The 72,089-nt window shown below is 41.1% G+C and overlaps 1 protein-coding gene and 1 long non-coding RNA gene across 3 annotated transcripts; one reads left to right on the top strand and one right to left on the bottom strand.

The window, feature by feature from the left end:
- Window positions 1-3,019: 3,019 nt before the first annotated feature.
- LOC135253449 (uncharacterized) lies at window positions 3,020-6,401 on the bottom strand. Its single transcript, XR_010329617.1, has 3 exons — window positions 4,678-6,401; window positions 4,375-4,525; window positions 3,020-3,541 (listed from the first exon to the last, which is right to left on the bottom strand). It is a non-coding gene; the product is annotated as an uncharacterized LOC135253449 (long non-coding RNA).
- Window positions 6,402-31,422: 25,021 nt separating this feature from the next.
- On the top strand, window positions 31,423-70,203 carry c8g (complement component 8, gamma polypeptide). Of its 2 annotated transcripts, XM_064332746.1 has the most exons (7): window positions 31,425-31,771; window positions 47,275-47,420; window positions 59,917-59,990; window positions 61,339-61,446; window positions 63,663-63,764; window positions 64,338-64,373; window positions 69,718-70,203. In XM_064332746.1, exons 1-7 carry the CDS (start codon window positions 31,622-31,624, stop codon window positions 69,723-69,725), a joined length of 624 nt encoding a protein of 207 aa, XP_064188816.1. In that variant the 5' UTR covers window positions 31,425-31,621; the 3' UTR covers window positions 69,726-70,203. The 2 variants fall into 2 exon arrangements, with proteins under 2 accessions (XP_064188817.1, XP_064188816.1); XM_064332747.1 differs by lacking the exons at window positions 63,663-63,764; window positions 64,338-64,373; window positions 69,718-70,203 and adding an exon at window positions 61,547-63,069 and having other exon boundaries at window positions 31,423-31,771.
- The last annotated feature ends 1,886 nt before the right edge of the window (window positions 70,204-72,089 follow it).

The raw sequence follows: 72,089 nt of genomic DNA, 5'->3' as shown, positions 1-72,089 counted from the left end.
TGACAATATGAAAGAAAGATTACACTTACAAATAAAGCTGTTGACAAAGATGATAACTGAACAAATATACCTGTACACTAAACCAGCCATTAAACCTTAAAAGCTTATTGTGGTGTGGGGATGGCTGGTTTAAGCAGCCACACCTGCCCTGGGTCAAGCTAATTAGAACTGGCCAATTGGATAATTGGTTAATAATTAGATAATTGGCCAGGCTAATTGGACCCAGGAACAGGAGTGGCTGCACCTGTGCGTAGTGAGGTAATCACTGCGCACAGCTTAAATCTGCCATCCCCACCCACACAGGGGAGCCTTCTCTGTCATGATAGGGTTTTACATCTGCTCTTTTGGCTGTACCATCTTGCCAAACCCTTGCAAATAAATGTGGACTGCTTGAACATCATCTCCCTGTGTCTCTGTGCTGGAGGGCCCCAAGGAAAGCCACTTCGGTGGCCTGTGGCAGGCGTGTTTGCCACAGTGGCGCCCAACGTGGGGCCGCTTCGGCACAGGAAAGAGGCACAGGAGGGCCAGCCAGGAAGCACACTGGAGGAGGGACAGCTGAGGTGTTCCCGACAGGGCTCGGCGGATCCTCCAGGCCAAAACGGGGAGCGGGAGATGACCACGGAGGGGAAGGAAGCGATCCTCAGCTGGGACGCTGGGAGCTGGACCTGGCCGTGAAGGCAGGTCAGCTACTGGCGGTGCACGAGAGGTGGTCGCGCCGTGAGCTGGACTTGGCCGGGAAGGCGGGTCAGCTACGGGCGGCACAAGCAGTGGCCGCGCCGTATTGCTTCCTTTCTTGTCTGTTGGTTGTTTTAGTTCGTTGTTTTGGCCTGGTTGGGTTGCCCGGAGCCCGTGAGGGGGAAAGCCTGCACCAGCCTTCCAGCAGAGCCGACTGGCGGCCACCACACCTGCAAGTTCTGGTCCCCCAGCGCCACAACAAGACCAGTCCCACCTGTCCTGTCAAACACGTCCTCCTGAGCCCATGGTACAGCCAGGGCACATGGACTGGAACATACAATGCGGTTGCATTCCCCGCATAGCCAAGGTGATGCGCCCACCAATACCCCTGCTGCAGTAGAAGATAATGAAGCTGTTTACTCAGGTCCAGGGAGTAGTGATCGACGCGTACTGCACTTTGTCCTGGACCCTGTGCAGTGTATCTAGAGTTCCTCTGTGTGTTTTTTTTTGATTTTTGGTATGTTGTTGTTTTTTTTTTGGTTTCGTTCATGATGAGTGCATTGAGAAGTACTTACGCTGTGAAAGAGATCTACTCCTGTCCTCAGATTATTAAGCTTATGTGGTGTGGGGATGGCTGGTTTAAGCAGCCACACCTGCCCTGGGTCAAGCTAATTAGATCTGGCCAATTGGATAATTGGTTAATAATTAGATAATTGGCCAGGCTAATTGGACCCAGGAACAGGAGTGGCTGCACCTGTGCGTAGTGAGGTAATCACTGCGCACAGCTTAAATCTGCCATCCCCACCCACACAGGGAGCCTTCTCTGTCATGAAGGGTTTTACATCTGCTCTTTGGCTGTACCATCTTGCCAAACCCTTGCAAATAAATGTGGACTGCTTGAACATCATCTCCCTGTGTCTCTGTGCTGGAGGGCCCCAAGGAAAGCCACTTCGGTGGCCTGTGGCAGGCGTGTTTGCCACAGTGGCGCCCAACGTGGGGCCGCTTCGGCACAGGAAAGAGGCACAGGAGGGCCAGCCAGGAAGCATACTGGAGGAGGGACAGCTGAGGTGTTCCCGACAGGGCTTCGGGCGGATCCTCCAGGCCAAAAACGGGGAGCGGGAGATGACCACGGAGGGGAAGGAAGCGATCCTCAGCTGGGACGCTGGGGAGCTGGACCTGGCCGTGAAGGCAGGTCAGCTACTGGCGGTGCACGAGAGGTGGTCGCGCCGTGAGCTGGACTTGGCCGGGAAGGCGGGTCAGCTACGGGCGGCGCACAAGCAGTGGCCGCGCCGTATTGCTTCCTTTCTTGTCTGTTGGTTGTTTTAGTTCGTTGTTTTGGCCTGGTTGGGTTGCCCGGAGCCCGTGAGGGGGGAAAGCCTGCACCAGCCTTCCAGCAGAGCCGACTGGCGGCCACCACACCTGCAAGGGTTCCTGGTCCCCCAGCGCCACAAGGAAGCCAGCCCACCAGCCCAGCCAGCCTACCAGCCCAGCCACCCCACCACAGCCCCTGGAACAGCCCAAGCCGGTGACATCCCCACCAGCCAGCTGAGCAGCCCAGGAATCCCCGTGCTCCGAGAGGGAGGAGGAGGGGGGAGGGCTGCCTCATCGTCCGGGGGAGGGTCACGACTATGTACTGGACTGTTCCGGGGCCCTTAAAGTGTTAAGGGCGCTTGGTTTTTTTTTTTTGGTTTTTTTTTTTTTTTGCTTGGTTGGAGTGCTGGGGGGGGAATAGGCTTCGGCCAGGGATTCTCCCTGGCCTCAGTTTGGCGTTGGGGGTATGTGGTGTGGGGATGGCTGGTTTAAGCAGCCACACCTGCCCTGGGTCAAGCTAATTAGACCTGGCCAATTGGATAATTGGTTAAGAATTAGATAATTGGCCAGGCTAATTGGACCCAGCAATAGGAGTGGCTGCACCTGTGCGTAGTGAGGTAATCACTGCGCACAGCTTAAATCTGCCATCCCCACCCACACAGGGGAGCCTTCTCTGTCATGACAGGGTTTTACATCTGCTCATTTGGCTGTACCATCTTGCCAAACCCTTGCAAATAAATGTGGACTGCTTGAACATCATCTCCCTGTGTCTCTGTGCTGGAGGGCCCCAAGGAAAGCCACTTCGGTGGCCTGTGGCAGGCGTGTTTGCCACACTTATATAATTTAATAAAGTTGCATTTACACCAGTTCTATAACTAACAACTACTTTCTGTACCTTCCCCTCTTAGGAGAAAGGTGAAAAATGAAAAGTTTGAAGTTGGAGGCAGTGCAGGGAGGTATATAGTGGTATTTTCAGAGTAGCTAAAATGTTTGTGTGTAACACTGAGTGTACCAAACATTATGAACACCTGGGACCAGTTCATCGTAGTTGTTTAATAAAGTTAGCTGGGAAACTTTCAGGGTAACTTAACATATATACAGCCAGAAGTGGAGGAGACAGCTTAAAGAAAGACTTTTAAGCTTCGAGAATGTACAATTACATTGTACATTCTCGTGTCAGACAATGTAGAAAACATTAGGAACACCTTCCTAATACAGAGTTGCACTTCCTTTCCCCCTAAGAACAGCCTCAGTTTGTGAGGACATGGACTCACTCAACAAGGAAAAACCTTTTGTCTTTCCCATTTACCTGAATGGTACATATACACAATCCACGTCTCAAGGCTTGAAAATACATCTGTGTGTGTTACCTATGTGTTCATTTTGTGTACCACACTCCCAATCATATTTACCAGTGCAGCACAAACATTAACAATTTTATCAGTCATCATTGCCTCTTTGCTCTCGCTGTCCTCCTTCAGGGTCTTCACCAATCAAAGGGGAATCAGCCTATCAAGGATGTGGAACCTGCCCTTCAGCACTCCAATCACCCTTTCTGTTGGAGAAAACATGGACTTTTAAGAAAAGGAAAGACATGCATAACACTTATGGTGTCAGACATCACCATCACAAAGGATGGGCGTAATGTATTCACACCCAAGTGAACAGATCTTTGCTGTAATTCTTTAGAATGATGCTTTGCCAAGTGGCGAAATAGTTGTGTTGATTGTCATAAATTGACATGTTACGACTGCTTGTAACGCCTTCAAGACACTGTCACAAAGGCCTTATGACCAAGGGTAAACAGTTACTGTGAGATCAAGTACATTCCTGATGCTGTTTTATTCCAATTAACTCAGCATATGGCAAATGCCACACCTTCTTTTATAGAACGGCCACAATCAGTATTCATACTTGTACATTTTTATATTCCCCTGAATGGATATGTTTATTTTTAGCAGGGATTCTAGTTCTCCAGAGAGGCATGTGTATAGGCATCACTAAGACGTTTCCAAAAAACAAGAACTCGGAGAATGAATGAGCTTTGCTTTCCGTGGGAGAAGCATTTTCACATTTTATTGGAAACCTACAAAATAGAAAAAACGATCTGTTTTTGTTTTTACAAGATTTCAAAAAAATTTCTACACGTTTATTGAATGTGTAATTTGTTTATTTGTGTATATGTACATATTATATAACAGTTGCTATTTTTTTAACCTGTCATTAATTTAATACAAGCACTTTGGTATTGTTAAAAACAAAAGTTTAAAATTTCTCCTGCCCACCTCTTAGTTTGAAAGGGTGTACATTTTCAGATTGTGATTAGCAAATTAATCTTTGTATGTTCCCCAAAAATTAAAAGAATTATTAGGAAAAGATGCTACATACCAATGTGAATTCTTACATTCGACTTCACTCTTGATTCCTCCACATCCTTTCCTGAGAGCTGCCTTCGTCCGTGGGTGAAGTCAGGGGTGACCAGGTGTGCTCCCTGTAGTGCAAAGTCATCCCTCAGAGGGAAGCCACGGTCTGCCAAAATCTTTACATGGAATGACAAGTATTTGTGGTGATGGTTAAAACATAAACTCCATGTAATTCTGAATTGTTTAACAGAGTGCAACATTTTCGCTACCCTGATCTTGGAGTGTGTCATAATTATTTTTGTGTTAGTGTTGTGTTGTATTGTCATACCTGGTCTCCAGGATGATGGTACTGGTGGGTAAGAAAACCAGATTCTCTGGATATCTTCACATTTAAAGCACATCCTCCCCAACCCTTGCTGAGAAATGTGATGCACCCTGCTGGACTGCATGCAATCAGGTACTTCACGGTCCACTTCTTGTAATTGGAGTAGGTTTTTGCCCTGTAAAAATAATACAAATGAGTGGAGTAAATAAACAGACACTCTTTCCTTGATAATTCATTTCTATTCTAATAAACTGTACTGATTTGTTGTGCGCAAACCTGGGTCAAATCTGTTTTTTAAATATTGAAATGGTTGGGATGTATGCAAGTGGTATCAAATACATTTAGTTGAAAGTACACTTTACCATTGTCAATATACTTCATGTAACATAGAATAACATGTGTGACACTAGTCCACTAACTCACCTACAAAACAGATCCATAATATTTGACTCCTGTCTAGTTGTGTGACACCTACCTTGCTTTCAAATTCTTGGGGGACTCAATTCTAATTTCGAAACAATCAATGATTGCGGGCAATCTGGGAAACTCTGCTCTGAAATGAGGTGGAATAGTTTTGAAGATACACTCCCTGTCTGGCCAGTGGACTAGGAAGCTGATTTCAGCGTGGAGTAGATTGATCCACCTGGCTAACATGTCTCTGACGGTGGTTGTCCAAGGCCCAGGGTATGGCTGAGCAGGGCTGTGGGGGCATTTTGATGCAGTTTCAGCAATGTGATAAAGAGCTGATCTTCAGTTGATAATTTGAATTGCTGGTGATTGGTCACCTTTATGAATTTCTCCAGGTACATCCTTAGACACTGAAATACAGACCAACTTAGCCCTGTCATTAATCTGCATTACTGGTCATCACCTTTTACACTATCTACTGATAATTTGGATTTCAACAATGTCTCCCTGGCCTTCTTGGCCTCAAACCCTCTCCCGGCGTAGATTGCAGATGCTCCCTGTCCTCATCCTCCCTATCTTCGTCCTCCTCCAGCAGTTGCTCTTCAGAGGACCCTTCTCTGCAGGAACAGTTGGTGTCCTGGCCTGGCTCCTTTTCCTATAATTTTCTTTCCGTCTCAGTGCAGAAAAGGATGGAGTTGTTACATTCAAGACACGGGGAACCCAAATGCAGGACTCCGACGCAGACAGCTTCTGTGATTCACAACAGTGAAATTTATTAGCATGTTATGGGAACAAATAGAGAGAGAGGAAACTGGAGCTGCTGGCGCGGAGGCAGGTTGTAGGTGCAGTCAGGTGCAGGAGCTGTTCCGCGTGACGGCGCGGGTTGGATCGTGGCAGGGAGCTAACTGGAGTCGGACCGGAGGTGGAGCTGTCACGGAGCTGGCAAGACGACGACTGGACAGGGTGGAGCTGGACTTACACAGTGGGGCTTGACCGGACTGGGCTGGGCTGGACCGGGCTGGACTGGGCGGGACTGGACTGGACTGGAAGGCCAGCGAAGGGCGAGCTGGATTCAGCGAGCTGGAAACTTGAGGGGGTTGACAAGACAATGACAGGACCACAAAACAATCTCAAGACAAGACGTGACAACTAACAGGACAGGCGACAAACATGCAACGAGACAGAACCTGAGACGTAACAAGACAGTGTAGGGGAAGCTGGCAGGTGCGCGGATCTGAGAACGAATGAAAATAAAAGTACAGAGTTAATACAAGACAATTTCGTGGAGCCAACGTGGGATAACAGACAGGCTAGGATAACGATCTGGCGAAGATCTGTAGAAGAATCAGAATCAGAATCGAATTTATTGCCAAGTACATTTACACATACGAGGAATTTGCTTTGGTCAACACACCGAGGCAGCCATCTGCGGCGCCAACTTATTAGATGAGAAATGAGAGGACAGGAGGAAGGAGGAGGAAGAAAAACAGTCCTTTCAATGAAACGAGAGGGCACTCGTTTCATTGAAACGAAGAAAAAACCTCAGCACATAGCAACATCATAAAAACATTACAAACATTACAAACATTACAACAAAAACTCGAAGACTTGCACATGTGGTAGGGGTAGGGTGTCGGGGAGGGGAAGTGTCGCAGCACAGACACTGGGGGGAGCGCGCAGCCGCTCAGGCGCAGCGCATCAACCCTCAGCAGACTGCACTGTAACGGGGGAGGGAGGGGGGGGTGGGAGCCAAGAAGGCGTTGAGTAGGAGGTGGTGTGTGTGTTGTCTTCATGTGCGTGTGTGTGTAAGTCCATGGACTTCATCTCCACCACAGTCTCAACATTGTCTCTGCCGTCTGATACTGATGACGAGGACACGGCCGTTGCCGTGGAGATAACCTCGAAGAGTCCTGATCCAGAGACAAAGTTCCATAGGAGCAGGGAGGTGGGGGTAGGGCCGAGCATCTGGCTGCATAACAATCCAGGAGAGTGGAGAGATATCAGCCTTCCAAGGCCGATGTGGGGGAGCCAATGAGGATAAGGATTGTTTTGGGTTCAGGCAGACTTCTGCATTTTTCGTCTACCTTTAGTCAGCGTTGTTCCAATCATCCGAATTAGTGGCCCATTTCAGTGAGCCGAACCGACAACTTCTCCAAGTTGGTATCCGTCATGCGAATTTGCGATCCAATCGCATCCAGTTTGCGATTGAGCTCACAAATCGCTTGAGTCTGAGTGTTGACAGCCCTGCCCGTTCCCTCAATGGCGGGCAGCTTCCCAATTAGTGCTGCCAACGCCTTCGGCATTTTGCGATAAATCAGGATGCTGCCAGCTCCAAACAGCAGAAAGCCTGTTATCATAATTCCAATCAAGTAAACGTCTTCAACATCCTCAACGGAAAGAATCGACAGGCACACGACCCTCCACTCGTTCCAGGAGTCCATCGTGTATCCGGCTGCAAACGTTCCGTCAGGGCAAGAGGGCTCTCCCTGACCCGTTCTTCTCGCTCTGAAGAGCCAAGAATATAAGCAGGAGAGGAAGCGTGCGGAATGCAGAGGCGCAGGTGAGTGGTATTATCCTAACTGCTGGCTGAGGGCGAGAGTCCGCCTACACTGCAACAGAGAACAAAGATCGTACAGGAAAAGACAAGATACGTAAGGCAAACACAAAACACGAGAAACACGAGGGATATGACAGGAGTCTTGTAGGGAAATATGGATGGAGTAAAGTCCACATGACTGCAGTCATTGCTCTTTGACCCTGGGAAATCAACCTAAAAAAATGACATTTTAGAACTGTGCATTTTGACCCGTAAAATGTATCATTGTAAAGGTTATGAACATAGCTATCCAACAGATATGATTAGGAGTCGGTCCAATGAAATTACCCTTGATGGTTCAGGATGGAGCCTTCAGTCATCTATGTTGTAACCTTTTCTTTCATGAATCCAGATGTGCAGTAGATATGGATGGATTACTTTAAGGGTTGTTTCTCCTGACACATTTTCTCTGGAACTCTATGGAGAAATTAGTCAGGAGAAATGACTGCTAAAGTAATCTAACCTCATCTACTGCATATCTGGCAGCAGCATGATGGTTTGAGGCCGGTTTGATACCTTAGACCCTTGACGACTTAAAACCGTTTAGCCAACAAATGTGTTCTGTACTGTAACAGCGTAATTCACAGCTGAATCTAGTGCCCCCCCCCCCCCCCCCCCCAATATTCATAAGGATTCATTGAAATGCAATGAGGCTTTAGTATCCCTTGTAGGAGTACCTGAAAATAAGATATCAAGAGTCTGGTGATGCGGATGGGTCACAGACATCAGGAACTCATGGCATGCAAAGGATATGCAACTAAATATGAAACATGACTATTTTATTTTACATTATGGTAAAGTGCCCCAGTAATGTAGGTGACCTGAAGTGGGGGGGCTATGTATAAAATGTGTCATAATTCCTAAACGGCGAATCCAATATTTATGCAAATGCCCTCTAATAAAGGCTGAACATCTGTACTTTAACTAACCACATATGAATTGAATATTTCATATATACAGTTTAAAGCATAGATGATAATAAAAAACCTGGTTTCAATCAGGTGTGTCCAAACTTTTGACTGGTACTGTAGTTTGGGGTGTTTTATGTGTCATTAGACTTTTTAAATGTTTTATATGCAGAATATAAAACCAATAAATGGTTATTTATTATAACCATTCCGCCGCCATCACATTAAACAATAACATGTACACTCGAGAAACTAATAACGGTAACAACTAAGTAAGTAACAACATACATAGACTAGAATGAATTTACAGGAATGCAAAACTACATAGAACATGTTTTTATTATTAATAAACAAAATAGCACAAGTTATAAAGTTAACGCTTAACGTTAACGTTATGTTACCTGATACGAAATGGTTTGCACAGACATGTGTGGTTAGAGGCGGGAGACCAAAGTTTGCTTGCTTTTGCCGGCTTACCACGACCTATTGCCAATAACCAAGCAGCTCTTCGTTATCTCTTTCGGCATCAAGAACGATCTAATTTCCTTTCGGGAACTGCTGCTGCATAATGGAACACAGCAAGCCTTGGGCATTTTGAATTTGCAATTAGTAAATTTGTCTAATGCGTAAATCTGTCTAGCTAGCTAGTAGGGTGCAGTGTAATGTTAAATTAGATCAATTGTAAATAACCTTTTTGACGACAGGCTGACGTTACTCTATGCGACATTGTTTTTTTTTTTTTGTTAGCTTACCCAGGCCTAAGCCGCGTTTCCACCAAAATTACCCAGAACTTTCAGTCCCAGGAACTACTTTACCAGGAACTAAAAGTTTCCTTCAGCCAATGGTTGTCTGCGCTTCCACCGGGGTCTAAAGTCCCGCGAAGATTAGGCAAATTAGCCCACTGACGTATGAAAAAGCGACGTTGTCGTCGGTCCATCTGTCATATGATTTCTTCTGTAACCCCATACTACCACCGAAGTAGCCTACATTATCTTCTAATAACCGGGACAGCCCGGAGGGGTTTATTCCACTTATATACAACGGGTTACCAACAATGACTATATATGGTTACTTTTGTATTTATTGATTTTTATCGATTTAATCACATGGAATTGAAATATTCTTCTGCAGCCGTTCGGGCATATTTTACCACTGTCAAGCAAAACTGTCGTTGGTAGTTGAACTTGGACCGTTATGCAACAAATAGGATATAACAGACCAATAGTCAGATTGTAACTGTTTTATATATCCTCTCAAACACATTCATTATGTTTTTATGCGAACATTCGCTTTCATGTCTTGACATCCGAAGCGACAGAATGCATTCACATTTCCAATATAGGCTAACTGGCAACAACAGCAGAAAACATGCACACGTTGTAAACAATTTGCTGTTTGATTACTTTCTCATCGTCAATTCCATATAGGCTAATCGCAAAATGACAAGAATAGAACGAAAACTCGGACTTGCGTGAAAATTTAAATTAGTAGTGGTACAGCCACCGTTTGTTTTCCTTCGAAGTTACTGCTAGCCGAGCAGCGAAGTGTGCCCTACAGATGTGAACCATGCACCATAAATTAGTCCATAGTCTTCCTGGTCTTTTTGTGGAATTGAAGAATGGCAGAGTAAAATTACGGCAGTCTGAAAAAGCTAAAGGGACGATTACTAGAATTATCCTGTTATTTTACCCTGACAAAAAGTGCGGAAGGTGATTTCCAGTTTGCTTTTACTGTATCACCAATGTGAATTACGCAGAACTACCGCATACCTCACATAACTGTATCAAACGTTTTGAGTCAATTACAACGGGCTAACAAAGAAAATCTGGAAGAAAATATTCAGCAACCGAATTAATCCGTTTGAATGTTTTGGTACGTAATATGCTGTCCCAGCACGAATGCTTAGCATTTTATAAAACTAAAATACTAAAGCAAGAAAAGAACAGAAGAGCACACGTTATAATTCCAAGACGTTGGCAGGCTATAACCAAAAGTAGGCTACTGCGCCGCATAACATACAAGTTTGATTTGAAGTTATTATGAAAATAAATTGGTTTGCGCCTGCATATTTTCAAACATGGCGCCTGAAAATAGACACAAAAAAATCCCGTGAGTACTCGACCAATCCGAAATGTTCAGCGCTGCAAGCTCCACCCAAAAGGTTCCTGTACTTTCGGAAAGTACTACCCCCCGAGCAGGAACCTTTTGGGGGGTAAAACAAAGCCCCCAGAACTAAATTTAGACCCTAGTTCCTGCGGTGCCTTTGGAGTTCCTCAAAAGGTTCCTAGTTCCGGGGTATAGTTCCTGCGGTGGAAACGTGGCTTTAGCTTAGCTATTTTTTCAAAAGGACAAGTGATTTTTTTGTATTAAGTAGTTAGTTGATGGTGATAACCGCTACTTATGTTAATAGGGGCACACAAAACATGAAAAATTTATTCAATCACAAAAAAAGCAAACACAGTTTATGTTGGAGGTGGTCAAAATCTCAATCCTCAATTCATTTTAATAGCGAGTACCCCAGGTTGTACCCAGGGTGGGCATGTTTCGGCGTTTACCCCAGGAAGTACCCAGATTAGCCATGTGTCTATACTACCAACAAGCTATGTGAGCTCTGAGCGAGTGTCTGCGTATGTGGTCAGCTAAATGTTTTTATGTTTTATTTGCAGGTAAGACCATATGAAGCAAAAAATTTTCAATAGTTTTAGTATGCGTACAAATTCCTGTTGGCATTTATATGCTTATACACAAGAATGTTGTAAGATAATGTTGGCTAAACTGGTTAGTAATATAGCTTGTGTGCTAGCCGCAGGCTATATTGTTTACATGGTTAGTTAGCTATGTTACAGTGGGTTCTTTACGAACCATGTTATAATGCTTACTTGTGCGTTGTAAAAATGACATGAATCATTTCTATATTCCAAAGCCATGCTGCTATCCAATGTTTCCTAAATTATTTCAAGTAACTTGACCCTGTGTTTTTTCTTCTTACCATCTCAACACATTGTGGTCATTCAAACTTATAAGGGGGGGGGGGGATTTTCTAAATGTTTTATTCATGGCCAGGTTTGCCTTAAGGAGCTCGATAGATACGCACCGTCCTGGGCTCATAACTATCGATGCACTATCCATGTAAGGAAGGCATGTATTATGGTGGTCAGCCTCCTACCCTCTGGATTCTTCACCGAACTGAGATTTAACAATAGTGCTAAACCCGGGAGCATATATTGAGGAATGATGGCACAAGATAGAGTCGAGTGGTAAATGGACTGCATTTATATAGCGCTTTTATCCAAAGCGCTTTACAGTTGATGCCTCTCATTCGCCAAAGCAGTTAGGGGTTAGGTGTCTTGCTCAAGGACACTTCGACACGCCCAGGGCGGGGTTTGAACCGGCAACCCTCCGACAGCCAGACAATCGGTCTTACCTCCTGAGCTATGTCGCCCCGAGTGTAACCACTCCCAAGTTCCACGTATAGTTAAACCCAAATTATCATTTAATATGGAGTCAGATTATCACAAGGGTAAAACCTAGTAGCCTAACTGTTACGCTTTCTTGCTGTGGTCATGGATATATTTGATGTGTTGTTCCGCGCATTTGTGAATATTCTGATGCTCCCATTGGAATATTGACAGTCCGGCGACAGATCAGATATATCTCTGATGACAGCATAGCCCCGTTTGCGAACGGAGAGTAACCAGAATGCTACTGATCCGTTTCAGGCCAGTTTTAAGCGGGATATGAAGCAACGCCTTCATATCTAACCCGTGGCAACGGAACCAGTGCATTCTTAATTATAATTGTGCCCTGTTCTTACGAACAGAGGAAAAATAACTAACATCTCGGTTTTGAATCACACCAGCCAAGGGAAAACACGCGGTGCGTTTCCCTCCAGCTACAAACCCTCATTGGTCTAGCTGTGTGGTGTTTACAATACCGTTCAATAAGAAAACTCATCTTGCTCATGGCCACTTCATTTACTTCGCAGTATAGTTTGTGATATTGTCATGATCATGTCAAACTTCACCTACATGCCCATTCATACCCGTATATCAAAGCGTATAAGCGTATCAAAATGTCTTATAAACCTTACAAACACTAAAAGTGCATCACCACAAAATAGCAGAAAATGAAGCAGGGCAGAAGGGTACACAAGTTGCGACCTACGGAGTTCTAATTCTATGAGCTTGCTGATAATTTTGTCAATCAAGGCTCGTTGGATGGCCATCAAATCCGTGAGTAAAATGTGTCCCAAGTTTTTGTCAACATCGTCAGATATTTATAAAACAGCAATAAAATCAGGCAACCACACTGTGAACTATATTTACATATTTATATTTTATTGATGCTACTGTCACAAACATGACGTGTCAACACTGTCTCTTTTGTATAGAAAGAATTTATTTTAAATTATGACATAAATTTATGCATTTTAAGTAGAGGCCAGAGGCAGCTAGCAACAGAGGGAAAACAAGATGGCTCCTGTATACAATTCATGCATGTCATGTTTTTGTCACCACCGTCAGACTTCAACATCGTCAGGTTTTCTGTCTGACGGTGGTGACACATAGTTTTAAATGAACAAAAACACCCAAATCCTCAATGGAGGCTTGAATATAATTTATGATCACAATACATAGTAATATGGCTTGTAATGTTTCATTAACCTCTTTATTTATAATATACATCATTTCCCTTTATTTATTCCATACACAGGCCTACAATATTTCCTTACTCTATGTATATGGGGGCGACATAGCTCAGGAGGTAAGAGCGGTTGTCTGGCAGGCGGAGGGTTGTCAGTTCGATCCCCCACCCTGCGCGTGTCGAAGTGTCCCTGAGCAAGACACCAAACCCCTAATTGCTCCCAATGAGTTGATTGGTAGCTTGCATGGCAGCCTTTCACCATTGGTGTGTGAATGGGTGAATGAGAGGCATCAATTTGTAAAGTGTTTTGGATAAAAGTGCTATATAAATGCACTCCATTTACCATTTATCCCCAATGACTAAAACCATAAATGAATTTAGTTGCACCGTTTCATAATCATTTTATAAATTTTCACCAAATTAAACATAATTAAATTCATAGTAATTTTGCACAATTTCATAGTAATTCCATTAAAGTCTGACTTTCCTTTTATGTATTTTAGGAATTTATGGCTAAGCAGCAGCTATCAGTGGAGCAGCGAAGGAGAAGAAACAGGGAATACCAAAAAAAGCGGAGAGAGAAAATATATAGTGAGCCAGAGTTAAAGGAGGAATACCTGAGAAAGGAAAAGCAAAGATGGAAGAAGAGAGTGGAGGATGGGAAGCTAAAAACTATCAGTGATTTGAATAAAAGGGAAAAGAGGAGTAAGAGAAAGGCGTGGAAACGTAGACAGCAGGAGTCAAAAGAGAGTAAGAGAAAGGGCCCAGAACACCTAGAAACTCCCCCAGATAGTCCATTGGATCAGACTATACAGGAGCCAGCTCACAGTAGGCAGTCTATAGCAGGGGAAAGGGAAAGAAAGAAAACAAGACCAGGTCAAAACCTAGTATATGGCTGGACCTGACACAGTGGTTCTCAACCTCGGGCCTTGGGGCCCACTGTGTACCCTGGTTTTCGTTCCAACCACAATTGCAATCCCGGAATTGTAACAAGCTATTATTTTTCCTTAATTGGGTGCTTCTCATGTCAGAGGGATTATTTGCTCACTTAAGCCACCTTGTGTCAGAAATAGCTATGCATGCCATAAAGAATAAAAGTCCCATATTCACATTGTGCTATATTACGATTATGTAAAGAGGTTAAAAAAACTTTTTAACTAATCAAAATAGGTTCCTTATTGGGGAAAGTGTGAACACCTGGCCACTAAATCTAATCATTTGATAGATAACGAAGAATTCAAAAACAAAGAAAATGATAACGAGTCAACCCTGTATTGTGCTAATTAGTTTAAGGGACATATCATGCACTTAAAGCACTTAAACACGTGTTCAGCAACCTAATTAGGAGCATATTAATTCCCCTTGTTAATTTGATCTGTTAAAAATGTTACTTCTTTTTAGTGATTGTTTGCAAACACTTAAAAAGCAGCACAATAACACAATGGGATTTTATTCTTCATGCCATGCATAGCTATTTCTGTCATAATGTGGCTTAAGAGAGTAAATAATTCCTCTTCACATGAAAAACAACTAATTAAGAAAAATGAACAGCTTGTTAAAATTCTGAGATTGCAATTGTGGTTGGAACAAAAACCAGCATATACAGTGGGCCCCCAGGACCGAGGTTGAGAACCACTGACCTAACACACTTCATCCGGCCGACCAATGGTGTAACTTCATAACTTGGCCGACCAGTGGTGTAATTTCATAACTCAGTCACAATCACTCAGTCACTCAGTCACAGACATTCCCGTTTATAGGGCTAGCCCCGCTGTTGTGGTCCAGCCAAAAAACACAAGAATCACCAAGAAAAAAAACAGAGCAGGTGCTACAGGGAAGCAAACTCAAAAACCCCTCCATCAAGAAAACCCTGCTCTTCCACAACTCTCTCATTAAAGAATTTAATCAAAACAAAAATGATTTACAGTCGGTTCAAAAATCAAAGAACTTGACTTTGTCAGGCACGGTTCTAGAAATATCGCCTAATACACCAGACAAAGCAGTTTGGGCTGACATAGCCTACAACACACTGTGAAAGAGAAGAACTACTGACAAAAAACACATTTACATAAAAAAAATAACCCAGATGGTTCAGGATTTCTACCATAATGCTGCACGAATGACGACTGACAAACAGGACACGATAACACAGAAGAATATAAAGCATTTGTTGTACCAAATTGCTAAATATAGTTGTTAAGTAAGGAAGCATTGACTTGAGTGGTGAAAAGTTTGGAATTTTTTGTTGTAATTAGGCCACTGCCACCACCGTCAGATCTGTGTCACTCCCGTCAGGTCTCAGTCACCACCGTCAGATGGAACTTTCTTTGTTTTAAATGAATATGCTTACAATCTGCTCCTCCAGTGCAGTTGGTTTATTAAAGTAATCGTCTCTTCAAAATTAAAAATGTGTTTTTTTATGTCCAAAATTGTTATTTTGTATATTTAATGCTAATGATAAAAGTTGCATGATGTAAGAGTTTTTAAAGGAGTACATGTGAAATAGTATAAAAAATGAACAAAGGTGAATATTCAACATTTAACAGCATATACGTGTACCTATGATGTAGACACAACAATTTAAAAGTTCTAAATGTATATAAGACTAAATAAATAGGAATAATTAGCTTTTTATTGTGTCTGACTGTGTTGACAAATACTAAGTAATGACAGGAAAACATATTTTATGAAAAAATTCAGGAGGTTGTAACGAAATATTGCTTGATTGCAGAGACCTTGTTCTATAAACATATAAGTTTAGATTTCTTAACATTTAAAAAAATTTCTTTTCTAAATTAAAACCTGTTTTATCCAAATTCTCAAGAATCAGTGATATGTATTTTACATGCAGTAGTTATTGTAAGTAACAAATATAAAATAACTTGTACATTTAGTAAAATGAAGTTGACAAGCAAGAATTAACATATATTTTCTGGAGGAATATGCTTCCTGTAGGTATTCACCAGCAGTTTTGTACATTCATTTAAATGTGTTGCATGAGGCAGTTACAGGTATTTGACACTTTGATGTGACACAAAGTCTTCAAACAACTGAAGAAACATTACATTCTGTACATTCTCACCCCATTTCAACAGACAGAATTCATAAACAACTTCACATGTCCACACAATAAAGCCCCAAACTAAGGGGATTTTGCGTTTTCTCCTTCTTCTTCTTCTTCTTCTTCTCATTCTTATTTTTCCTGCTGCCTATCCCACAAACAAAATGTCTCCCCATTGGACATTTTACCGACACCAGCCAACTCTTCACCTACACGACCCAATCAAAAACTTGCATATAGTCTGCCTGTGGCCTAGTGGGCATAGTTTAGTCTTGAGAACATGGGGTCCTAGGTTCAAGCCCAGCTAGGAACACATTTCTTTAACCTGCTTTTACCCTCACTAATAATTGTCTACTACCTCACTACTGGGGCGACATAGCTCAGGAGGTAAGACCGATTGTCTGGTAGTCGAAGGGTTGCCGGTTCAAACCCCGCCCTGGGCGTGTCGAAGTATCCTTGAGCAAGACACCTAATCCCTAACTGCTCTGGCGAATGAGAGGCATCAGTTGTAAAGCACTTTGGATAAAAGCGCTATATAAATGCAGTCCATTTACCATTCTCAATTATTGCTTTTGCACCATATCTACCCACCATTCACCGAACGTATACACTGCGTTATGACGTACCGTCTGCACGTTCAGTTATTAACCGGCTACAATACTGCAAAGCCATATGGATTCAATGGGAGCTCTTCTGTGCTTACTGGCCTGTGTTCTTCTTTAAAACCACGGACAGGTTTGCTAATTATATTTTACGCATTGCATAGCTATGTCATGGTGCTGCACTAGCAAAGTCACAGACTGGTAAACCTCTGGTTTAAGGATTGAATCCCGCCTCCCCCTCAGGCAGATAATTTCCTCTTTTACACTAACGTTTTCTTACGCTTATATTTGCTTTACCAAAACTCACTCATGGCCACCCATATGCATTTCATGACAGCAAATGTATTCCTTTTATTAAAAAGTTACACCAGTTCACCACTGTGCCATTTCTACTAACTATATTTCTTCACTTGGCTACCGTACAAAACCTTCTTATGGGCAAACGCCACGTTTCTACATTCATGTTACCTCGCCCTGTTCTCTATCTAGCCACATGCAAACAATTACTACGTATGTACGTTCTGCAACTCCCCATTAAAACATTACATTTAAAATCATAACTCACTCATAATTATAACTACTAGTACTGAACATGAGAAAAGCACATAATTGCAATAGATTTCACATGTTATTTAACCCTCCACTTTAACAACAAATGTTTCATACAGACTGTTATGAGGACGGAGTGTAGCACAGTGGGTAAGGAACTGGGCTTGTAACCCAAAGGTCGCAGGTTTGATTCCCGGGTAAGGACACTGCCGTTGTACCCTTGAGCAAGGTACTTAACCGTAATTGCTTCAGTATACATCCAGCTGTATAAATGGATACAATGTAAAAGTTGTGTAAGTCGCTCTGGATAAGAGCGTCTGCTAAATGCCTGTAATGTAATGTTATATATACCGTTCAATAAGGAAACTAAGCTCGCTCATGGTCACTTAATTTACTTTGCACTATAGTCTGTGATCATGTCATCCTTCACCTACATGCCCATTCTGCTAAAAACATATTGTTTCAACTACACAATTTCATCATTTCTCCTAATTTATCTCACACTGTTGTTATTTTCTCAAAGCCTGCTGAGACATATTCTCCTATCAAATTTTCCGGTACTAGCTTAGCAAAACAGTGAAGAGGATTCCTACCTGCAGATAAGCCTATCAAAACGCCTTATAAACCTTACAAACACTAAAAGTGCATCTCCACGAAATGACAGACAACGGAGAAGGACAGAAGGGTACACAAGTTGTGACCTAGGGAGCTATAATTCTACGGGCTTGCTGATTCTTTTGTCAAGCAAGGCTCGTTGGATGACCTTCAAATCCGTCAGTACACACACTGGCCATATTTCACCTGCGTTTTTGATGCGTTTACACTTACGCCACCGCACTCTTTGTCACAGCCACTGTTTTACATAGCAAACCGAAACTGCTAAACGGTACACACTCATCAGACTGTACAAATTTACACAAGGATAGCCATAATCCACAACCGTTTCTTACAGGGTCACTTGGCATTTCTCACTCTCATAATAAAACGCTTTGCAAAAAGAAATGATATCTCATAAAAAACACGTTTTCAACGTACAAAAATGCCAAGTTACTCACACATACAAGACATACACCGGCTATAACTCATTCATTCAGACTGCCAAAATCCAGGCCTGCCATTAAAAGTATTGATATCAAAATGACGCCAAGTTACGGTACGGTACTACGGTATCTTGCCTCGCCAAAATTAAATAAGATATATTCCAAAGCAATGCTACTTTACCAATATTTCCTCAATTTTTTCAAGTTTTTTCAACCCTGTGTTTTGTAATCTTACCATTTTACAATGTCATGCAAACTTTGTGTCAGATCAAAACGTCAAATATTTCGAATTGCCTCATGGAACACATTGAAATTCATGTATAAAACTGCTGGTGAGTAACTACAGGAAGCACATTTCTCCAGAAAGCATATGTTTATACTTGCTTCTGAACTGAATTTGAGTAAATGTACAAGTTATTGTATATTTGCTACGTACAATTAATACTGCATGTAAATGACTCACACTTTGAGTGACCATATTCTCTTCAGATGCTAAGAAGGAAAAACACAGGGCCAAGTTACTTAAAATAATTTAGGAAACATTAGCAATAGGCAACATAGCCAATATTGTGTATTTTAACTTGGCCTAATTTTGGTGTCAATACTTTCAATGGCAGGCCTAAATGTTGCAAGTCTTATTAACTTAAAGTGCTTTGTCTGTGTGAGTAACTTGAAACTATAACAGGCTGGCACCATCAGAAACCGAACAGAAATCTGCTTGAAAAAGCACTGTATGTACTCAGTGGTTTGACCGCGAAGATGTCGAGAAACTCACAGAGCAGGTCACGGAGCTTTTGTTTCTGGTCGGTGTCGAGGCCCTCGCTGCTACGCTGCCAAAGGTCCCGTACGGCTAGCACAGTCTCGGCCGAGGGGGAGGCCAGTGGCGGCACTGGGCTTCGGTCGCCTCTAGCAGCAGGTGTGGTCAGTGGTGGTGGCGTGGGTGCTGATGCTGGGGGACTGCTCTGGGGAACCAGGGGGGCTGTGGTGTCACGTCGGTTCTGCTGAGGAGGTCGCCTGGCAGTTTTCTTCTCACGGCCTTACTGGAGTGCTACGCTCGTCTTCCCCAGGTGGATGGTGGAACCGAGGAGGTCGAGCCATGCCCCCAACTGGCAAGCAGGTCCAGCCCGATGATGCAGGCGTCCTGGATGTTAGCCAGTCGTGGTTGCTGTCCTTGCCACCCACCCTGACTCGCAGTGGCTTCCATCCTATCATCTCAGTTCGTTCTCCGGTCACCGCCCTCAGGCCTGTCGTGTAGGGGGTCCAGCCAGGTGGGAGCATGCCCGTGGTGTCGGGGAGTACGCCAGGCCGGATGATGGAGATGGACTAGGGCTCAGCAGGGGTGCCCGTCGAGCTGGCAGTCAAGGTAGAGCCCTTTCGTTCGACCCAGCTGGCCCACTCGGAACTGCTTTGGTTTGAGGAGGGGATAGTTCTTGGGTGGCAGTCTCCTCACTGTGTCGCCCCGGTCTCGTTTCCCGCCGGCTGTGCTAGGCTATGCTTGGGGGCTCATCGCTGTGCAGTTGCGGGCTATGTGGCCTGGTTCCCCACAGTGATATCAGGTTCCATTGCGGCGCAGGGGTCGTCGTCTAGCCGCTGGTGGCGTCGCTGGTCGGGCCTGGCATTCCGTGGCTTCGGCCTGCCGTACCTGGGGTCGACCGGCGTTGCCGACCTCACCTAGCTCTGGGTTGGGTAGCCTAGAGAAGCTAGCTCCATCGGGCAAGTCCAGGAAGGCAACGCTCGGTTCCCGGAGAGCCCGACTTCGGCTTTGCGTCTCTTCGTCGCGCAGACGGTCAAGGAAGGCAGTGACGGCTTGCTGCTCGGGTCCCGACTTATATCCCAAGTCTTACGCCGCGTCTCGATGACAAAGTCTTAAAACTCGTCAATCAGCTTGGATCCCACTTCTGACACCAGTGTAGCGAGATGGGGCTCCATCAGGAAGCTGAGACTGAGGCAGTTCAAAACTCAATGTAACAAACCAGGAATAAACCAGGAAGTAAGATAAATCAGATTCACACTTTCCATAGCGAACAGCGGGGTAGTCCCACTGTACGGCACCGCTGGTTCACTCAGGGTAACACATATAAAACTAGACTAACAGCAACAAACACAAGTTAACACAAGAACACATATTTACACACAATAACTTCACTATTTACACGTATTTAACAATTTACAGTCCCGTACAAACTATTTACAAAAGTACGCACGCCGTGCATTCTGGGAGCTGCCGGCGCAGCCTGCCGGAACAGCCCCCGGATGTCACAATATTTACATCCCATCAGGTGTTTAGATAGCCTACCCTCTGTGTTCGGTCTTTGCTTGTGGAGTTTGCATGTGAAATGATAAAAACGGTTCCCACAAGGATTCTACAGTTGCAACAGCAATTCTTTTACAGTTTTTCTCAATTGTTTAAACACGTTTTCTGAAACTACAGCTCAGTTTCTCAAAATTCTACACACAAAGCACAGCAACAGTTAACCTTTTGCCAAAACAAATCTCGTGCAAAATGCATTCATGCATTCAAAACCATGTTCTCTCTTCTCAAAACTGACTTTTTCCATCAAAATTATTCACACAGGCCTCATATGAATAGGTCTTATTGAGCATTGATTTCACACTGGTGCGATAAATTTAAAAACACAACCATCAAAATACTGTATATATGTTTCGGCCTCATGAGGTCATGTTACATATTCAAGTGTATAAAATTCTGTAAAAATTGCTTATTTCTTATCCTTTTTTGAAGTTTTAGTTTTCTTTTCGAGGGGTCCCAAAATAGGCTGCAATTTTACAGTAAATATAAAGACTGTTGCCATGATACAATACAGTAAATATATCATCATATAAATAGTGCATGTGCTAGGTAAACCTAATTCTAATTCAGTACAGTACAGCAAAGTGTGTGAACTGTTATCACTTTGAGTGTTGTTATTGTGTATGATACAATGCACATTTACTGTATTGTCCTGCCAATGAGGTCCAGTTGGGCTGCACTCACAACCCAGGTTCCATCAAGAGTCATACTGAACATTGTTAGAAGTGTTTTTTCATTTTCCTTATCAGTGCAATTATGAGTTCTGCCAAAATAGATAACATTTGTGTCTTCTCAAAACTAGAACATGCTTAGACTGTGTCAGTCTGGATGGATGTAATGATCTGTTATCATATATGAAATCAATGAACAAATTCAAAAAGGTAACAAAGCAAATCTTTATTTGTTACTGTAAAATAAATCTTTGCTCAGCAGACTGCGAAAATAAAAATCGTAGTTTGTAGCCCTGCTGTAAAAAAAAAACAAAAAACAAATACGTAATCAATCAAAGTTGCACATATTTCATTTGAAATATTAGCTCGTCTCCCTCTTCTTTGTCCACCTCGTTCACCTCGTACACGTACACCACCTCCTCTACCTCTCTGTGCTGCGTGTTGCTCCATTGTTTTCCAACACAATAGAGGTCATCTGAGGTCTCTTTTATGCTCCGACAGATAATTGGAAAGTTTAGCCAATTGAGTTTGAGAAGATGTGGCATGAGTGATACCAATTGGTACTTAAAGTTTGACATTTGAAGGCCAGTGTTTTCCATGTGAACAAACAAGGCTTGATTATGAAAATTGTGCTAAATGATGAGATTTTGTGTGTAGAGTTCTGCAAAAATGTGATTTAGAATTGCTATTTGAGTGAAAACAAAGGAATTGTGCTTAGAGTTTTGTGGAAATAGTCTTTGTTGTTGACACATGAGCTTCAAGTTTTCACCATCGTGTGCATAGTTCCAGTTTTAGTGTTTAAACATTTGAGAAAAGCTGTAAAATAACAAGCAATTACAACTTATCAGTAAAGAAATAAGCTTGCATAAGACATGACAGATTTGCCTGTGATGAAATTCAATCCAGATCCTGAACGGTCCCAAAGGCAAGCGTGTTACCAATGAACCACCAACGGAGTAGTTACACTAGGAACAATAATATTCTATTATTGCATAATAATTATATACATTATAAACACCTACTAAGTTACAGTTTTTCTCAATTGTTTAAACACATTTTCTGAAACTATAGCTCAATTTCTCAAAACTCTACACACAAAACACAAAACCACAAACACAAAATGCAAAACTCTACAAATCTCTAGCAAAAGCAAACGCTGCATTCAAAACTGTTTTATCCCTTTCCAAAATGTTTTTTTTTTTTTTTGCATCAAAATGACACACACATGCTATCATATGAATAGATCTTTCTGCCAACCAAAAACACACTGATGTGCCCAACACAAAGCACTACTATGAATATATTATCAGTAGGTTTGTGCCTTTTGCATTTCCAGTGTTACACTGTAGCCGGTTGTAAAAGATTGTTACAGTAATGTATATCTACTCAATATATAAATAAACACACACAAATGCAACACAGTAGCAAAAACATTTTTATTTTTTTCCAAAATGCAGTATTTTGGAACATAAAATACTGCATGTATTTTTCTACATGTATATAAACTTTACATACCCAACAAGAGAAAACCAGGAAAAACATTCAGTAAGATAAACGGTTTTTTGTAAAAAAAAAATAATAATAAGAAGTGGCTCATTTTTTCAAAACTCTAAATACAAAAAGACAAAAACAAATGTAGGAAAAAAAGAAATTAGGCTGCATCCTGCCTCCTATTTTGGTCTGACCACAGCACCTCATCTACAAGCGATGTTCTCCCTGGCTAAACAGCGGGGAAAGAATCTTCCGGAGTGACGGATCCAGTCGCCCAAAGCCCCCACATCAACTTCACCACATGCATCCTCCATTGCCTGGAGAAGAGGCATGCGTGCAAGGGGATGGCGGTCATACACCTTCCATTGCCATGCCGAAAAAAAAGTCTTCAATTGGGTTTAGGAATAGGGAATATGGTGGGATGTATCGAACAATACATTGTGGGTGGTCGATGAACCAGTTGCGGACCAGAGCAGCCCGGTGGAAACTCATGTTGTCCCAGATGGCAACATACCTGGCCTGCTCTGGTCCACCCCTCTGCTCGGCTGGAATGAGGATGCCATGTAGTATGTCCAGGAATGTGATGAGACGGGCAGTGTTGTAGGGACATGGTGATGGAGGACGCCTTGTTGTCTAACGGCTGCGCACATGGTGATTTTCCCTCCACGCTGTCCAGGGACATTCACAATGGCACGGTGGCCAATAATGTTCCCTCCCTGTCCCCTTCTTTTGGCTAGATTAAAGCCAGCCTCATCAATAAAAATATGAACGTGCTGAATTGCAGTGGCATCCAGCTCCAAGACTCTCTGAAACAGACAAGACAATGAGAAATAGACCTAGAGCAGTCAATATGGTGAAGCACAAAACACTGGATTACAGTACTGTAATGTGTCTATACAGTGCTGATATGATAGTAAATTCACAGTATAGTACAAATGGCACCCTGTAGACCTGTTTCATCCGGATTTGGTTGCGCTGTAACACACGGTCCAATGTAGACAAGCCCACCTGGTGAATGTTATTGTATATTGTGTTGTCTGCAATTATGTGGTTCTGGATTTCTCGTAGTCTAATGGTATTGTTTGCCAACACCATGTTCACAGTAGCGGTCTCCTGTTCTGGTGTGAACAGCCGGTGTCTTCCACCATTGCCTGGTCGTCTCTCAGTTCTGCAGAAGATCCAAAAATATATGACTGGTTGCAGTAAGCTAAAATAATTTATTTTCTTCCCATATGAAATGACATTACTGTAACATTGGCCAACAATCACTGAGTAACAGGCCTACTGATATGTCGGACTTGTAAGAGGGAAGTCAAACGGGGACCCAGAAAAGGCTGGCATTTGAATGACCTTGCCGACTCATCACTGGACTTCAAAGAACCCAGAGCCGTGTGATAAAACAATCAGTTACACACATCAGTTACTCGGATTTCCCCGGGATGAGCAGGCCATTGGGCCTCTGGAATGTTGCCCTCTGGACACACCTAAGATAAGGGGAACTGGTCTCTTTAGCCACGTTTCCACCGCAGGAACTTTACCCTGGAACTAGGAACCTTTTGAGGAACTCAGTGCGTTTAGGGTCTAAATTTAGTTCCTGGGGCTTTATTTTACCCCCCAAAAGGTTCCTGCTCGGGGGGTAGTACTTTCCGAAAGTACAGGAACCTTTTTGGTGGAGCTTGCAGCACTGAACATTTCTGATTGGTCGAGTACTCGCAGCATTTTTTTGTATTTATTTTCCGTCATTACCCGCCATGTTTGAAAATATGCAGCCGCAAACCAATTTATTTTCATAATAACTTCAAATCAAACTTGTATGTTATGCGGCGCAGTAGCCTAGTTTTGGTTATAGCCTGCCAACGTCTTGGAATTATAACGTGTGCTCTTCTGTTCTTTTCTTGCTTTCGTATTCGTTTTATAAAATGCTAAGCATTCGTGCTGGGACAGCATATTACGTAGGCTACCAAAACATTCAAATGGATTAATTCGGTTGCTGAATATTTTCTTCCGGATTTTCTTTGTTAGCCCGTTGTAGTTGACTCAAAACGTTTGATACAGTTATGTGAGGTATGCGGTAGTTCTGCGTAATTAACATTGGTGATACAGTACAAGCAAACTGGAAATCACCTTCCGCACTTTTTGTCAGGGTAAAATAACAGGTTAATTCTAGTAATCGTCCCTTTAGCTTTTTCAGACTGCCGTAATTTTACTCCATTTTACTGCCATTCTTCAATTCCATGAAAAGACCAGGAAGACTATGGACTAATTATGGACTATGGTTCACATCTGGAGGGCACACTTCGCTGCTCGGCTAGCAGTAACTTCGAAGGAAAGCAAACGGTGGCTGTACCACTACTAATTTAAATTTTCACGCAAGTCCGAGTTTTCGTTCTATTCTTGTCATTTTGCGATTAGCCTATATGGAATTGACGACGAGAAAGTAATCAAACAGCAAATTGTTTACAACGTGTGCATGTTTTCTGCTGTTGTTGCCAGTTATACATATAAATGTGAATGCATTCTGTCGCTTCGGATGTCAAGACATGAAAGCGAATGTTCGCATAAAAACATAAGGAATGTGTTTGAGAGGATATATGAAAATCAATAAATACAAAAGTAATCACATATAGTCATTGTTGGTAACCCATTGTATATAAGTGGAATAAACCCCTCCGGGCTGTCCCGGTTATTAGCAAATAATGTAGGCTACTTCGGTGGTAGTATGGGGTTACAGAAGAAATCATATGACAGATGGACCGACGACAACGTCGCTTTTTCATACGTCAGTGGGCTAATTTGCCTAATCTTCGCGGGACTTTAGACCGCGGTGGAAACGCAGACAACCATGGGCTGAAGGAACATTTTAGTTCCTGGTAAAGTAGGAATTTTGGCTTTTGCCTATGGTTGTGGGGGTGTGTGTTGGGGGTCATTAAGACAATCACCAGGCCTCTGGAATGTTGCCATCTGGACACAACTAAGATAAGGGGAACTGGTCTCTTTGTCTATGGTTGTGGGGGTATGTGTTGGGGGCCATTAAGGGTCATTAAGATCACCCGGCCTCTGGCAGGATGGTGGGGCAACTGCGCTTAACAGTACCACAGTGCCCTTATGTGGGCCCCTCTGCCATTACACTTTTTATTTCTTTTCTGGATCTGGACTTTAAACCATCTGTTTATCCTATTTACAAACCCCAGAAAACCGTACAAACCATACACATGTTTTCATTATATTATTGCATTATGCCTTATGTAATAATAACATGTATTGCATGTACAATGGTTAAACAAAAGGGTATTTTCATGACAACTGCACCATAATATTACATCCACTTGACATGTTTAGTATGGACGTATTCAGGGGAATTGAAGCAATTGAATGAAATATGTTTCATACCAAATAGAATTTAATAAAACATAGTTGCAGAAACTCAGGAAAAAACTAACACAATGGAATGTCCTCTCTGGTAATCATCTCCTTTTCCCCATTTCCCCACCAATTGTTTTAACAGCAGCCTCCAAAGGGTGGGGGCCGAAATTCGAGATTTATGATTCGGCCAGGTTAATTTATGGTAATGCCGCCTAGACCAAACGCGGGATTTGGCTTAAAAGGAAGGGAGACAAAGCTAACGGGGAAGATCGTAAACGACTTCCCCACGTTGCACATACTCTGTGCTCTGTGTGTAGCTAAACAGGCTGGGTAAGAACTTTTTACTCTGTGTTTATGTCTTTAAACCTTATAGTTGATGTTGAATTTGAAGCTAATGACCTACCTGCCTGTTAAATAAATTCTTATTTTTAACTTGCGTGATCTTTAATCCTCTCTAATCCATTCTATCTTCTTTTCAGCCGAAATTCCGCTTAAATACTCAGGGGGACAATTATGACTAGGACCTACTGATCAGGGGTCTAGTACAGCAAACGTCTTTAGTGGGGTTTTCAAGTTAGATAGGCGACCACGATCTGCCCGCTAACGGGATTGGTGGTATTGGTTCTGGTGTTTTTGGCTTAAGAGGACCCATGGGCGTTATACGCCGGTTCTTGTCAAATTCGCCTTAAGGAGCCCGATAGATACGCACCGTCCTGGGCTCATAACTATCGATGCACTATCCATGTAAGGAAGGCATGTATTATGGTGGTCAGCCTCCTACCCTCTGGATTCTTCACCGAACTGAGATTTAACAATAGTGCTAAACCCGGGAGCATATATTGAGGAATGATGGCACAAGATAGAGTCGAGTGTAACCACTCCCAAGTTCCACGTATAGTTAAACCCAAATTTTAGATTATCATTTAATATGGAGTCAGATCATCACGAGGGTAAAACCTAGTAACTGTTACGCTTACTTGCTGTGGTCATGGATATATTTGATGTGTTGTTCCGCGCATTTGTGAATATTCTGATGCTCCCATTGGAATATTGACAGTCCGGCGACAGATCAGATATATCTCTGATGACAGCATAGCCCCGTTTGCGAACGGAGAGTAACCAGAATGCTACTGGTCCATTTCAGGCCAGTCTTAAGTCTTCCGGCGACAGAACCAGTGCATTCTTAAATATAATTGTGCCCTGTTCTTACAAACAGAGGAAAAATAACTAACATCTCCGGTTTTGAATCACACCAGCCAAGGGAAAACACGCGGTGCCTTCCCCTCCAGCTACAAACCCTCATTGGTCTAGCTGTGAGGTGTTTACAGACTGCAGTATACTACAATACACATACATAAAGAGCAGTAACATAGTGCAAATCAGTGGTCTCCAACCCTGGTCCTGGATAGCTACAGGGTCTTCTGGTTTTTGTTTTCACCTTAAAATCAGCACTCAATTGAGACCCAAGACACCAGGTGAGTTGAGTTACAGTTTTTCTCAAATGTTTACACACTAAAACTGGAACTATGCACAGGATGGTGAAAACTTGAAGCTCATATGTCAACAACAAAGACTATTTCTGCAAAACTCTAAGCACAATTCCTTTGTTTTCACTCAAATAGCAATTCTAAATCACATTTTTGCACAACTGTACACACAAAGTCTCATCATTTAGCACAATTTTTATATTCAAGCCTTGTTTGTTCACATGGAAAACACTGGCCTTCAAATGCCAAACTCTAAGTACCAATTGGTCTCACTCACGCTACACCTGCTCAAATTCAATTGGCTAAACTTTTCAATTATCTGTCAGAGCATAAAAGAGACGTCCGGTGACCTCTATTGTTTTGGAAAACAATGGGGCAACACGCAGCACAGAGAGGTAGAGGTAGAGGAGGAGGTGTACGTGTATGAGGTGGACGAGGTGGACGAAGAAGAGGGAGACGAGCTAATATTTCAAATGAAATACGTACAACTTTGATTGATCACGTATTTGTTTTTTTGTTTTTTTTTACAGCCGGCCTACAAACTACGATTTTTATTTTTTCAGTCTGCTGAACAAAGATTTATTTTACAGTAACAAATAAAGATTTGCTTTGTTACCTTTTTGAATTTGTTCATTGTTTTCATATATGACAACAGATCATTACATCCATTGTCCAGACTGACACAGCATGTTCTAGTTTTGAGAAGACACAAATGTTATATATTTTGGCAAAACTCATAATTCACTGATAAGGAAAAACACTTCTAACAATGTTCAGTATGGCTCATGATGGAACCTGGGTTGTGAGTGCAGCCCAACTGGACCTCATTGGCAGGACAATGCAGTAAAATGTGCATTGTATCATACACAATAACAACAACACTTAAAGTGATAACGGTTCACACACTTTGCTGTACTGTACTGAATTAGAATTAGGTTTACCTAGCAAATGCACTATTTATATGATGATGTATTTACTGTATTGTATCATGGCAACAGTCTTTATATTTACTATAAAGTTGCAGCCTATTTTGGGACCCCTTGAAAAGAAAACTAAAACTTCAAAAAAGGATTAAAAAATAAGCAATTTTTACACGATTTTATACACTTGAATATGTAACATGACCTCATGAGGCCAGAACATATATACTGTATTTTGATGGTTGTGTTTTTAAATTTATCGCACCAGTGTGAAATCAATGCTCAATAAGACCTATTCATATGAGGCCTGTGTGGATCATTTTGATGGAAAAAGTCAGTTTTGAGAAGAGAGAACATGGTTATGAATGCATGAATGCATTTTGCAAGAGATTTGTGTAGTTTTGGCAAAAGGTTAACTGTTGCTGTGCTTTGTGTGTAGAGTTTTGAGAAACTGAGCTATAGTTTCAGAAAACGTGTTTAAACAATTGAGAAAAACTGTAACTGTGTAATCAACTGCTCTAATTGGTTCATGAAGTGCAGAGTCTGTATGAAAACCAGCAGACCCTGTAGCTCTCCAGGACCAGGGTTGGAGACCACTGGTGTAGATAGTAGGTAACTTGCCGGTTCTCATTTATGAATGTACGGATGATAGATGCAACCGTGTAGTGGCTCAGGTTGGGCTGAACTCTCTTCCCAGCCTCCCTCATACTCAATCCATGGTTGAGCACGTAGTCAACCAATGTGGTCCTTCCTCGTCCTCTTCTTCCTCCTCGTATTGACTCTAGCTCTTGCTTCACCATTGACCTCCATTTTCCTCCAAAACAGGAGAGCTCACCTGTGGCCTTTTTATAGTGCTAAAGCTCTGATTTCTAAGTGAACAATTAAGCAACTAGTGTTTACACCTGTGAGGAGTGGGTGTTGCCAATTGGTAAATAAAGCTTGGCATTTTGATTGGCGTTGCATTCCAAAGGAACAAGAGATTTTAATTTTGAATGTTGTGCCTAATGTAGAGAACTGTGTATAGTGTTTTGCAAGAAGTGTGATTTAGAATTGAAAACTGAGTGTAAAGCAGAAATTGTGCTTGCAATTTTGCAGACTTGGTTTAGTTATTTGGTTTCAGGTTTCAGTGATTGCGTTTCAAGTTACAATTTTAGTGTGTAAACAATTGTAAATAAACAATTGTGTGTAAACAATTGTAACTAAATGGCCATGCTTTGCAGTAAGATGATGTTCTTTAATGCCATCATTTGCTCATGCCATTTGCTCGTGCTTTTAAAGAAAGCAGGCCAGTAAGCACAATTCAGCTCCGGTTTTATTCATATGGCCTGGCTGTATCATAGCCGGCTAGAAAACTTTCACATTTCAACCAATTGTAGCCGGTTAACCGAACAGCTTGATGGTATGTCATAATACAGTCCATATGTTTGGTGGAAGACCCACTAGATTTGGATCAAGGATCCAGAAGAATTGTACAGTTGCAAAAGTAATAGTTTAAAAGAAATAGACAATTACTAGTTAGCAAATAAGCATTCATAAGAAATAAAAAATTTGCCTGAGCCTCAGGAGGGATTTGATCCTGTGCCTCAACGGTGAAGATATTTGTGAATTCTGTCTGTTGCAATGGGGTCAGAAGGTATAGAAATTAATGCTTTTAAGGGCTGAGAGTGTGGTCATTGTGGTTATTTCTGTAGGAAACCCTGAAAAGTGCCAAACTCTCGGTGCTGTAAAGATATGGAGCATGCCACCCCACCAAAGCATAACTTGGCGGGATGGCATACCTGCTATCGAACATGCCTGTCAAGTCTTTGAGCATGGGAAAGGAGTGAAAATGTAAGGATAAGCAGGAAAAGAAGAAAGAGAATCCTAACAAAAACAATAGGGGGCTTGGCCCCCTAACAATAATAATAATAATAATAATAATATTGACATACATACTGTATTTGTCTTGTATCTGTGCATGTGAAGTTCCAGCAATAATAAATAGCTAGTCTAACTATTGGGGTCTAGGGAACATACATGCAAAGTAGGCTATTAGTCAACTCGCAGTCCTGACTCACCAAAGGGCAGGAAATACAAAAAAAATTATTTAGCTTTCCTCTGGGCTAAAAAAAAACCAAATGCTCGTACTTAGAAGGGCTCCTTCTTGACCTTTGTACCTGCTGTGGCACAAAAACTCAAAAATCGATTAGATCCTGGATGAGTACCCAATTTATGTTACAGCCAGCCACTGAACCAGCTGAAACATAAATGTTACACAAAGTAACTACAAAGTCACTAAAATGTTTTGTTAGATTTCTATGTAGATTTAAACAAGTTAAGCATCCGCAGCTCCCAGATGCCAACAGAGAAAACTAAAATCATGGGAGATGAGAGAGCATGTGCAAAAATGCTGTACCTTTTATAGGTGCAAGCACAGGAATGGCTAATTACCTGAAAAAAGCAAGAGCAAAGGAAAACACCCAAATAGACAGTAAGGGAGCAGTGAAAACCGGTAGAAGTATACAGTAAACAGTGCCCACTGAAAAATGATAACAATTTTCAGGATCATATTGAGTGTGTAAATACCACCTACAGACATTATGAAAACAATCCAATAGGAGTGGAAGATTACTTACTCCCAGCTTACTTCCAGTAAAGTGCCAGGGTTAATGATATACTCAGGCAACGTCAACCCCTGACCCACTGTCTGTGTTGCAATGCTGTCTGTTTGCAAGAAGAGACATACAGCAGCAACAAAAGACATAATCAAGCAGAGAGAGAAGGATTGGAACAGACAGAAGGTGTGAGAGAGAGGAAAGGCAAGCAGGACTGACAGAGAGCAAGAACTTAGGAGAAACTGGCTGGGGCATTAAGAGAAAGATTGAAGGTGTCAGCTGAGAGGGGTCTGAACAGAGAGATGGGACAAGTGTGCCTGTGGATCATGGTGACTGTACTAGGACTCTGTGTATCAGAAGCTGTCACTGCTGCTAGAAGCCATGGGCGTAGACCACCAAAAGAAAACCCTATCGACAAGATTCCTGCAGTAGTGGACCTCGACCTGACTAAGGTATATGCACTGTTACCATTTCCTTACACACACAACTGATCTAATTCATATTGTACCTTCTGTCACCAACATATTTATATTCCAACAAGATAGAAACAAACACATAGCTGCAAGTCATACGTAAATTGTTGGTTACAGGTAGACAAATATTCACCCTTGTCTTTGGTTTAGGTAAAATTGAATTACAATGTTTAGTAGAAGAGGAATGGCATTTTAATGTGACTAAACCAGTGTAAATTTGGTTCTTGTTTTATGTTTCCATTTGTTGTTCATCATACGCATTTTATTTATGTTTTTTATATATATGGTTTTCTATGAAAAAAAAATGAGATAAAGATGATAAATAATTTAGAATGTCAGTACAAACCAATAAGTATCAATAATCTACTGAATGAAAACCTTAATTTTAATTCACACATAAAACTTTCACAGATAAATCTGATTTGTGCCCCCTAAGTCTTTGTTATAGTGGAATTTTCAAATAAATGGAAACGTCCTTCAAACATGAATAACTTCCAGTTCATAACAATAATTTTCTTTGCTGCGACCATTCCAAGCATCGGTCCTGGTTGTTCTTTTATGAAGTTTAAAATGTTTTAAGGTCTCTGGGCATCTACAAAGAACCAGTTTTGGAACATGTGAAATATCTTTTTACAAATACCTTGTAAAACACATTAAAATATATTTATTTATGATACAATTTGGCCCCTGTTGCTACTGTATACCTGTTACACTGTCTCACATAAAAGAGTCTATCCAGTTTTGACTTGTAATAAGTCTGTGCACGACCTCGTATTGAAGTCATTTGCATCTGGCATTTATGGAGCAAGTGTGGATTTTTAAAATGATTATTTGTATTACTGATCAACAAGAAAATATGCAATCAACACACAAGAAATAAAAAACAGAGTACCTAAGATGAGGAACCAACAGTAAAATAAAATAATTATAACAACAAATACATAAATATAAAATATGAACCTGATATACACATACATGAGTAAACTCATATAAACTTATATTCAGTTAAATTGACTGAAATCTTATCTATGTTAAGTTTTTTTTTTTAAAAACCATAGGTAGCCAATATCATTGGCCTGTAGTGTAAGTAAAAGGGCCACTAAAAGTTGCAAGAAATATGGGAAAGAAGAAGCAGTTAGGCTTAGATGCGTGGAGCATCAAAACATATTGTGGCAAGGTTATTCCCAGTGAGAAATTGCAAAGAAGCTTAAGATTTCCAGGTGTAGTGTTCAGTGTACATTCAGAAAGGTCCAGCTGATGGGCGGTAATATTAACAGAAGACCAGAAAGAAGAAGGATAGCATCAGAGGCAGAAGACAAATTTCTTGTGGTGTCTAGCAAAATAAACTATGATCTGCTGGTCTAAAAGGATGTGTATCTTCCTTTTCCAAATCTTTCTTGGAGTTGATGGTGCTCGGCCCACTGGAGTCTTTTCTTCTTGTTAAAAGGGTTTTTTGTAGATACACATCCTTTTAGACCAGCAAATCATAGTTGCCGTTTCAGTGTAGTCAGGGAAATTGGTTGCTCTCTAGTGGCATTGAGTTCTTCCTGCAGTTGATGTGTAGTTTTACAATGTTTTTTTTTTTTTTTTTGCTAGACAACACAAGATATTTGTCTATTACCTCTTGACCTTCCTGGTCTTCTCCTGTTAACATTACTGCCCATCATCTTAAGCTTCTTTGCCCTTTCTCACTGAAAATAACTGACTTGCTACAATATGTTTACATGGCCCTACACAACCAGTCTAATTCCTTGTTTGCCATATTTCTTGCAACTTTAGTGCCTATTTTAATTGCACTACAGGCTAAAGGTATTAGGCTATCTATGGTTCCATTCTCTAACCGCTTAGTCCAAGTCAGGGTTGCGGTGGCAAATCAGAGCAGCTCAGACCTCCCTCTCCCCAACGACTTCTGCTAACTCATCCCAGTAGATCCTCAGGCGATCCCAGGCCAGCCTTTGGATATAATCTCTCCAGCGTGTCCTAAGTCTACCCCTGGGTCTCCTCCCCGGTGGTTGAGCCTGGAACCCCTCCAGAGAAAGGCACCTAGGAGGCATCCTTATCAGATGCCTGGACTATCTCAACTGACTCCTTTCAATGCGGAGGAGCAGCAGTTCTACTTTGAGGTCTTCCCGGATAGCTGAGCTCCTCGCCCTATCAAAGAGAGTAAGCCCTGCCACCCTATGGGCGCTTGTATTCATGATCTCACTCTACCCATCACTCGTGACTCATAGGTGAGAGTAGGGACGAAGATCGACTGGTAAATCAAGAGCTTTGCCTTTTGGCTCAGTTCCTTCTTCACCACCACCGTCCGATACTATGCCCACATTATATTATATAGTGATGACAGAGTGTGATTCCCCAATAATTGGAACACACCCTCCGGTCCCCCTTCTTAAAAATTGGGACCACCACCCAAAGGCACTGTTCCTGACTTCCACACGACATTGAGGATTCGTATCAACTAAGACACACCACCAACATCCAGAGCCTTCAACATTTCAGGATGAATCTCATCCAGCCCTGGTGCTCTGCCACTGAGGAGCTCTCCAACCACCCTAGTGACTTCTGCCACAGAGATGGACCTTGATCCCCAGGATTGCTTCAGCTCCGCCTCCAAAAAGGCGTGTCAGTTGAATTCAAGAGGTCCTCAAAGTGTTCCTTCCACCTTTTTAACAATATCCTGAGGTGCCGAAAGGTTTTCCAGAACCACTTTTGGGCCTACCAAAAAAAGACTCCTAAATACCCTTGCAATCAAAAAGTTCAGAGAGTTAGTTACTTCTGTCCCTCACCAGCCTGATCTGCATTCTGATCCTGACAATTTGGTGAACAATTTTAACAATCATATGAGAGCCACCCTCGACAATGTAGCCCCTCTAAAAATGAGTAAGGTGATAGCGAAAAGGGACATTCCGTGGAAAACAGAAGAAAACAAACAGCTTAAAAGGAACTGCCGCATAGCAGAACGTAGATGGAGAAAGGACAAACTACAAATTCACTATGAGATCCTTAGAGAGAAACTTGCAACCTACAACAGAGCAATGAAGATGGCCAGACAAGCACACTTCTCTGGACTCATTTCTGAAAACAAAAATAAACCTAATATTCTTTTTTCAACAATTGATCGATTAATTAATTCCACATCTAGATGTAATGAATTTGCTACTTTTTTTCAAGAAAGATATCCGGTATTCATTCATGAATCTCTAAGGTCAATTTAACTACAGATTTAGTTGATCAATGCAGACAAATTGATGCACTACAGATTGAAGTCTGCTACACTGTCATGGATTCATTTGAGCAAATTGACACGCAACGTTTGAGTGAAGTTATCTCTCAAATGAAATCCTCAACCTACTCACTTGATCCCATCCCCACAAAGTTTTTTTAAAATGTGCACAATTGTTTACTTGATGATGTTTTGTCAATTGTGAACTGTTCTTTATCAGCTGGCAAATTTCCCACCACCATGAAATCTGCCATTGTGAGACCAACACTGAAAAAAATCCAGGCCTGCCATTAAAAGTATTGATATCCAAATGACGACAAGTTACGGTACTACAAACAATATAGGCTATCTTGCCTCACCGAAATTAAATAAGATGTATCCCAAAGCAAGCTACCCAATATTTCCTCAATTCTTTCACGTGTTTTTTATGAGATATCATGTCTTTTTGCAAAGCGTTTTATTATGAGAGTGAGAAATGCGAAGTGACCCTGTAAGAAACGGTTGTGGATTATGGCTACCCTTGTGTGAAGTTGTACAGTCTGATGAGCATGTACCGTTTAGCAGTTTCGGTTTGCTATATATGTAAAACAGTGGCTGTGACAAAGAGTGCGGTGGCGTAAGCGTAAACGCATGAGAAACGCAGGTGAAATATGGCCAGTGTATGTACTCACGGCCATCCAACGAGCCTTGATTGACAAAAGAATCAGCAAGCTCGCAAAATTAGAGCTCCCTAGGTCGTGGAGATGCACTTTTAGTGTTTGTAAGGTTTATAAGGCATTTTGAAAGGCTTATCTGCAGGTAGGAATCCTCTTCGCTGTTTTGCTAAGCTAGAACCAGAAAACTTGATAGTGAAGAATAGGAGCAGACGCATATGTCCCAGCAGGCTTTGCATATGAGAAAATAACAACAGTGTGAGATAAATTAGGAGAAATGATGAAATTGCATAGTTGAAACAATATGTTTTTAGCAGAATAGGCATGTAGGTGAAGGTTGACATGATCACAGACTATAGTGCGAAGTAAATGAAGTGACCATGAGCGAGCTTAGTTTCCTTATCGAACGGTATATATAACAGTCTGTATAAAACATTAGTCTTTGAAGTGGAGGGTTAAATAACATGTGTAATCTATTGCACTGATGTGCTTTTGTCATGTTCAGTAGTAGTTATAATTATGAGTGAGTCATGATTTTAAATGTAATGTTTTAATGCGGAGTTGCAGAACGTACATACGTAGTAATTGTTTGTATGTGGCTAGATAGAGAACAGGGCGAGGTAACATGAATGTAGAAACGTGGTGTTTGCTGATAAGGTTTTATACGGTAGCCAAGTGAAGAAATATAGTTAGTAGAAATGGCACAGTGGTGAACTGGTGTAACTTTTTAATAAAAGGAATACATTTGCCGCCATGAAATTCATATGGGTGGCCGTGAGTGAGTTTTGGTAAAGCAAATATAAGCGTAAGAAAACGTTAGTGTAAAAGAGGAAACTATCTGCCTGAGAGTGAGGCAGGATTCAATCCTTCAACCGGAGGTTTACCAGTCTGTGACTTTGTTAGTGCAGCACCGTGACATAGCTACGCAATGCGTGAAATATCATTAGCAAACCTGTCCGTGGTTTTAAAGAAGAGCACAGGCCAGTAAGCACAGAAGAGCTCCCGTTGAATCCATATGGCTTTGCAATATTGTAGCCGGTTAATAACTGAACGTGCAGACGGTACATCATAATGCAGTTCGGTTCGGTATACGTTCGGTGAACGTATGGTGCATGGTGCAAAAGCAATAATTGAGAAGTAGTAGACAATTATTAGTGAGGGTAAAAGCAGGTTAAAGAAATGTGTTCCTAGCTGGGCTTGAACCTACAACCCCATGTTCCCAAGACTGTAACCTTGCCCACTAGGCCACAGGCAGACTATATGTGAGTTTTTGATTGGGTCGTGTAGGTGAAGATTTGGCTGGTGTCGGTAAAATGTCCAATGGGGAGACATGTTGTTATTGGGATAGGCGGCAGGAAAAATAAGAATGAGAAGAAGAAGAAGAAAGAGAAGAAGGAGAAAATGCAAAATCCCCTTAGTTTGGAGCTTTATTGTGTGGACATGTGAAGTTGTTTATGAAATCTGTCTGTTGAAATGGGGTCAGAATGTACAGAATTGAATGTTTTTAAGGGCTGAGTGTCTGTGGCTGTTGTGGTTATTTCTGTGGGGAACCCTGAAAAGTGCCAAACTCTCGGTGCTGTATAGGTATGGGGCATGCCCCCGCCAAGGCATAACTTGGCGGGATGGCATACCTGCCATCCCAATCTGTATCTGTATCTGTTCAACCAACAAAATTATCTGTATCCGTATCTGTACTCGGAATGGGCAGGGCTTAAACCGGAAATGGGTGGGGCATAACCGGATGTTGGTATTTTAACCTCTTAGCTCAAAGCCCCTAGTGGTCAGCACGCCGGCGCGCCGAGATTACTGAACTCAGACATTTAGTGCTACTGCAACCAAAGTATGAGTTAAAAACAGAAACGCTCTGTTTTAGTTTCATTAGTAGAGGATACATGATAACTATGCTGAATACCAAGTTTTGCTGCGCCACCATTGTCGCTCTGGTTGTTCATTTAACACGCACCCCCTCCCTGCAGTCTCATCTGCAACTACACCCCCCCACCCATGACATAATGGACAATATTGTCTATCTGGGCATTCATACAAATATTCTTTCACCACTCAAAAATCGTATTCCATCATAGCAACAAGATAAACCCGACAATAGCCCTAAGATATGCCAATACAGCAGTCAAAACGCTGCTCACTGAATAACAAACAAGTTTTTAAAAATGAGACCATGTCATTCTACAGTCAATATCTGGGACTAAATATGAAATAAATATACAACCTTACCATTGGTTTTGTTACGTTCCGTGCTTGGCCGGACCCAAAATGCAGGACTCAGAGATAGCAGTGTAATGGAATTCAGAAAGAGAAGTTTATTGATTACACAGCAGGGGGCGGTAGGGACCAGGGCAGACTGAAACAGGGACCGTGAGGGTTGGTGAGGAGGTGGTCCGGGATCCGGCTTGTTACATTACATTACATTACAGGCATTTGGCAGACGCTCTTATCCAGAGCGACGTACAACAAAGTGTACAACCATAACCAGGAACAAGCTTGTCTTGACACATTTTACTCGGATGGTACTCGTGCTCGTAAAAAGGACATTATCCGTACCGGATACTCGTTTCATCTGAGTATTCGGCTCAACCCTAGTAAATGACCTTCGGTAACCATTGATAGGTGGTGTTGCTGTTATAGTTTTACTGGACTTGAGTGCCGCGTTTGATACAGTGGATCACAACATTTTAATGCAATCTGGAACATTGGGTGGGTCTTTCAGGACCAGTACTAAGAGTGTTTTAAATCCTACCTTACTGGGAGAGACTTCGTTGTTGCACTAGGAGATGCTGTGTCTGACACAGTTAGTATTACGTGTGGGGTCCCTGAAGGATCTACTCTTGGGCCTTTACTGTTCTCTTTATATATGCTACCACTGGGTAACATCATTAGAAAGCATAATGTCAGTTTCCACAGCTATGCTGATGACACACAATTACATTTCTGTGTTCCCTGGTGATACAATCCACTCAGCTCATTGGAGAAATGTCAAAAAGATATAAAAATGTGGATGTCCCAGAATTTTCTCCAACTGAATGACGACAAAACAGAGGTCATTTTGTTTGGACCAAGACCTCTATGATATGCAATATCAAAAAACCTAGAGCATCTGGGCCTGTGCAGTAATCGGGAAGCCAAGAACTTAGGCGTTATTATAGATAATGACCTAACTTTTGAGCCCCATATAAGAAATGTTACTAAAACTGCCTCTTTTAATTTAAGGAACAAAGGTCAGACCTCTCCTCCAACAAGCGGATGCAGAAAAGCTTATGCATGCTTTCATCATCAATCGCTTTGACTACTGCAATAGCCTTCTCTCTGGTCTCCCCCCAAAAAAGTATTAAACAACTACAGTTAGTTCAGAATGCGGCTGCACGGGTATTGACTCACACAAAAAAGAGAGACCACATTACCCCAGCACTCCTTACACTACACTGGCTACCTGTGCTTTTTTAGAATAGATTTTAAGGTTCTTCTCCTGGTTTTTAAAACGATACAACAGGTTTAGCACCAAAATACTTAAGTGATTACATTCAGGAACACGTGCCTAGTAGAACCCTTAGACCCTCCTCTGCTTCTCTTTTAGTGATTCCGAAAGTTAACCGTAAGAGAAGCGGTGAGGTGGCTTTTAGCTTCTATGCCCCTAGGCTTTGGAATGCCCTACCAGGCAATATCAGAGAGGCAGAAACTCTTAATACTTTTAAGGAACTTCATAAAACACACTTATTTAAACTTGCCTTCAGTTAGGCTGCTCTGCCTTTTATTTTTCTTACCTTTACTGATAGTGTTTTTATTATCTATTACCATTGTTTGTATTATCTTAGCATGTACTATTGTTTTTATTTCTTCTATTTCACTTTTCTTCTGATGTATTATTGATCTGTTTTTGCCAGGGTATTTTTACTTGTTTTTTATGTACAGCACTTTGAACTGCAATCTCTGTACGAAAATGAGCTTTATAAATAAATTTATTATTATTATGTATTATGGTCTTTCAGTTTCTGTGGGTGTGAGCATGATGATATCACCCAGAACTGTGAAAATGCTTCCGTGGTAGGATGCATCAATGCATCATTCGCCAGGAGCAGACAAGTGGCCAAGTTTAAAGACACTTCGCTCCTCTCCTCAAATATTGGGACATTGGAGGGAGGGAGGACACAAAGATAGGTTTCTGGGGCATGGAAGAGATGTGGTCTTTGTGGAGGAAAGGAGGATACATTTAAGTATCGGGAAGCAGCCAATATTGAGCTGTCAAATGGGGAAGGTGATATATATATTTTTGAAGCCGAGTTTGGAAGATTTTGTGAATAATTCATGTGCACATGTTGAGGGATGGGAGGCAGGAATTAGGAATTGAGCTTTGTTAGAACCTTTAGCCTATATGTTTTTGTTTGTGTTCAGAAGAAGTCCTCACTTAACCCCTTTGCATAAGCCCCCTAGTGGTCTGCACACCGGCCTGCCTAGATTGCTCAACTCTGAAATTCAGTGCTCCTGAAACCAAACTATGAGTTGAAAACACAAACTCTGTGTTCTGGCTTTATTAGTAGACGATTCAGGACAACTATGCTGAACACGAAGTTTCTAATCGCCACCATCCTCGCACCAGAAGTGCATTCACCAAGCACCCCCTCCCAGCAGTCTCAACTGCAGCTACAGCCCGCACACATGACACACTGGACAATAGTGTCTATCTGGGCATTCATAAAAATATTCTTTCACCACTAAAAATTCATATTCTGTCATAGCAACAAGATGTCATGTCATTCTACTGTCAATATCTGGGACTAAATATGGAATGAATATACAACCATATTATTGGTTTCATGCATAGAGATGTCCCTTCCGAGTCTGAGTGGTCATATACTGTCTTTGACAGTCAGTTTGTGAAATATATGCTTATTCGTGGCGGCTGGGTACCTCTAGAATAGCTGTGCGTAATACCACACATGCTGTTTATGGCATTGTCGCCCTGTGTAGTACCTTCTGACTTGATGGACAATTCATTTATCCAGTAGGTGACAGTATAAGCTTTCTAATGATGTATAACATTACATTTAATTTTACTTTTGGAATAGTGTTTTATATCCCAGCGTAACCAAAAGTTTTTTCTCATCATAGCAGCCTTACACATTCACACTGGTAGCAGTAAAAGACACTGCACCGGGCAAAATGCTATTGATCAATTGCATCTTTTTTGGATAATATTATTCTTGAGAACTTCTGAGCATTGCTAAGGTGTATGTTTGCTGATAGACTGAGCTGATACTGTTTTCTGGACTAAGTCAGAACAGGAGAACGACCACATTGATTCTCTGTCTCTATCTACTGAACACAAATGAGATTTCATTGTAAGTGTCGAACAAGCAAGGATTAATTAAAAATATTTTCATTTTCTGAATCCAGTGGTTCCAACAGTCGATGTCCTTGTTAAAATGTCCAGCACTCTGAATACTGAACACAAGAGATATTGCATGCTAGAACCCCTCACTTAACCTACATGTAAAATATATTTTATTTGATTTAATTTAATAATTATGTTTAATATTAGAAGAAGACTTAGAACAAGTCAAAACAAGCTGTATATCAGGTTTCAAGACTAAATAATTGAATTTAATACAAAGCAATCAATTAGATTAATGAATTGAAATCATACATTCTTTATTGAATGCAGGCACACTACTTCTAAATTACACAACAGAAAACATAATACAAGACATTAAAAAATTAATCTAAAAATATCAGAAAAGAGAGAGAGAGATGGATAAGCCATACCTTGCCAAAGTTTCACCCACTTCCAGTATAAGCGCCTCAGGATGAAAGGGAACCAGCTAAAAACACACAACCAAGTAACCACCACCAAAATAAAAAGAGGAAAACTCTTCTTCTTCAAGGCTCCGAAATCAAATGCAACACAACAAACTTTTTCCTGTGGCAATCTTAAATACCTTACCCAGCATGGCTTAAGAATGTTTGCCCTGATTGGGTGATGCCGGGTTAAGGTTTAGGAGAGAAAGGAAAGGGGGTCAGACTAATTTATGACAAGGACTGGCCTACCTAAAGATTGCATTCAAACTTAAAGTAAAGGAAAATGTTAGGCATGTAGGCATGCAGGGTCTCCGACCCCCAATATGGTGGCCTGTGACATCCAGTTTGTCTCTTCAGAGGAGGTGAGACCCATAGATTGTCTGCTTAGATAAGGGCATCTGTGGATTTTAAATATCCCCAATCACATTTGCTTTGATGCTTGTGACGGGGAGGCCAGGCCACATTCTTAGAAACAATATAGCCTAATATTGTAACAAATTCACTACTTCCCTCTCTAATCTAAGCACTACATATCCTACATAAGTGTAGTGAGGTTTAGTCATATGAATGGAGTTTCAACAACCAATCAGGAATCGAGACGTCAGTAGAGCCCAACTTATTGAAATAACATGGACACGACAACGGTTTAAAGAATATACATTTATTGATTATGATAATGTGTTGGTAGCAGGCTAATTGAAAACAATAATTTGCATAATATAGATAGATAGATATACTTTATTGAACCCCGTGGGGTAATTTGTCCTCTGCATTTGACCCATCCTAGTTACTTAGGAGCAGTGGGCAGCTGCCTCTCTTGTGCTGCGCCTGGGGGCCAACTCCAGTTCTGAGGCCAGTGCATTGGTCAAGGGCACCTGCAGAAGCTCACCTAACATGCATGTCTTTGAATGTGGGAGGAAACCGGAGTACAACCCACACGAACATGAGGAGAACATGCAAACTCCGCACAGAAAGGCCACAAGTCGAGATTCGAACCCACGCCCTTCTTGCTGTGAGGCGACAGTGCTAACCACTATGCCACTGTGTCCGCCCAATATAAGATTATACAAGGAAATTATGCTTTTGCGATGGCTAAACATAAGAGGTTGGCAGTACTACCATTTAACAAAGGTTAGTTTGTGTTATTGGTTAGTGACACGCTACTCTATGTTACTTGGTTAATCTCGTTATATCAGTCTCATAAAAATAAATTTTAACACGTAAACTACAAAGTCAGGGAATTTGCTATTCCCGACCAACGTACGCACAACAAACAAAACACAACAATAAACAGCAGTAAAATAACCTAAACAGGTATTTCAAATTTTACTCTAGCCCAGGGGTCCGTGGCAGGTGCGCAGAGACGTGGGACACCTATTCTGTGAAGTTGGGGTCACGACAGGTTCCAGTCAAGACAACGGATGTGCACAAATCTTCCACTTGGGTCCCGGCCCCAAGGGAGATATGGAGGAAAAGAATGCAGATACGTGTTTGTCAAACAGCTGTAGATGGAAATAAACCAGCTTGGTTTATTTCACGGACGGTGGCAGGCCAACTCAGGCAGGTCTCCAGCGAGGTGCGAGTTGGGAAGCACAGCAAAGTCCGGTGATGTCCTTAAGGAGATGCGCATCTGGTCGTTTAGGCAATGCCTTACCTCTGAGCAAAGTTGTTAAGTTTCTTGATTACTTTTATCCTCAAAAGTCTCTGACGTAATGGAACCCCACGTGTGATCTCTGTAATGTAATTGGTTTATTATTTCGGCCACACAAACATTTGATTGGCTTGTGCTATTGGAGCAGTCAATGAAACATGAATAGATAGACCATTGATTACTGCGTTAATGTTTATGCTTGTTAAATTGGGTTCCCCATTCCTCCAAAAAGCGGGTGTTCCTTGCCCGAAGCTGATGCTTAATTGATCATGCAGACAGTTTATTGCAGAGTCACAAGAGGAAGGGGACAGGCACTTGGTTGACCAAAAAGTTAATGATGAACTTGACTCAGCAGAGTCAGGCCCATGGTCAGTGAGCCAGAGGCCCCAAAGTTCCTGTGTATAGTTAAACTTTGTTACAGAAGTATGTAAATGTTACTGCTCAAAATATTTCAGCTATATATGTTATTTTTGAAATTGAGTGTCTTTAAAAATAGGTTAGTAGTATTTTATAATGAGGATATTTCACACTGTAACATAAGCATTCGTTGGTAGCTATGTCGTTTGCTCTGCAGGGTTTGTGTTTCATGCACCAGATATGTGAAGTGAGCTGGAACATCGCCAAAACGTGGTGGACAGTTGAATATTGTATTAGTGTCATTCCATCCCCATACAAGAAAACATTACATACTGTAGAGTACAGAAAAACATAAAGAGTTAATGATTACACATTTAGGTACTGTACCACATTGTGTGACAATGTTTTTGCATTATTTTTTAATCTGACATCAATGTTTCATCTTAAACCTTCATAAGGGGCACATTTATATTCTTTATAATGGACAAAAAGCATTTTATTCATTTTTGGAGAGATTTTGGATATGTTTCTGGACCCCTAGATATTTTAGACCACTGAACTGACAGAAAGCTTGTAATTCCCACTTGAAAGTGAGTGTCTTGAGCCGGAACAGTTGATTTGTAGTGAAATACATGATTATGTTGTGATTTACAGCAATGCATCATTTAGACATCTTGGACAGATTTGGAGACACTGGGTATACTGCTTTTTTTTTCTTCATAGAACTTCAGTAGTTCTGCATATCCACCCTTAGATTTTACGCACTTGTGGTCAAGGCATTTTTGATCCAGAATATGTATAGTTTAACCTGTTTCATACATTGGATTTCTCAGTATTTCATTGCAAGTAAAAAAGAGAAAATTCATTTTTGCTTTTTTGCCTGGGCAATTGCATTTGTGGTACTTTATTTCTTCCTAAATTATGAATATAAACTAACCTACGTAAGTATTGTAAATGGTACAAATATACTACTTCATTTAGCCTAAGCCATTTTCCAAGTCTCTGTGATGCCCACATCTGGAGTTATAAAGCTTTAAATAAGGCAAGGATTGGGCGGATCTGGCATGTGCACGAAAGGGTTCTTTAGGAGTCCATTCATCTGTCTGTGAGCTGATGCTGAAGGGTAATTGGGTTAGGCAGCAAGACAATGATCCAAAACACAAAATTAATCCACGTATGAATGGCTGAAAATAAATAAAATTGATGTTTTTGTATGGCCTAGACAATTGGAAATGATGCATTGGCTTGTCTTTGCCAGTGTACAAAGAGTGGATTGATTTCTTATGTCTCAGGGGGGGATTTTGGTCATGTTGTTTCTATGACTGTAGTATTAGCTACACTCTTTATTAGTTTGACTTGTTTCAGACAGTTATTGGATTATAAAATATTGTAATCATCAATATTTATCAGATTTATCATCATAGAGTTTCAGTTTCAGCTCTCCTTTGGGGGAGGGGACTGAATTTTTTTTCTTTTTATTTCTGGTGGTTTTACCAATTGAGAAGGGTTTTTTGCTTTGAAACATGAAGAGTCTAAGCTTTACAACAGCATACAGGTTATAGTACTGCACCTTAAATCAATGACCGATAAAAGACATATATTAAGACAATTTCATTTTTAGATGCTGGCATCTAATTTCATTGTCATTGGGTTCTAGGGATTTAAGTAAGAAGTTGCTCACTGAGAATAGAATTATATTCATATTTCAAATTCAAAATTAAATTGTAGTCAACTTGTGAGAGACACTTAACAAATGTGAATTACGAGTTTAGACTTATGTGTGACTTATGTTTATCCCATTTTGTTGAGGCTGCATATTAAATTATATCCCTTCCCATACCACATTATGTCCACACTATAATTGTTCGATGAAGGTCTCTTCTTTGGAATCAAATGGCTAAATCTAAATCGAACATGGCACATTTTAGCTGCTAATTAAATGAGAGGTGTTTTTAGTATTTCTGTTCTATGGTTCAGTCATAAAGCTGGCTGTTAGTACACATGAAGTATATGAACATGAGCTGTAGTGATGAACAAGCTATGGTGTCTGTAGAGGACCAAGTGATTGGGTCTTTCGATGATTTTGTTTTCTTCAACCAAAGATTTGTGTGATTTTATCGAAAAATTTAAATATGGGTTCCATTTTTTTCACATGCCAGAGTGACAAGTTTTTTTTTTGGACTCTAAACGTGTGTTATTACATTTAAAATCAATTAGAGCTGACAAAACAGTAATGTTATTGTAGGTACTGAGCAATAAACAGTGATGAATATTTTTAACATTCAATAACAATCAAAAACATTCAAGCTGCTATGGGGTGTATAAGCTTTCATTTCATCTTTTTTCTTGAATCATGCCTGTTGTAATAGTGAACCTCAAAACCTAAGAGGCCAAGGGATAAAAAATAGCAATAGCAAAGGTAAGAAAGTGCAAACAGAAAGACAGATGGACAAGGGTCAAAATGCCCTCTCAAACATGGTGTGTTTGACATGACCAAAATAAAATTTAGATAGGACAGATAAAGTGCAGTCTTACCTTAGTATTTAATTTTTGGCAGAGAGCCAGGCTGCCCACACAACAGATTAGAGCCATCCTGCAGCAGACAGCAAGTCACAGGCCATCAGTGCAACAAGAACAGCCCCTGCCAAGCAGGCAGCTAAAAATGCCACCAGCATGAGGAATACTGCAACGTAAAAAATGGTAAACAAATAAAACGCAGGCTTGGACCAAACATTGAATATTCACTTGCCATGGCATATGTATCAGTATTCATCCAATCCATTCAGGTACCAGAGTGAAATGGAACACTACTAAAAAAATCCGGTAATGTTAGCAATCTGTATCAGGCTGACAGTCCCAGTTGGCTAGCCAGTGAAACCAGCAAGCTAATGAAAGCTACTGGCTAGCCAGCTAACATTGGGCAGGTATCTGCCAAGTAAAGGAAACTTTTGAATAAATCCATCTGCACGATAAATTCAAAGCTTGGCAGGTTAGAGCATTCAGTGGCTGTGTCCCCAATCCTCAGCTGAGCCAGAAATGATAAATGTAGATTTCAGCATTTCAGTAAGATAGGGAGTTCTTCTCCCTCACCAGCTACATAATGCATTCCTTGGTATGAGGAGTTTGCAATCAATGGGGGTGGGGAATATCTTGCCTGGATGGTAATTCTTTGCATTCTGTAAACAGTGGGAAGTTTGGAAAAAGCATTGGCACAGAACAATTTACCCTGGTTGGATTTGATGAATTTTTTTAGGATGGTTAGCAATATCATTCATTGCCATCCATAATCATCCATTGTTTGCTCTTGCTGCATTCATGTTCATTGTGCATTGTCTCTTTGCATGTTTGGCCATTTTGAATGAACTTTGTTATCTAGTTGGAAGTAATAAGAGGATACAGAGCTCTTTCAATTGGCTTTAATAAAATTATGTATACCCTTTTATTGGCTATTTTGGAATATCACTGTATCAGTTACTTTGCTGTCATGTGGGTGTGTACAGTAAAAATTTAGCATAATAGATTTATTGATAGCACACCCACTCCATTTGCACCAGTCCTCTCCTTAATAAGTTCAGCACAGTAATATGAGGTCACAAAAGTAAAGTATGAAATTTCCAGTAAATCTGTAGTTAATAATGACTATTACCTGGAAGTCTGCCCACCCTGATACTATTATAAAATATTCCTTAGTATGGATTTAAAGGTAATTCAGTTGTTGTTCCTCTCTTCATCTCTCTTACTCTCTCTTTCTTTCTCACTGTTGTCTTTTCTTTTTTCTCTCTAGATCAGTGGAAAATGGTTCCTTGTGAGCGTTGCATCCAAGTGCCAGTACCTCCTAGAGAACAACTTACGAGTGGAGAGCACCACTGTCACCCTGACTGCTGACACCTCCCCTACCTCCCCACTATCGGTCAGCACACTCAGGAAGCTGTGAGTATAATAATAAGAAGGAGAAGAAGAAGAAAATGTTAGGACCCAGCTTCTTCCCGTGGAGTCAAAGTCAGGATGATGAAGGAACTCACCTAGACAACAAAAAAAAGTTTTTGTAATCACACTGGCCAGGGGGAAATCACTGAAACATAACACAAGTTCACGTTACAGCAATCCACACCCCACTGGTCTTCTAGCCTGGTTTAAATACCCTCTGCAGCCTTGACTGGGTATGCATGTCCATCTTATCTGCAAGGGCCTCTCTCTTTGTTCCCTAAACAACCTATTTCCTTAGAGTTGCCTGATACCATATGGCGTCACTACTTCCAGAGAAGAAACACTCCAAACCCATTAGTCCCCCATTCTGAATTGGTGATGAGAAACTCTTTCCCTCACCCAACCTTCCCTCGCCTTTTAATAGTTCTAAAATCAATGTGCTACAAAATCCAGCATTCTAACGCACTTTAAAATGCAACATTATTCTTTCACTTTTGAATTGTTGTTACATCCCCTCCCCTTTTCAATGTCCAATTTCACAATTGATGGCAACGTTGAATCACATTTCTAGTTACTGTTACTAGCTTTATTTACGGTTGCCAACCATCCCGCAAATCGGAATCGTCCCTTATTTGGACAGTAGAATAGGCTTTCCGCATTTAACTCATGGCTACGGGGCGCATTTTCATTCATATGTTTGTGAACGATTGCGTTTATATTAACCGTTGTTTTGAATACAATTCAATAGCTAGCTAGCCGGGATAACAAGCATGCTGTGAGACTATTCTGATCTAAAACCAATAATTTTAATATTGGCTCGCTGACAAGTGATGGCGAACCTTTCATAAAGCTAGTGGGCATTCAAAACCCGTTTCAGAGGGTCTTAGAAAGACGTTATCTACACTGCGCGACCACACCATTTAAAAAGCAAGACAGTGCTAGGGAGATTAATTTGATTGACGTATGGTTTCATGCAGTTTTTATTAAATAATGTAATGACAGAAATGACCAAAATTGGTGCTAACTGTATGGTATAAAACAAGAAGGAACTATTTTTTCTTGATAGAATCATTGTTTTCATAGAATTAACGACCAGAGGTTTTTGCTTAACAACGGTGAAAACAGAACTACCAACCAGAATTTTTGTATAACAACGGTCCAAATAGAACTACCAACCAGAGTTTTCCTTGACAACGATAAATAATATTCCAAAACGCCCGCAGAAGAATATTTCACTTTTAGCTGATTACATCAATAAAAATCAATAAATATAAAAGTAACTATACATAATCATTGTTGGTAACCCGTTATATGAGTGGAATGAACCTCTCCGGGCTGTCCCATTATTGGAAAATAATGTACTTCGGGGCTGGTTAAGCGACCCTCGGCTTCGCCTCAGCTGCATCACCACCCCCTTCGTAGCCTACATTACTTTCCAATAACATCATGGTTTATTCCTTACATATAGTGCACAGAAGATGTCAAGGAAAATTTAGCATAAAAATCGCTAGCTTGCCAGCTGATATAATGTTAGCTTCCTTTTGATGACAAACAAAAAGTCTGTATCCATCAAAATTTAGCAACTGTACAAACTTACCTTTATATTGGGCTTTTTTCTCCTCCTCTTCCTTTCTCCATTTTCTCCCCTCTGCCCCTGACAACTTTGTTCTTTTAAGTGTTGTTTTTTAGGATATAACGTCAATTACCATCATTTAACAGGTGTGTTTTGCTAGCTATCTCGTCTAATCTGAAGAGGACGGAGATGAGGTGACGTCAACGATGCGATCATGCGCACTTGGCACTCCCTCTGAAAAGGGGTGCAATGATTGAATAGGAAGAAAAAAAATTCTCCCTCCAGTTTGCGCCCTACCAACGGATGGCGCACTGGGCGACTGCCTATGTCGGCCATGCCTAAAGCATGCCTAAAGCATGCTGCCCTGACGTAGCATTATCCTTTATGAAGTTTAACCTGTGCATTTTGTGTTTTTGCAACTTGCTTTCATTCCAATAAAGGATTTGCACTCATTCAATAAACTTGTGGATGCATCGTTTATTGATTTGCACCCTAAATTGAGAATGGACTTGCGTGAAGCGGCTAGTACATCACAATAGCTGTAGCACTAAGGCTTACTATGTATAATTTTAACATGCAGACCAATATTTGCAGTGCTGCTGCTTTTGCCTGAATGCGTGAGCTACCAATGGTCATGAGTGATCACACCCTACTCATGTTGATTGACAGGAGGTCTTGCCATTTTGAAAAGTGTCATTATGAAATGAAAAAAGCCATTCGGAAATACAAAATGAAATAATTAAATAGCCATGAGGTGGGAATTATTTAATTATTTTGAAATAAAATGAAGTATTTATTTAATTATTTATTTAATTCCACATTTATTTATTTAATTATTTATTTAATTTTGGCACATTTAGTCCTCCATAGTGGATATGGGGATCGAAAAATTTTATTCTGTGCTCTGGAGGGATTTGATGAGCTGTATTAGATCCTGCTCTGGCATGTCGGCTAAGAAGGAGGAATCCTGTTCCACCCCCCGTGTGGTGTCAGGACAGTTCCTGGCCCAATGCCCCGTTTTATTACATTTCAGTCATCGATTAGCATTCCCCCACCCTTCTTGAAGCATTTATTCTTGGTGTGCCCTTCTGCGAGGCACAACATGCTGCACAGGATAGGACCAGATGGAAGCAGATAGTCGCAGCCTTATGTTCCACAGGGAACAAAGAGGATTAAGCAAGTAAGTAATCCCCTTCTGCATTGCAGTTGGGGCATTTCGCTACATTTTGCACCACGGCTACAAAGGATGCCAGTGCTTTCTCATTTTTTTCCTTGCTGTAAGAGAACAATTCTCTCCCAGCAGCATGAAACTTAGTCACTCACACAGACCATGAGACTAGATCTGCATAGTCCCTTGCCCGATAACCCTTTCCCCGCCATTTCTCACAAGAGAGGTGCACTCCCTTCTATTACTTGAGCCAAAAAGTCTGAATTATTATGATTGGACTCTGGCCCCGCATTCCCATGCAATGTGTACAGCTTAAATTTCTCATCTATGTATCTGTCTCCTTCTCCCGCTGTTATTGGGTGAAAATTTTCATTTAAGCATAGGAATAAAACATTTATTTGAACAAATAACACTAGAAAGGTTGTGTTTTTACTACCTTAATCCACCAGACTTCATGCCCAGTGCAACCTAATTTTACAGACAGCGACCTAATTTCATAAAGATTATGAAACGTTATGTTGCAAAATTATTTTCTTTTTCTTCTTCAGTTTTGTTATATAGGTATATTACAGGCACATTGAGAAAAATTAAATGTGCAAAACAAGCAAAACACAAAATGGAGAAAGCAGTTAGAAATACAAAACAGTCATAACAAATTCCTCTGGTCCCATTTGCTGGCATGATTTTGCAATCCTGTAGTTTTTACAAAGTCATTGTTTCAGTGAAAAACTGAAAGTATGACGGAGGAATTATCTCCACAGAGTTATAAACCCATCATTTCTATGATTCCAATGCCCACATTTATTGATTCCCATGCTGAAGTCAGTGATCAATGTAAATTATTTTCATCAAATGATTGCAGTGAATTAATTTTGTGATTATATGTGTGAAATTAGTTCAATAGTGCTTGACCCAGCAATTCGTATCAAAGCCGTCACACTATTCAGCAACAGAGGAGGGAGCAATTCACACCTGGATATCAGCACCTGTTACCTATTGTTCAATCAATCAATCAATTTTTATTTGTATAGCGCTTTTAACAAAGGAGCTTTGTCACAAAGCAGCTTTACAGAGAACCGGCCCCCAAAGAGTAAGCCTAGGGCAACAGTGGCAAGGAAAAACTCCCTGACTGATAACGGGAAGAAACCTTGAGCAGAACCAGACTCAGAGGGGGAACCCATCTGCCATGGGCAGGCACCGGTTTGTCATGGAAAGTCAATAGTGGCAGGAGGCGGGGGTGCCCAGCTGGTCTAGCTGGTCTAGGGCTGGAGCTCCGGGCCGGGGGGGGTGCTCAGCAAACTTGGGCTAGAGCTCCGGGCAGGTGCCCAGAGACGAGGAAAACGAGAAAAAAATACATTGTTAGGGGGTTCAAGAGGTAGATTAGCAAGCAGAGCAGAAGAGACAGAGGTGCCTGTGTGCAATAAGGAAAACCCCAGCAGAATAAGGCTATAGCAGCATAGTTAAGGGAAACAGAGGCAGGGGCCAACGCAGCCATGAGGGCAGGCTTGAGACAGTCATCACCAGACCATGACCGGTTCAGCTTAACACAGCACTACCAATGATGATCCAGTGACAGCACTAACCGCTCAGTCCACCAGAGACTCTATAGCTATGCCCGCTTCCCACTCCTGCCCCTCAAATATAGGAGAGACTAAAAAGATATGTTTTGAGCCTAGCTTTAAATAAGGTGATAGTGTCTGCGCCCCGAACATGGGCAGGCAACTTGTTCCACAGGAGGGGAGCACGATAGGAGAAGGCTCTACCACCTTGGTACTTTTCGCTATTCTAGGAATACCAAGGAGGCCTGCACCCAGCGAACGGAGCGTTCGTGAGGGAATAGAAGGAAGAAGTAAATCATTTAAGTACAAAGGGACAAGCCCATGTAAGGCTTTAAAGGTAAGAAGTAGTATCTATAGTCTATTCGGAATTTAACTGGCAACTAGTGAAGCGATGCTAACACTGGGCTGATGTGCTCGAATCTCCTTGTTCTAGTGAGAATACGAGCTGCTGCATTTTGAATTAGCTGGAGCCCTTTCAGAGAGGAATTTGCACATCCAGATCCAAAAGAACATTGCAGTAATCTAATCTTGAAGTAACAAAAGCATGAACTAGCTTTTCTGCATCATGTAAGGACAGTATGTTCCGAATTATTTAGATATTTCTCAAGTGATAAAAAGCAACCCTAGAGATGTTTTTAATATGTATATCAAATGCAAGATCTGGATCAAAGGTAACACCAATATCTTTGATTACAGCACTTGAAGTAATGGAGATTCCATCAGTGCATATAGTCAGATAGTTTGCATCTCAGGGACTTGGACCCCACTACCCTTATTTCGGTCTTATCGGAGTTTAACAAGAGAAGGTTTTGGGTCATCCATTCCTTTATGTCTATAAGATAGGCTTTGATCTTTGACAGCTGGACAACTTCACCAGGTTTAACTGATAGATACAACCGGGTGTCATCTGCATAGCAGTGGAAATTAATGTTATGTTTGTGAATAACTTGTCCCAGGGGGAGCATATAAAGAGAGAAGAGCAATGGCCCAAGCACAGATCCTTGTGGTACTCCATATCTAACCCTGGATTGATAAGAGGAATCATTATTAAAATGCACAAATTGATATCGGTCTGATAGGTATGATCTGAACCAAGAGAGTCCACGGAGGTCTACAAGATTTTCAAGTCTATCCAGAAGGATGAGGTGATCAACTGTGTCAAATGCTGCACTTAAGTCTAAAAGCACAAGTACAGAGATGCAGCCATTGTCTGAAGCGAGGAGTAGGTCATTGAGTACTTTGACCAGGGCTGGTTCAGTGCTGTGAGAGGGTCTAAAACCAGATTGAAAAACTTCCAATATATGATTGGAGTGCAAAAATGAACCAAGTTGTTTTGAAATGCTTTTTTGTCCGGATGTGAAAAACTGAGAACGAGAACTTCAAAAAAAGTTACATTTGAAGCCGGATTTCAAAGTAGCAAAAAGATTTGAATTATATACAGCAGCAACACCATCGCCACGACCCGTCAGATGGGGAACGTGAGTATAGCTGTAGCCAGGAGGGGTGGATTCATTTAAGGCAATATATTCAACAGTTTTAAACCAAGTTTCAGTTACACATAAGATTTCAACTTGGTGATCAGTAATTCATTCATTTACAAGAGTTGCCTTAGGGGCTAGTGATCTGATATTAATTCATCATGTCTTTTCAAAAGACCAGGCCTCCCCCAGAAAGTATTCCAGTGGTCTATAAAGCCAACACCATTTTCAGGGCACCAAACAGACAACCAGCAATTTAGTGATGTCAATCTGCTGTAGATTTCATCACTACGTCGAGAGGGAATGGGGCCAGAGCAAATAACTGACCCAGACATCTGTTTTGCCAATTCACACACCGATTTAAAATTATCTTTGGTGATTTCCGATTATTCAGGGGGTTTTGTGAAGAAAATGGCACAAAATGCCTGTATTTCTTTGAGTCTATTTTTTTTATTCTAACAATGCAGTTATTTTAACCCCAGCTATTTATGAAAAGTCGTGGAAGGAGGGTATTGCATTTGTTGAAGTAATTTGCATTTTAAAGTCCAAATGCCTGATGGCGTTGGCTCTAGAGTACACCAAGGGAAGACGAAGTGTCCCTGGGATGATCAAAGGCAACCTTGCACTGCCCAGGCAGATGAGACAAGAAGGGCACAGAGCCAGGTTGAGCACCACAGCGCTATCAAGCCCACTGTTGCGGATGGTCATATGCCACCAGAACCCCTCGACACCAACTCCCAAGCAGCTGAAAGGCCCCCAGCAACTGAGAATGGAAGGAAGGAGCAAGATCCTGGCAGGAAAAAGAAGATCATGTGGTCAAAGGCAAAAGATTCAGAGGTTTGGAGAAAGTTGGACAGTGACTTGGCATTCACCGTGAAGAACTCTCTCAAAGACAAAGAGGAAAAAAAGTGAACATCTTTAGTGATATCATCTACGATGAATGCCTCAGTAGGTTTCGTCAAACTGGGAAGAAGGAAGATATGCCCAAAGCCAAGAGTAGAAGGGAAAAGAAAATCCTTCAGCTTGTGAAAGAATGAAGAGCACTACGAAAGGCTTGGAAAAAGGCGGAGGAACATGAGAGGGAAGGTCTGAAAGTATTATGGAATCAAGTCAAGAGCCGCCTAACATCAATCAGGAGGGCTGAACGCATCAGAAAGAGGAGAATGAAGAAAGAGAGCCAGCATTCAAAATTCCTAAAAGACCCTTTCAAGATGGCCAGAAGCTTGCTAGAGAAAAAAAAAAGTGGCACATTAGTCATGGCGAAGGAAGAACTTGCAGACCATGTAAGGAAGCAGATCTCAGATCTAGGAAAGCATCTCCCTCTTGTGTCCCTTGGCTATGTGCCCCAACCAACTGCTCCATCCACAGAGTTAGAGGTTGTACCACCCAAGCTGAATGAAGTGAATGACGTAGTAAGTAGAGCAAGGTCTAGCTCTGCCCCCGGGCCTAATGGTATCCCTTACAAGCTCTATAAATGATGCCCTCAAGTCCTGAAAGAACCATGGAAACTGATGAGGGTGATCTGAGGAAGAATCATCTACCATTGGACAATTCTGAAGCATCGCACTGGTGAATGTGGAAGGAAAGATTTTCTTCTCTGTGATTGCCAAAAAAATGAACAAGTGCCTGCTACAAAACAACTACATCGACACAAGCTGCCAGAAAGCTGGAGTCCCTGGTTTCTCAGGTTGTACGGAAAATGCAACGCTAATCTGGGATCAGATCCAGTCCACCAAGAGAGACAAGAAGGACCTTCATGTTGTATGGCTGGACTTGGAGAACGCATATGGGTCTGTCCCGCATCAGCTAATAAGCTTTGCCCTGGACTTCTTCCATGTGCCGGTGTGTGTCAAGAACATCATCGAGAGCTACTATGTGGATTTGAAGATTTGCCACTCGTTGTAGGACTACACAACTGACCGGCAGCAACTTAGCAGGGGAATAGCAATGAGATTTTCCATCTCACCCATCCTATTCACAGCCACTTTTGAGGTCATCTTGATTGGAGTGAGGATAATGGCCAGAGGAGTGCGGAATAGTGCAGGCCAACGGTTGCCACCCCTTCGTTGCTTCATGGATGATGTAACAAGCCTACTGCAGACAACTGCATGCACAGCATGGCTCCTCAAAAGACTTGAAGAACTGCTGTCCTGGGTCAGGATGACAATAAAACCTGCCAAGTCCCGCAGCCTCTCAATCCGCAAGGGTAGCCAAGTGGACACAGTCTCTTTCCAAGTGGCAGGAGACAGAATCTCGGTGCTCGCAGAACAACCAATTAGAAGCCTGGGCAGAGAATATACAGCTGATCTCACAGACAAGCACATGGCAGCTGCAGTCACAGACTAACTGAAAGAGGGATTGAAGAGGATTGACCAGAGCTACCTTCCTGGCAAATACAAAGTCTGGTGCTACCAATTCACACTATACCAACGTGTGATGTGGCCACTGAAGATGTGTGAAATAACAGCAACAACAGTCGCAAAACTGGATGCCAAAGCCAACAACCAACAACCACATCCGGAGGTGGCTTGGACTTCCGAGGTGCCTCTCCGATGCTGCTCTATTTGGAAGGAATGCGCACAGCTACCACTGAAGAACATCACACTTGGGTACAGGCTGGAGAAGACCAGGCTGGTGCTGGAACTCAGACAGTCAAGTGACCAACAGGTCAGGAAAGCTGGTACCAAGTTCTGGACAGGGAGAGCATGGAAGGTAGAAGATTGCGTGGATAATGCCATCTCTAGATTAAAGCACCAAGAACTCGTCGGAAGAACCCAAAAAGGAAGATGTGGTCTGGGCTGGGGAGAGCCACAAAAGCTTTGGTCAAAAGCGTCCGCGAAAGAACGAAAGAAGTTGGTGGTCACGGAAGTGACAAGAATGGAGGAAGACAAGTTCTTGGTAAAGTCTGTTAGCCAAAGTCTGCAAGGCCAGTGGACAAAGTGGGAGGGCATTCTCCCAAGGCTAATGGGATGGAGTGACCTGTGGAAGATCCCTTAGGCAAGACTGAGCTTTTTAATCAGAGCCACGTATGACACCCTTCCTAGCCCAGCCAATCTGGCAAGATGGTTTGGCTCAGAAGAGAACTGAGGCCTGTGCGGAATGGCCCAGGTAAATCTCCACCACATCCTGTGTGGCTGCAAGACTGCCCTGGCCCAGGATCGTTACAGGTGGCGGCATGACCAGGTGCTAAGGAAGCTGGCAGAACTCTTATGAGAGTCTTAGCAAACGAGAAGCCCCAATGTCACCAGAAGCAGCTTGTCCATTTTGTAACAGCTGGACAATCGGTGCAGAACTGCCCCACACAGGACAGAACATCAGTCTTGGCCCCAGGAAATGACTGGTCAATGAGAGCAGACCTTGACAAGCAGCTAAGCTTCCCCACTGACATCACCACCACCACACTGAGACCTGGCATCGTCCTGTGGTCAGCAACCGAGAAGCGTGTCTTGATAGTCAAGCTGACTGTGCCATGGGAAGGGGGCATCCAGGAAGCATATGAAAGGAAAAAGTTGCCGTATGCTGATCTAGTGGCAGAATGCCAAGAGCAAGGGTGGAGAGCAACAACTTATCCAGTGGAAGTTGGCTGCCGCAGCTTTGTGAGCCTCTCAACCAAGCGCTTCCTGAGAGACATTGGCTGCACGTCAGTGAAAGTCAGAAAAGTCCTAAAAGTTCTCTCCGAAGAAGCAGAAAAGGGAAGTTGTTGGCTCTGGCTGCGAATTAGAGACAAGAGCTGGGGGAACCGAGAAGCCACGTAATGGAACCACCTGATCTAAATCCAGCAGCAGGGAGATGTCCCTGACCGCTGGTCCACCATCTAGAGATGTTCTGGGATTAAAGACGTGAAACATCAGTAAAGGATGGCTCCCAGCTGAAGACCCTGCAGCTGGTACCTGCCTCGAAGGTTCAACATCAACCTGTCTCCAAATTAACTACTGTTAAAACAACAAAACAATAAAAAATACATATAATCATTAACAACCAGCCAAAAATAAGTTTCAGCTTACTTTTATCATTTTCAGGTGTACACCTCCAAGTGAACAAGGGTAGTACTCACAGCCAGGGGTGGTACCACACTTATCCACGAGTATTACAATTGTGGGTAAAATGCGGTTATATGAAAGGCCCATTTACATTCCAGAATACTGTAATGCACAAAGTCCAATTCTGCCTGTATTAAATTTATTTTGCAAAGAAGGGTAATAATGAATTAAGGTACAGAATGGATAGGGGAAAGAGAATTTCAGAAATGCAATCAAAGGCTCTTGATAATGTAGCTCCTCTCCCTAATATGTCAAAAGCACTGATTTATAACACTGAAGATTTAAATTGGTGGGAACTGGGAAGCATGGATTTTTTTTTTTTTTTACCATTGAAGTAAGATTATCATTCACATCTATGTATTTATCAGACACTTGCACAGAGCACCATACCCTATGGAAAAATTAAATAAACAAATATGCATTTATGATGTAAATATGAATGAATGCAGCAATATATATAAATGAGTCAATAAATTGGTTAAAAAGAGAATTCTGGTAAAATTGGTAAAATAATTATAAGTAATATATTAATTATTATCCCATAAGTAATGAAATCATTATTATAAAATATTATTTAATCATACTCATTTTCATTATGACATGATGTTATATTTTATTTAATTCCATCACCCACTGACAGTACAGTTTTAACACTAGATGACACTCAGCTAGAGAGGGTTACCTCTTACAAATATCTCGGCATCTGGATTGCTGACAAGATCACCTTTAGCGTCCATATTGATAACCATCTAAAAAACCAAAGTTAGTTTTATTTTCTTTAAAAAAAATGTTTTCCTTTTACTGCTAGAAAATGATTAGTTCAAAGTACTTTTTTGTCAGTATTAGACTATGGTGATGAAATTTATATGCATGCATCTTCATCTCTGTTGAAAAAACTGGATGTAGTCTATCAGGCTGCCCTGAGGTTTGTAACTTGTGCAAGTGTACATACACACCATTGCAACTTATATGAAATGGTTCAATGGACTTCATTGTATTCAAGGAGAAAAACCCATATGTTAATTTTTTTTTTTTAAGCTTTACTGGGTAAACTACCGCAGTACATATCCGGCTTATTGAAATATTACTCCAGTAGCCATAACACTAGATCCTCAGAGAAAATTCTCCTCATGGTCCTAAGTACTCAAACAGAACTGGGTAAATCTGCCTTTTCCTTTCTTGCCCCGCATGTCTGGAATGAGTTACAAGACATACTTAATCTGAAATCCTTACCCTGTATCCTAACATGTTTAAAAATATGTTAAAATCAGTTTTTACTGAACAATGTTATTGCTTCTAACAACAAGTGCCTTTTAGCTCCTGATCCTTGTATGTTCTGTTCTGTTTTTGGTATGTTTTTTATATGGAACTTTTATTTTTCTGCTGCCATCTTGACCAGGACTTCCTGGCAGAAGAGATATTGTATCGCAATGGGACCTTTCTGGTTAAATAAAGGATAAATAAAAAATAAAAATAAAATTTTGATTTCACAATAGCAGGTTTTATTTCAAAATGGCCTGTTTGGAAAAGTATTGTTATGAAATAAAAGTTATCTTTTGCAAAAAGCCTGGGAATTTTGTATGATGAAATTATATTTAATACAAATTAGTTGATTATTATTTAATTATTGAATTATTTCACAATTTATTGACTCATTTAGATATTACTGCATTTATTCATGATTACTTATATCATAAAAGCATTTTTATTTTATTTTAAATAGCATAGAGTTATAGTATGCAGCTTTCTTCTTAAAAACACATAATACTTATGATCATTTTCTGAAGCAATTCCATTTCACCTGTGTTTAAAAGCATTAAAATATAATTTATCATACTAACGTGGCAACCAAATACTCTAAAACTAGCCGTTTCTGTTCACCACAGATTTAATGGTGTCAGCTGTGGTAAAAATAAAATGGCCAAAAACATAAACTAAAACTTGATATATATCAAAACCCCAGAAAGTGAGGATCACCCAACTGTAATCTTCCCATCACTGGGTATTACAAGCAATAGCACAGTCTAGGTTTGAGACCAAACAGCGGGACCCATGCACTATGCACACAGAAATAATAATGATATATACGCATATATAGTAAGTGCAAGCAATGAAGGGGACCAAGCACTACAGCACCCCCATGCAACCAGTTCTGTTAGTTGTCCAATTTGGACTGTTGTTGTATTGCCCCCAAAATTTGTTGAAATATGGGCATTCGTTTTTATATAATTGGGGTTTAAACCTGTTTTTGGTATAGTGTCCCAAGGTGGGAAAATTTTTAAAAACTTGGTGCGTCCCACCCACCTCCACCCCCACCCAGCACTCCTGGTAAGCATGTATGCCAGATTTGGATGCCAATAGTCAAAAATGTTTCAGATATAAGGCCACTCATCCTTTCTGGTGCCTTTGCCATCAAATTCAACAGTATATTTCAATGGTTGATAGAGCAATTGTCTTTTAACAGTTCCTGAGGACAATGGTTCAAAGATGTAAAACAAAATTTCAGCTAGATTGAATAATAGCTCTAGGAGGAGATGTCCAAATGGGTTTTTGACAAAATCCAAAATGGCTAAACAATGGCTGCCACTCACTTCCTCATCCTGTACAGCCAGTGGTGTGGGTCCTTCTCCCAATAGGGCTTTTGGTGTGACATGTTCCATCTCTCTCTCTTTCTCTTTCAGTAATATGCAGTGTTGGGAAATTAGGCAGGAATATCTGTCCACCAAGACCAGTGGCCGCTTTCTACTCAAAAGTCGTAAGTGTAATACATTTCTTCACTCTACTGCTGTTTTGTGTCTGTGCTTTAAAAACACATGTGGCAAACACGCCTGCCACAGGCCACCGAAGTGGCTTTCCTTGGGGCCCTCCAGCACAGAGACACAGGGAGATGATGTTCAAATAGTCCACATTTATTTGGCAAGACGTTACAGCCAAGTGAGCAGATCTTAAACACTGTCATGACAGAGAAGCTCCTTTGTGTGGGTGGGGATGGCAGATTTAACCTGTGCACAGTGATTACCTCACTACGCACAGGTGCAGCCACTCCTGTTGCTGGGTCCAATTAGCCTGGCCAATTATCTAATTCTTAACCAATTATCCAATTGGCCAGGTCTAATTAGCTTGACCCAGGGCAGGTGTGGCTGCTTAAACCAGCCATCCCCACACCACAACACAATTTACACCATTTAGGCATCATCAGAGCACTAATTTAGTTAGGAAAATGGAGAGCATTGTTGGCCTGTTCTTGTAATTATGTTATGTTATATAAACTTATATTAACACTTCAAAAGAACATTTTTGCCCAAATATCAGAGCCCTAATGTATAAAGCCTGTGATTTTTGGTCCTTGATTTTTCCATATTAATCAATCCAGCACATGACTGAGATGACAACTTTAAAAGTAGTGTAAGTGCTGGATTTGAATATTCTTAAATTTTGCAGTGGAAAAAATGAAAATTCTTAAGGAGTATTTTATCAGCATTTAATTTAGTATATTTCCTGATCAAGGAGTATATCTAAATGTTTTACATTAGACACTTGTAGAGAACTGTAGAAAAAATAATTATGACTCATCATAGGAATGGAGGAAAACAGCTCGCTGATAGTAGCTCGCTGACATGCAACTGAATGGCACATGCAGCCATGCTTCACGTTGTTGCTCATCTAACTTGCTTCTTGATTCCAAAATGGATCAATGGCTGGCATTAGCGACTCCAAAAAGTAAAGCAGATAATGAATGGGTCAACAATGAGACCCCAGAATCAATAAGGATACATCAATTATTGTGATGAGCTCAATTTGTAAATGGCCAGGTGTATGGTGGGCCAAAAAATGTTTTAAAAATGTTCAAATGAGCCACAAGATGGAAAACATTGGTTATGGCTTTCCAACACCTCATTCAATAAGGCTTCTTTCTGCATTAAACAACCATTTGTATCACCATACACCAACACATCACAGGGCAATGTTACATGACAATGCACTCTAGACAATGAACTGAGACATCACCGCACACTGCTGGTCAACCGGTCATTCCTTACAGTCCAGCTCTACAGTCATATAATAGTACTGGATCTTACCATATGTCCTCTCTTGTCATCAAGGTAATAAAATGGCGAATGACATTGACATCATCGTTGGAGAGACTGACTATAACTCTTATGCCATCTTGTACTACCAGAAACGTGGGAAGATCTCCATTAAACTCTATGGTATGTTCAAAGTTTCGTGAGGGTGCTCCCTTTACTTAAACTTAACATGAAGGGTGTGTTTCCATCGCTTATTTTTTTCTTCCCTTGTCTCCTTTCCTAGAATGTGTAGTGAGGTTCAGTCAGGTTTATTCAGAACAATGGATTTCAACAACCAATCAGAATTTGGTATGTCTTTATTTTATGATTATATGATTCTAATAAGAGGAAATGATAATTCTGCGACAGCTAAACATAGAGGTTAGCAGTCCTACCATTTAAAGAAGGTTAATTCGTGTTAAGTGTTAGTTAAACGCTACTCTGTTATGTGGTTAATTTGTCTGATCAGACTTATAAAATAAAGTATTAACAATGTAAAACTACAAGGTCAGGGAATTTGCTATTCCCTACCCAACATATGCACAACAAACAAAATACAACAACAAACAGCAGTAAAATAACCTATTTCACGCTATCCTATAGTTTGATGTCAGTGTTAAATAAAATGCGTTTCAATTCTTAACGGCAATAATAAGGGAGGCCAGTCCTTAATTCCGTTAGGTGATGCGTCAGTTCGTCAGCTGGCCCCAGGGTCAGTGGCAGTTGCGTAGAGACTTCGGAAACTTCTTTTTTGAAGTTGGGGTCGCGACGGGTTCCAGTCAAAGTGATTTTGGATGTGGCCCCAAAGTTTGTGTGTATAGTTATACATTGTTACATATGGAAGGTCAAACAGTTAAAAAAAAAATTATATTTATGTCTGTAATCACACATTGTCGCATTGTAATCACACATTGCTCATTCTATTCACTTTGCTTCTTGTATCTCCTTGCTTCCTTAATTTTTTAATGCCTAGATTCCTCCGTCCTTTCCTTGTTTCCTTTCCCTGCATCCTATGATGAGTGGAGCTAGGACAAGGAAAAGAAGCAAGGAAAGGACACAGGAGGAATCGAGGAAACATGTATAAAGCAATTGGAACGTCCTTGCTCTTTCAAGTGTCACTTTGAAAGCCATGTCAATTACCAACATGTCAGATTGGGAGAGCTGAATTAGACGCCATATGTTCCGGAAATATACCTCCACAAAGGATGCACTCGTGCTTCTACGCTCAGGAATTATTTGGGAGACTCCTAGCTCCTTGAAGGAGCATTTGACGAGTTGGGATGTCCTCAAAGATGACGCACCACGATCAATTTCCGGGTCAGTCAAAGACCTTGGAGACAAAGGACAAATAAAATAAGTGATTGGAATGCACCCACGTTGACAATGCATGATTCCAGATGTCAATCGCATATTTTTTTATCTGTTTGGCCTTCAATACTAGGAAAGGAAGCAAGGAAAGGAAGTAAGAAGGTAAAAAAATAAGCGGTGGGAACGCACCCCAATTCTTCCTGCTGCTGAAGGACTTTGAGGACATTTTAGTGATCCATGCAACACTTGTTTCCTCAAATACACAGTGAATTAGAAAATACTTTTGTTGTGTATCTTTTGTATGCTAACTCCAAAATTGGCATGGAAATAGCTAATCAAGTCTGCATTCAATGAAAGATATTTTCCATTAGACTTCAAAAAAATATGTTGTGGATTGTGTATATGTGGAATGTGTGTTTCACTAAATCTGGTTTCCATAAAAAAAATTTTTTCAGTTTATTTGAGCTCTGTTCGCATCCAGTTCAATCTGAGTTTTGTGTGTGTTCTGCTCACTCCTACTATGACTGAGTTGTGTGTGTGAGTGTGTATGTGTTCTGCTATCACTGATTTCAGTGTATGTTCCAGAATAGGCTTTACATGGATGGGGTGGAGTTATTGAAATTGCAATCCCCTCCAACCACCCCCCAAGTCTACCCCCCTCATCCCCCACTCCCCCATGGTCTGTGATACCAGTCCACCTATTGCTCAACAAATGAAATCCATTATTATTTATACACTACAGCCTATGCCACTGTTCTGAAAAGACCTAGCTAACTACAGCAGGGTAGCTCACTAAAATAGCACTAATATAAGACAATTGGGACATTTCAGAGAGGTTCTATATATGAACAAAATATATGTATGTGTTCCCATGACGTTTGTAGATGAACCATTGTCATCATACAATCAGTTACACTCACCATTACTAAATCATCCTGAACCACCAGTGCTATGAAAAACCCAGAACAAAGTAATATATAACTCCTGTTATGACTTAATTCAGTGTGTGTTCTGCTCTGTCCTGTTATACCTGAATTCTATTTCCTGCACAGGGAGGTCTGAGAGACTTCAGGCCCACATCCTTGACAAGTTTGAGCTGCTAGCTGAAAAGCAGAACTTAGGAATTGACTTTGTTTTCCCCTTTCCGAAATATGGTGAGCCTGCACTCTTATTGCTACTCTCACACGTGTTAATGTGTCACACTTGCTAATGAATGTTTGTATGTAGACCAAAAAAATATCATCCTTTGTAAATGAGGCAGTAAAATCATGCAATGTTGTTAAAGTTAAATGATCGTGTCATTTAACTTTAACAAGGTAATTTAAAAAGGTGATCTTGGCTGGCCTCTTCTTTCATTCTGTGTGAATCTAATATTATGGCTGCCCTCAACACAAGGACCCAACATATTAAAATATAGAATACGATAGATTTTAAAATGTATTGTTTAACATTTCCCAAAAAACAAGGCTTACTCTTGTTTAAAGTTTAAACTATAGAATTTATTGAATATGTAAATATAAACAAAATATACATCAATGAGGAATATATATTTGCCATCCCCCCCCCCCCCCAATATGCAAGTTTCTGACTGTATCACATATGATTTATAAACTTACAGTGATATATTATTTTTGGCAGAAAGGTTTACATTGAATGGTAAAAGTTGAAGCATGTGAAAGCAATATTTAAAATTTTCAGATTTCTGGTTGACAGCCCTTATTTTGCAGGTTTCTGCCAGTTTGCGGATGAAAAGCACATTCTCTGTGAGTTTCACAAATCGTATAATTCAGTGTTTTACACATTCCCTCTGTTGGTGTATTACAGCACTCTGTTGCTCTGTTGGTGACAGTGTAATAATGCGCAGAGCTTACACACATGATGTCATTGGAAGAAGAATTTGTTTCTTGCTGGTGGGAGCTGGGTATCAATTAGTCTGTCTGAAATATAAGAGAACAGTACTGCATGATTTAGGCCAGAAACATACCCTATGCAAGTATGTGAATGCAAGTAGCATTTCCAGGCTGACGCACTGCAAACACACATCCTGGTTGCAGATACTCCACGTGCGTTATGTCCAAGTGGCGGTAATAAACCGAGTCCTCAAGGAGGCGATCCAGGACAATTGTGAAAGACTAAGTGGAAAAAAGCACAAATTGAAGAAGACAGCTTCATTCTGTTGTTACCTACTATAATGCCCCACATTGCAATGCATGAAACTTCAGCTTGCACTTGCGTTAAGAATTTCAGGTGACAAATTTTAGAACATAACTACGTGTGAAATCAACTTTGCATAGCTCAAAGCATCTGCATTCGCAGGTATGTTTCCAGTCTTTGGAGTAGCACAATGTGTGTCTATGTACTGTTTCTCAGGGTACACCCATTTCTAATAAATTACATTTTTCTGGTTACAATTCTAGTATGGAAACCAAAAAAGCAACCCACACTGGTTCCAGAAAAATATCACTTAAAAAAAAAAGAATGTTGTGGAATATCCAGTTAGTTGATTTATTTATTGAGTATTGATAAGATATTGCTGAAGTGAGTTAAGATGTGTCAAGCTCACAGCAGAAATAATTAAATTATCAATCATTTTCCTTGGATCAACTGAAACCTTTTGTACTACATCTTTCCTTTCTGAAGTTTCTTTTAGAGTATAAAGTCATTTTAATCTACTTTGAAGTAGTTTATTGATAGGTTTGGAGTGTTTCTCTGAAAGTACTGATACCATGCAGTATCAGGCAACATTAAGGGCATAGGTTGTTTATGCACAAAACAGATGTCATTAGGGAACAAAGAGATAGACCCTCGCAGATAGGATGGGCATGCATACCCAGTCAAGGCCCCAGAGCAGTGGTCTCCAACCCTGGTCCTGGTCTGCTGGTTTTCATACTGACTCTGCACTTCACGAATCAATTAGAGCAGTTGATTACAGTTAACTCAACTCACCTGGTGTCTTGGGTCTCAATTGGGTGCTGATTTTAATGTGAAAACAAAAACCAGCAGACCCTGTAGCTCTCCAGGACCAGGGTTGGAGACCACTGCCCCAGAGGGTATTTAAACCAGGCCAGAAGATCAGTGCAGTGTGGGTTGCTGTACCCCAAACTTGTGTTGTGTTTCAGTGACCTTCTGGCTGGCCAGTGTGATTACAACCCCAATTCCAAAAAAGTTGGGACGGTAAATGAAATGCAAATAAAAACAGAAAGCAGTAATTTGAAAATTTACTTTGGCTTGTATTCAAACAAAAACAGTATAAAGACAAGGTATTTTTACCTAATCAGCTTCATTGTTTTTTTGAAGATATACATTTATTATAAAATTTATGCCTGCAACACATTCCAAAAAAGTTTGGACAGGGGCAATTTAGGACTAGTAACAATGTGACAAGTTGAAATAACAAGGTGATGTGAAACAGGTGTTATAGTATATAAAGAGCCTCCAAGAAAGGCCTAATCATTCAAGAGCAAGGATGGGTCGAGGCTCGCCAATTTGCCAACAGATGCGTCAGCGAATAATCCAGCACTTTGAGAACGTTTCCCAAAGATAAATCGGTAGGATTTCAGACATTTCAGATAGATAGAGCTTTCTTGTCATTGTTCAAGGCAACAAAATTACAGAGCACTCTTTATGGCAAGATAACAAGTAAAAAACAATTTAAAAGGACAGATAAACATTGTCAATTAAAACATTAATAAATAAATAAATATTAACATAAAAAGAAATGTATATAAAAGTACTGGGCTTGTGCTCCAGTTATTGCACACTGGGAGGTGAGGGGATAGGGGTAAAATCAGCATTATTTAATTGTACCACAGCCCTGGGAAAGAAGCTGTTTTTCTTCCTGGAAGTCCGAGCTGCAATGTTCCTGTATCTCCTTCCAGACGGCAAGAGAATGAACAGGTGGTGGCTGGGGTGGGATGGATCTTTTATGATGTTGTGAGCCCGCCGCAGGCATCGTGAGGTGTAGATTGAGTTCATGTCCGGTAGATGGGTCCCGATGATGTCCTATGCTGTGTTCACTATTCCCTGGAGAGCTTTTTGGGCAGCCTGATTTCAGTTGGAATACCAAATAGCTGTGTGTAATACTACACATGTTGTTTACGGCGTTGTCGCCCTTTTTAGTACAGTCTAGCTTGACTGACAATTCATTTATTCAGTAGGTGAGAGTATACGCTTTCTAACGATGTATAACATGTCTAATTATGCTTTTGGAATAGCGTTTTTTAGGTCAGCGTAACCGAAATGTTTCTTATCATCGCATTCACTTACTCTGTGGTAGCAGTAAAAGACGCTGCACCTAAGGAAACATGGTCATCGATTTTTCGTAATTTCTTGAAAAATAGTACTATTATTATTGATGACTTCTGGGCATAGCTAAGCCATATGTTTACTGATAGACCTAGCTGACATCATTTTCTGGAGCAAAACAAGTGGATTGAACTGTATCATTGATTTACTGTCTCTGTCTCCATCTACTGAACATAGATTTCATCATTGCTATGTAAGTAGGCTATTACTGCTCAAAATACTTATATACTTTATTTTTGAAATTGAGTGTCTTTAAATAGCTTAGTGGAATTATATAATGTGAGAGTACAGAGTTTTAGTGTTGTCTTTGTATGTTCCCAAATTTCTGCCATTTTCAGTTACCATAGCTTTTAACATAACGTTTGTTTACGCCAAACCGGACGTTCTGCACATATTCCGCGCAAGGTATCGTGGGACTTTGGAATATTGTGGATAGGCTACTGAAATTGTTACCAGAATTCCTTACCCAAAAGTTCATTTTTTTCTTGGATCAGATAAAAGAATTTTTAAAGCCACGAGAATCAATCAAAGCTTGTTGGCATTTTCATCCCTTTCACTTAGTCTTTGCCTTCATTCCCTAGTACTGTATTCGTAGAATCCGCGCACTGAATTTGGATGAGCTCGATTGAATAGATGTTGAATAGATGAAAATGCTTTCATTTGGCTAAGTAGGCGGAGGGGTATCGTATCAGCAGGGAAATTACGCTTTCAAAGTAACAACGGCGACAAGTCGGCGTGTCTTTTTTTTTTTTTTGCTGTTATTGCTAAAAGACAAGATACGAGTTGCACACTAGGATGGACCTAGGCAAGAAGTGCAAAGAAGTAGCTATGCCCCTGATTTGGATAGCAATGTCTATTATTGATGACAGAGTTTGTACACCAAGCATTGTTGATATAGATGCATAAGCCCCCTCCTGATTTCTTACTGGAGTGGTGTGTTCTGTCAGCTCTGTAGACAGTCCAGCCTGTTAGCTCGATAGCTTTGTTGGGAGTGTTATGATCCAGCCTTGTTTCTGTAAATATCATTGCGCAACAATCTGATAAATCATTCTGTGCAGTGAGTCTCAGTCTGATCCCATCCATTTTGTTTGTGATCGATCGGATGTTTGCTAGGAAGATACTGGGAAGCAACGGCTTTAATGGTGCAGCCTTTAGACTAGCTCGTAGCCCAGCTCGCTTTCCGCACTCCTGCTTCCAATCTTTACGCCATCTACGATGTCTCCCGTCCGAGCCCCGGGGTTCTGGAGGTGATCTCCGATGGAATGAGGACGGGCTGTGGAATCTCCACAACATCTCTGTTCATATAGCAGATGTTCAAGAGTTCTTGTCGGCTGTACTTTACAGTGATTGACCGGTATCCATGTATCTAAACATATAAGACATAGACATAACAAAGATACACTGTACCGAGGAGAGCTTGGAGCCGCTGCGACAATGCGTGCCGCCATGTTCATTCCTCATTCGATGAAATCCTCTACAGTACACAGTATAATTAAAAGATTCAAGGAATCCGGTAAAATCTAGAGTCTTGCATAAAGGGCAAGGCCGAAAACCCATTCTGAATGCACGTGATCTCCGATCCCTCAGACGCCACTGTCTTAAAAATCATCATGCGTCTGTAATGGATATCATGACATAGGCTCGGGAATATTTAGGTAAACCTTTATCAGTCAACACCATTTGCCGCTACATACACAGATGCAAGTTAAAGCTTTACTATGCAAAGAAGAAACCATACATCAACGCTGTCCAGAAGCGCCTCCGACTTCTCTGGAGTCATCTGAGATGGACAGTAGCACAGTGGAAGCGTGTTTTGTGGTCCGACGAGTCAACATTTCTAATAGTATTTGGACAAAACAGCCGTCGTGTTCTCCAGGCCAAAGAGGAAAAGGACCACCCAAGCTGTTTTCAGCGTCAGGTCCAAAAGCCACCCCCATACCATTTGTCATGGTATGGGGGTGTGTCAGTGCCCATGCACATGTGTGAGAACACCATTAATGCAGAAAGAAATGTACAAAATTTGGAGCAACATAGGCTGCCATCCAGACGCCTTCTTCTCCAGGGATGTCCCTGCATTTTCCAGCAGGACAACGCCAAACCACGTGCTGCCCGAATTACAAGTGCACAGCTGCAGAGAGTGCGGGTGCTAGATTGGCCTGCCTGCAGTTCTGACCTGTCTCCAATTGAGAATGTTTGGTGCAGTATGAAGCGCAAAATACAGCAACAAAGACAATTGCGTTGTTGTACAATTGCACAGCTGAATACCTGGCAGAATGGGAGAAAATCCCGCTTGCTAAACTTAACCAACTGGTGTCTTCAGTGCCCAAACGCTTAATAAGTGTTGTTAAAAGAAATGGTGATGTTACACAGTGGTAAACACTCGACTGTCTCAACTTTTGTGGAGTGTGTTGCGGGCATAAATTTCATAATAAACATATATCTTCAAAAAACAATGAAGTTGATTAGGTAAAACATAAAATACCTTGTCTTTATATTGTCTTTGTTTGAATACAAGTCAACTACTACTATTACTACAACTGATTTCTGTTTTTATTTGCATTTCATTTACCGTCCCAACTTTTTTGTAATTGGGGTTGTACAATAAACATTTACTTTCTTCAGTAAAGTGTTTGTTGTCTTGGTGAGTTCCAGCATTGTCCTGACTTTGACTCCACGGGAGGAAGCTGGGCCCTAACATTATAAAAAGTACTTTGCTCAGTGAACCAGCGGTGTCATGGTGTCCATCTAATCCTGCAGCAGCACCAAATTAATCCTGGACATTCTCCACTCTCTTCTTTTCAGACCCATAACTAGGTGAATGAGAGATATCGGATGCACAGAAAGGAACACATCAACGCAACAAGAATGCTGCTATTACACACCTTGACCTGTGCTGTTCATATCGTATGTGTTTAACCAGCAAAGGCCTGTGATGTTCATATCCTATGTGTTTACCCAGTAGAGACCTGTGCTTTTCATATCCTATGTGCTTACCCAGTAAAGACCTGTGCTGTTCATAGCCTGTGTGTTTACCCAGTAAAGACCTGTGCTGTTCATATCCTGTGTTTACCCAGTAGAGACCTGTGCTGTTCATATCCTATGAGCTTACCCAGTAAAGACCTGTGCTGTTCATAGCCTGTGTGTTTACCCAGTAAAGACCTGTGCTGTTCATAGCCTATGTGTCTACCCAGTAAAGACCTGTGCTGTTCATAGCCTGTGTGTTTACCCAGTAAAGACTTGTGTTGTTCATATCCTGTGTGTTTACCCAGTAAAGACATGTGCTGTTCATATCATGTGTGTATACCCAGTGAAAAACTGAGCTGTTGATATTTTGTGACTTGACATCATGTACACGCACGCACAGGGGCGCGGCCAGAAATTGTGGCCCCCATGAAAAGATCTCACATTGGGCCCCACCGCCAGTTACAGCTGGTACAGCACAACTTCTCTATGTATCAGGCGTGCCATCTACTCATTTACCTTAGTTGTGGGTCACAAAGTAATAATCATTACTCATGTAAAATATAGGTAGCCGTTGTAGTTTCAATACATTTTATTTTATTGTTGACAAAATACAGAAAAAACTGAAACATTCTAAAAGTAGATTTTAAGGTGAGGGGGGTGGGAATGGCAGCACTGCTATAGGCCTAAGCTATAAATGGTGTATTTCAAATTGCCTGTGTTTATGGGGTTAGTTGAACAGGGTTGTACATAGCAAAATGTGACACGAGTTCACCGAGTGCCCATGGGGATATTCGAGAAAACAAGGAAAACAAAGTCAAAAGATCAGCAATTCACATCATCATTGCACCTTTGAGCCAATGAGAACCTTAGACAAGAGTCAAATGTGACACTGGAGACAAGAAATACTGTTGGTTTTCATTATTCCCCTGTAATTAAAGACTGACTAATCAGTAACATTAATTAATCTATAAGGTAGAAAAGAAAACAGTCACATCATCTAAGCCCTAGTCATCTACAGAGCATTTTCATTGGCTCAGAGGAGTATGGGGGAAGATGTTGCCACGATTATGGAGGATGGACAGCAGATTTCACATGAGGTGGAGAAGGGGTGGATTCTGGGGGCAGAACAGAGGAATGGAGGGGGGGTACCATTCTTGGGCAGGATGAAAATATTCTTCAGCAGGATCTTAGTCTCCTTGGACAATTGCTGAAACTTTTCCACCAGCTCGGTACTCAGCTGCGCATCATGACCTGCAATCACAAATGCAAACAAAATCACATCAAACTGTGATTGGTTTAGAACTCCACAGAGATAATGCCACTGACAGCATATTTTCAGGTTTTTACTGAAACTGAGACTTTTAATAAACTGAATAGAGCAGCTACATGAAAAGTGTGTGAAATGTAACTGGTTTGAGTGTGTGCGGTCCCAGCAAACCACCTTTGCACGTTGTCTGGAATTGATAAGAGGATGCTATATGCATAGGCTATGTAAAAGCGTATTCCATGAGAAGGGAGGGGGAAATGTGCTGAATTTGTTATTACTGAAGAAATTACTTAAAAAAATATTTCACTTCGTATTTCTTTTAGTACTTTAACTACTTTTCAATTTTGTGTTTTGTCATGCATATTTTAGCACTTTTCTCAGTGTTCCTATAATATGCCTCAATACAATTTTCCTTAGGCTAAATGATTGATGATTTAAAATTTTTTTAAAAACAAACGCTGAAATTTTTTAATTTAAAAAGATGTCTATAGCAGGTTTTGCAACTCAAATTGACTGAGTTGAGTCCTTTAATTCAAGAAAATAGTTTAGCAATATATGATTTCATAATCTTTATCAAATTAGGTCGTTACTGGTGCAGAAATTGATTTTGTAATGCTGGATACATCTGACACCGCTGCCAGCTCATGTGTGGGAGCTTGTCTTCACAAAATAACACAAGGAGAAGTTTGAGTTAGAGCATAGTAGCTGAAGATGTATTTTCCGCCTAGTGAAGCTTTTGAATTTCTATTTAATTTATCCATGCTTATGAAAATCAAACATACATGAAAAGTGGGGCGTCAACAAAAAGGGGAGAACGAGTATTAACAAACAATTAGTAATTGTAATTAGTAAAAAGTAATTTTTTAAAAGTTTATAATTGACTTAAGAGTCCCACAAGGAGAGGTGGTAGTTCAGAGTAAGGATACAGTTCAGAATAAGAAAG

The sequence above is a fragment of the Anguilla rostrata genome, chromosome 4, assembly GCF_018555375.3.
Source record: "Anguilla rostrata isolate EN2019 chromosome 4, ASM1855537v3, whole genome shotgun sequence".
Lineage (NCBI taxonomy): Eukaryota > Metazoa > Chordata > Actinopteri > Anguilliformes > Anguillidae > Anguilla > Anguilla rostrata.
The sequence above is the reverse complement of the archived record's forward strand: the minus strand, read 5'-3'. Positions and strand labels throughout refer to the sequence as shown.

Bases quoted from the DNA above. Each gene is read 5' to 3' on its own strand.
- c8g (XM_064332746.1), top strand. From the start codon at position 31,622: ATGGGACAAGTGTGCCTGTGGATCATGGTGACTGTACTAGGACTCTGT. The intron at 47,421-59,916 runs GTGAGTATAATA...TTTCTCTTTCAG, and splicing joins GTCAGCACACTCAGGAAGCT to TAATATGCAGTGTTGGGAAA. The intron at 63,765-64,337 runs GTGAGCCTGCAC...CTTATTTTGCAG, and splicing joins TTTCCCCTTTCCGAAATATG to GTTTCTGCCAGTTTGCGGAT.